At 36.5% G+C, this 69,430-nt stretch overlaps 2 protein-coding genes and 2 long non-coding RNA genes across 5 annotated transcripts; 2 read left to right on the plus strand and 2 right to left on the minus strand.

Moving 5' to 3' along the window:
- Positions 1-13,268: 13,268 nt before the first annotated feature.
- Positions 13,269-13,838, plus strand: LOC147404722 (uncharacterized). The gene has a single exon (XM_086437895.1). It carries the CDS (start codon positions 13,269-13,271, stop codon positions 13,836-13,838), a length of 570 nt encoding a protein of 189 aa, XP_086294021.1.
- A 27,216-nt stretch (positions 13,839-41,054) lies between these two features.
- Positions 41,055-41,892, minus strand: LOC147404723 (uncharacterized). Its single transcript, XR_015177248.1, has 3 exons — positions 41,667-41,892; positions 41,370-41,451; positions 41,055-41,283 (listed from the first exon to the last, which is right to left on the minus strand). It is a non-coding gene; the product is annotated as an uncharacterized LOC147404723 (long non-coding RNA).
- A 183-nt stretch (positions 41,893-42,075) lies between these two features.
- On the plus strand, positions 42,076-49,796 carry LOC147404724 (ruBisCO large subunit-binding protein subunit beta, chloroplastic-like). Its single transcript, XM_086440792.1, has 8 exons — positions 42,076-42,481; positions 44,547-44,644; positions 44,888-45,069; positions 47,401-47,447; positions 47,951-48,750; positions 48,857-49,160; positions 49,251-49,346; positions 49,425-49,796. The coding sequence occupies exons 7-8, from the start codon at positions 49,335-49,337 to the stop codon at positions 49,644-49,646; spliced, it is 234 nt and encodes a 77-aa protein (XP_086296918.1). The 5' UTR covers positions 42,076-42,481; positions 44,547-44,644; positions 44,888-45,069; positions 47,401-47,447; positions 47,951-48,750; positions 48,857-49,160; positions 49,251-49,334; the 3' UTR covers positions 49,647-49,796.
- Positions 49,772-53,730, minus strand: LOC147404725 (uncharacterized). 2 transcript variants are annotated; one of them, XR_015177881.1, is made up of 5 exons: positions 53,025-53,730; positions 52,812-52,902; positions 52,068-52,119; positions 50,871-51,078; positions 49,772-50,750 (listed from the first exon to the last, which is right to left on the minus strand). It is a non-coding gene; the product is annotated as an uncharacterized LOC147404725 (long non-coding RNA). The 2 variants fall into 2 exon arrangements; XR_015177882.1 differs by lacking the exon at positions 50,871-51,078.
- Positions 53,731-69,430: the final 15,700 nt, after the last annotated feature.

The following is a 69,430-nucleotide window of genomic DNA, read 5'->3' on the forward strand; positions in this document are numbered from 1 at the left end:
AAAGTAAAATCTAATCAACCAATAAAAATTTCAAATTAAAAGTTAATTTCCCATAAAATTGGAACTAAAATCAAAACAATCACTTAAAAATCAAAATTCGATCAATCACCGGTTGTCAACGACGGACCATCAACAAGGTGAGTTCTCTTACTAAGAATTAAGAAAGAAAAAATCAGAAACAAAAACGTTAAAAGAGAAAAGAGCAACAAAAATAGAAAGATTTTTTTTTGTATAAAACCCTCCACAAATTCTCTCTAAAGAGGGTCTTCTCTTCCACATCTCTTTTTCTTCTCCATTGGACTGCTACGTCCCTCACCCTCTACATGTTCTCTCTTCTTCTATTTTGCACCTCCCTCTCCCTCAGATCTCTACTGCCCTCTTCTTCTTTGTCACCGCTGCAACACCTTCTCAGACCTACAAAAACATGGAGCCGTCTTCTTGAAAACAGCTGGTTGAACTTCTTCTCCCTCAGTCTCTTCTCTCACTTGAGCTAGCTGAACGACCTCCCCTCTCTGCCGTCATTTCTCTCTCAAGTCCTACTTTCTCCAACGTTCTGCCTTCTCTCTCTTCTCTAACTGGTGCTTGCTAAATATTTTTTTATTTTATTTTTCTAATTTTTGATATATTATTCCTATTTTTTATTTTTCTCAATTTTCCTGATAAATCTCTGGAAGATGAAAGCAATTGTAATCCCTCCAGGATTTTTCTCATGAGTATTCCCGAGGAGATTTGACTATTCTTTTAATACATTTCTTCAATTATTGGCATAGCCTTCCCACATTCTTTTATTGAGTCCATAAGGAATCACACTTTTTGTTTCTTCTTGTTTATCTAGTTTATCAAAACTATACGAGTGTAAAGTTACTCTGATTAGTTTATAGTTTGCATGGTTTGTGCTCAAGATACTTTGGTCTGCAGTTACTCTGGTTAGCTACATTTTTTATCTCTGCTTGACTACTTATTTTATTAGTTTGTTATATATTTCTTCAATATGCTAAGGAGGTGATCACTGAGCCGGTTATGGGATGCTACTAGAAAACAGATGGGTTTAGTAAATTCAATTTTCATACTTTTTAATGATGTGTTTATCTTTCTTTATGTGTATTTTTTTTTCAAAAATATTATTATTATACATTTGGGTTTGCAACAATTGATAGATTTCCTGTATCATCGTAAAATTATAACCTTTACATGGTGTCTTTTTATAAGCATCTTCATCATCTTTACATTACAATCCAATACAGACTCGATTTGTAGTCAATTCTGAGCTTGCCTAGTCTGCAAAATACAGAACTGTTGAGCCTTGGAAATAGTAAGCACTACTGCTAAGTAGGAGAAAAACATTTGCGTATTTCATATTTAAGAGAGAATGTCTTATGGTCTTAATTGCATCCGTTTGTTAAGAAAGTGCCACCTGCACGTGAGGCTTATGTATTGAGGCAGGTATAAGTTCTTACCTCAAGGCTTAAGCCTCGATTGATTTATAGGACGCATAAATTTTACAAAAATTTCTACAAAATATTTTCATTTTCAAACTAACCTAAATAAACACCAAAACTGAAATTTAATTCCTTGGTTTTAGCCTTAATGTCAATTCGATGACAGCCCCCACATCAAGTCACTGTTACGAGTCAACAGTGAATTCTGACACTTGCAAAGCAAAACAATACCACGGAAAAATCTGTAAAATATGCAGAACAGGTAAAAGTTACAGAAGATGAGGACTACACCTGAGTAGGAGAAAAACTTTTGCATATTTATATTTAATATTTAAAAGAGAATACATTATGGTCTTACTTGCACCAATTATTTTTATTTTTAAGCCTTGATCTATAGTTGTAACCTTCCATAAGATAGCATGGAACTTCAATCATGCCATAAGCCGTCATTGTCATTTACTAGCCGTGATGAAGGCCACACAAGTGGAATGATGCCCCGCCTCGCTATTAGCAAGTTTGGACAGAACATAGGAGACTGGTCCTTAGAGCCTCGTATCAGTTGTATGTGTGCAAGCATCATATACAGAGGACTATGTATTCTGTTTAGCTAAAGATTATTCCTTCTAAATTTATGGGACAATATACTACTCTCTGTCTCTACTTATCTGATTTGTCAATATTTTCTCTCGAGGTATGTTAGTTTTGAGTTGCTTAAATACTTCCATTCATGGGGGCTCATTTTATTCTATGTTGCAGAGAAGCTGGGGCAGAACAAAAATTCAAGGAGACCAATAATGCCTATGAGGTAAATGGTCCAGTTTATTATTGTTCTTAATAATTCTTGGTAGAGCCATGTTGGGTCTACAAGTCATGGATTGCACGTACTTGGTCTACTTACATGTAACATGCTCTACAAATCTTGTCGGATGATGAGAAATAACCCTTATATGATAAGTACAGAGAGGCAGGTGTTAAAGGTGCTGGAATGGGAGGCATGGGGATGAGTTCCTTTCCAATGAGGAAACATTTATCACAACTTTTCAAAGCTCATTGTCTGTTCTCTCAGTTTTTAAATACCCTCAGCATATACTTAATGATATAAACCATTCTTTCTTATAACAAGATTTAAGCAATCCCTTTGATTTCTTTCAGTCATTATTCGAGGGCATAGGTGGTATGGGCGGGATGGGCATGAACGGAGGGAGAGGTTCCAGAAATAGAGCAATGGATGGTGAGATTGAGATTTATAATCTTGTCTTGAATTTCAAGGAAGCTGTTTTCGGGTTAGAAAAATAGATTGAGATATCCCGGCTCGAGAGCTGTAACACCTTCACAGCTTCAGCAGTAACAACAACAACAACAACCACCTCTACAATCTCACTCTCATTTTCATCCTCCCATTAGTAAAGCTTTTTACCTATAAAAGAAAAACTATGAATGCAGAGCTAATCCCATCTTTTAAGATTATAAATCCAGTTTCTTTATTATTATAAAAAATAAAAAAAAAACTACTGTTTAAAACAGTCATTTTTCCCAATTCTCTAAAACAGCCGTTTTTCCTGACACCTTTGATCAGTCACAAATAAAAAACCACTCATTTTAAAATGATAACTGCTATGACGGATAGAGCAGTCGTTTTATTCAAAAACGACTGTCATGGACCGTCTTTTTTGCTCTTTATGACGTAGTGTAGAAGGCATTCTTTGATTCCGATTTTTACTCCATAATACCTTCGACCCTCCTCCAAGTTATTCATCCCATCAACTAAGGCACTATAAGCTGATTTAGAAGAAAACTTCCCTTTAGTCGTTAGGGACCACAAGATTATGCCCGCCATAAGACCTTTTGGGATTGGTTTCCATTCAAGAATAGGTTTCCTAGAATTACTTGGAACCCATTGCTTGTCCAGATATGTGGTCCCACTTGAGCTTGTTGTATTGCATCATTCTAATGCAGGGAGAAGAACAATCTTCTAATTAGTTTGTTGATTTTCAAAAGAATACCGAACGATTGGGCATCAAAAAATTGTTGATTCACACAAAATACTAAGCAATTGGAAATAAAGAGAAATGTTTCTGAAAACCATAAATTGTATTGATCAGAGACGATCCCTCGTATTGGAGTTACAATAATATTTATATAAAAGAAGTCTTATTTCTAGAAGAACATGAAAAAAGTCAAAATAGAAAAAATTACTAAAAATAATAAAAATGACCTAGGGATGGAAATAGATACTACTTGAACTTAGACATAAAAGAGAATCGACGATGCGCAATTCTAACTCCTATAACTAAAGTTATTAACAAAATGAAACTTTGCTAAAGTAGCAAAAACGTCTAAAATGTGGTGTAAACAAAGGAATCGGGCCTAAAAATGAAAAGTCCATATGTCGATGGATCTTGAAGATTTCAACGTTTTCATTAAAAAATAGGTCTCCTCTAATTATTATGAATCCGTCGCTCGTCCAGATCTATGGTCCCACTTGGGCTTGTTGCACTGCATCAGAACCTTACCTTCTTCAAGCTCTTACCAAAAAGCCCTTGATTTTTTTTTGGCAAGAATCATTTACCTTCAACCTTGGATTTTGGTAGTTGTTTAAGAAAAATTCTATTGCCGCACAAACTTTTGCTAATGCCACCCCAATTTATTACAGTCACCAAAGAAGTAACACACTTGAGGTGGCATTAGCAAATTCTGGTGTGGCAATAGATGCTTTATTCATCGAATGACTCAAATTTTCTATTGTCTCTCTTCTTAACAACCAATGAGCACAAAATAACCGAGGCAAACCTAGCTCTTGGCTTGAGGACGAAAATGAGGGCTCATACGTTATTTTTTTAATCTTCAAACAAAGAAAAGAGTCATAGGGTAAGTCACCAATTATTAAACAGTGGTGAGATATTTTAATAATTAACCAAGTCTGACTTTCATTCCATACTTCAAAAACTGAACAAATAATTAAATAAAAAAATTGTCAAATTTTCCAAACTATGGTTCAATTTGGTTGGACAGATTTATCTTTATTAAAAATATACATACTTTCTTGGGAAATGCTAGCCTCAACCCATGTCAACATGATCGTTGGGATGTTAGGGATTCGAAAATGTAACACTAGGAAAAAGTATGTTAATCTCTAAAAGATTAAAAACAATCTATAAGTATTATGTGTTTTTTTCCTAAAAGCCTAACGGTCATGTTGATAGAGAGTAAGTCTTACTTTCTTTAATTAAATTAAGTGGTGAGAGATGACACTACCAACGTAGTGTGTTGGAGGAAACCATTGAATGATAGGTTGTACGAGTGCCAATGGATCAATTCCAGTTTGGTTCCTACGATAAAACCCAATAAAGCTTCCCTCCTTTGTATTATATATGGGAAACTTGAGTAATCGAAGTCAACTAGCTTCTCCGCTTCATAATAAAAGGTGGGTTGAAGCGATCGAGGTTCTCTCCTTTCATGCTGTCACATTCCACAATGAAATACATGAAACAATGTTTCAAAAAACATCCACCAAACCAGTAAAATCATACAAACAGCTTAATTTGAATGAAAAGAATAGTACCTACCTAGGTTTGATTTGCTAAAAAGTTGGGATCGGACCAATGACCTCTTGGTTGCTATGCAGATCATGAAATTTAGTTGTATCACCTTGAAGGCTTTTATGAAGTTATCCTTCAATTAACTTTAATGAGAAACAATAAAAGTTTTTTGTTCCCCTCATTAGAATTGCGTTTGTTAGGGATTGTGGGTTTGTGGTCAACAAGGTCATTGTTGTCATTACTTTCAATGATGAATCGGTCACTAGAATATCTGCACAAGGAATGTGAAAATAGATAATTAACAAAATTATTCATGTTTTGATTAAACTAAACAGAAAGATAATATTCTGTAGGGATTGGAGAAGCACTGTGATTTGAGAGAATTCTAGAGTGAGAAACTATAAAAAGAAAGTTTTTAGGTAGATTCGATTTTCCTCTCTTGTGGGGAGAAGATCAAAGTAATCTCTGTAAGCATCAAAATTTCAAGGAGGCATTTACAAATTTTTATAAACAAATATCCCTAATTTTATTAGTGAGCCTCAAATCAAATTGAGTCCATTAAAAGGGAATGTGCTTCTTAAAAGCCTGGGTTTTGGGTTTTCACAATTAAAGCTCGTGATCCAGCAAATCCAAGTGATCCATATTAAATATTGGGCCTTACACCCAAATAAATAAATTTGGCCCAATAATAATCCAGAAAATCCTTAAAATGGGATTTGGACAAATTTAGCCTCTTAAACAAATCAATTAAACCTCTTTAAGTTGGGGTATAATTGGAAAGCTAAATTATTTTTAAGTCTATAAATACAAAAGCCTCTCTCATTGAGAAGGGATCGGGATCACTTTATCTCAGAAGATACAAGCTCTCCCTCTATAGAAGAAAAATCTCTCAAGCCCTCCTCTAGAGACAAAGCAAGGTTCTTCAGAGATCCGGACTCCGACTAAAGAGAAGATCATGCATAAAGCCCTTCTCCGGAAGCCAAGAAAACCTTCTCATCCGATAAAGTGCGAAGTCCAGAGAGAAGAAAATTTACAGAAGCCTCTACAGAATATCAAGTACAAAGCAAAGCCAACGTCAAAACATCCTTCTCAGCCGATAAAATGCGAAGCTTAGAGAGAAGAAAAGCTACATACGTCATCATCACTATATTTGTACTTGACTGTTAATCAGAGGAAACACTGAGATCTGTATCTCTTTTTCATCAAAAATCAATAAAATCATTTACGATTATATTTCACGAATCTCGAGGTAGATCCGTAGAAATTTATTGTTGACAAATTTCTGGCACGCCCGGTGGGACCATCTCAACCTCTCATCTTTCAGTCAACTGCAAGAACATCATCTAAAGCATCGATGGCATCTCGCAACGTCAACGCTATCGCATCTGCCGCTATTGAAAAAGGTAAGAAAATCCTTTCTTCCAATCTTGAATCTACTCAGGTTATTAGTCGCGATCATCATGTGACACGAACAATGACAAAGACTGGTGGATCCAAGATAGTGGAGCCTCTCCAACATCACTCCAAGAAACGTGCCACAAAAACGACACTTACCACGAAAGAATCATGGGCGGACGTGGTAGAAGATGACTTGTCAGATTCTGGATTTGATTCGAAGTCAAATGAGGGATCATCTAGATCTTTATCGATCACTTTTTCGTTACAAACTCACACATCCATCAGCGCAATGATGACAACTGGAATGCTAACGATGGAGGAACAAGTTGCTCAGATGGCAGACATCATCAACAAGTTAACAAAAGTAATAGAAGATAAAGATATTCAAATTGCAACTCTCGTTAGCCGTTTGAAGTAGAAAGACAGAGAATGAGTCGAGTGTTGGACCCTCGCATCCTCCAGGATTCACCCTTGAAGCATACGCGGCTCCGCAAGAAGAAGAACAACAAACAGACTATTCTGGTTCACGAAAAGCTACTCGAGATCTACAACAGGGGTCTGTTGCTTCGCTTTCCATTCAACAACTGCAAGCAATAATTACTGACACCATTTGTACTCAGTATTGGGGCATGCCACAGTCCTCATTGGTCTACTCCAAACCCTACATTCAACGCATCGAACAAATGCGTCTTTTGACAGGATATGAACCACCAAAATTCCAATAGTTCGAAGGAAAAGGCAATTCAAAGCAACATATTGCCCACTTCATCGAAACTTGCAACAACGCCGATACATTCAATGATTTCATGGTAAAACAATTTGTTTGCTCCATTCGTGACAATGCATTCGATTGGTACACTGATTTCGAACTTAACTCAATAGACAGTTGGGATCAACTTGAAAGAGTATTCCTTGGCCGCTTCTACAGTACTAGAAGAACAGTGAGTATGGTAGAACTCGCCACTGTCAAACAAAGGAAGGATGAACCGATTATCGAGTACATCGAGGGATGGAGAAATCTTTCTCTCAACTGCATGGATTGACTCTCTCAATCTTCTGCTATTGAGATGTGTGTTCAAGGGATGAACTGGCAACTCCTTTACATCTTGAAAGGAATCAAGCCACACACTTTCGAAGAGTTAGCTACTCGAGCCCACGACATGGAGCAAAGTATAACTGTGCATCAGACTCCACGACCAAGCGAGCCTCAAAGACAAGAAAAGAAGGATGGCAAATCCTTCAAGACTAAAGAAGTCTTGTCAACCACCACCATCAAACCTGTCAAAATCACAGGTAAAAGAAGAGAAGATCAGCCATGAGCTGATTCAACACAAGAAAAATGAAAAGCTTGGAAAACTCTCAAAGAGCTTAAGGCAAAAGAGTACCCTTTTCCTGATGCTAACGTCTTGGGCATGTTCGAAGAGTTGCTGAAATTTAAACTCATTGAACTTCTAGTGCCCAAAAGACCTGAAGAAGCAGGTCGTGACAATGATCTGAAATATTATCGTTATCATAGGGTGATTAGTCACCCAATTGAAAAATGCTTCGTCTTCAAAGAGAAGATTATGGATTTGGCACGTCAAGGAAAAATTGAACTTGATTGTGTTGAAAATGTTACTACTTCCAACGTAACCTCTGTCACTTTTGGATCTTTTGATCCAATACTCTTGGCAAGTCAGTATGCTATGCAGATTCCATCTCCTCAGATCACCAAAGTTTTACCTAAACCATCACAACTCATATATGTAAATTCCGATGTTGAAAAGGCCCATCCTATGCTGGGGGCAAGGCCAAATAAAAAAATGATCACATTTCCCACTTTACTTCAACAAGGACCACAATCTCATCCGCCTTCAAATTCAAAGTCGAGTATCTCACAGTCTACTTCAGTTGATGATGAAGGGTGGACAATTGTCACTCATCGAAAAAGACGTCCAACCTACGTGTCGACTCTTTCTACTTCAAAGCCAAAAAGAAAGAGAAGAAAGTCAAAACCAAGTACAGGGTCAAAGAAACGAAAGAGAGCAACAAAGAAGAAGACTTTTCGAGTTCCGTCCGCAGACCCTGAAGACATCTTTCAGCAACCGTCCCGTGTGCCGGTTACTCTTTTGGAATTCTTACCCAAGAAACTCTTGAAGGAAGTCTGCACGGTGTCATGTCATCAAGTGAAAATAGAAATGCTAGAAGATAATATTGAGGATAGGTCCAAAGAACATCCTATCACTTCCGATGATGGAAATCAACGACTTGAGAAAGACAATAGCAACTCGGAAATAGAAGATTCGTAGGTCGATTTGAATTTGTCTAGGGAATTCCAAAAAGTTCAACTTACTTCAAATTAGAAATAGAAGATTCGCAGGTCGATTTGAATTTGTCTAGTGAATTCCAAAAAGTTCAACTTATTTCAAAGCAAAGCTCAACTGATTCAAAACAGGAAGTTCAACCTGACATAGATTCACAACAAGACAGTATGTATATGGCTATAATTACCTTCAATGATGAGGATTTCCAATTGGGGTCTCGACCTCACAATAGACCGTTTTACGTCACTGGTTATATGAGGGAGAATAAAGTTCAAAGAATTCTCCTAAATTGTGGTTTTACAGTCAATATCATGCCAATTCGTACCATGAAACAAGTTGGGATCTCGTCGAATCAACTTGCTCGCAATAAGTTAATGATCCAAGGCTTCAACTTGGGTGGTCAGAGAGTTATTAGCATGATAAGAGTCAAGCTTTCTATCGTAGATTTGGAGGCAACATCGCTCTTCCACGTGATTGATTGTAAAACTTCATATCACTTGCTTCTAGGTCAACCGTGGCTGCATGAAACTGGGGTAGTACCATCCACGCTATATCAATGCTTCAAGTATTACCAAGATGGTATGCAAAACCATGTAATAGCTGAAGATCCACCGTTTGACAAGGCAAAAACGTATTTTCCAAAGGCGAAATTTTATTTTGGAGGGGACGTCATTCAAGAAACACTTCAAGTTTCGGTACCTCCTTCTAGTAAGCAAAAACCCGACAAAGGAAGGTATAATATGAATGATGCCGATGAGATTTCTCCTGGTCCTCCGCTTCAGAAAGAACGTAGTAAGAAACAAGAACCAGAAACTCGGCAGATCAAGGTAGGTCAATCAATGGTGGACACGTCATCCACAATTGTGTTACCAACCCCAACGCTTCATTACGTGTCGCAATCGAGACGGAAGCCGGGACAATCACCTTTCGAAGAGATTTCTTCAAAGACAAGTCTTATGTCTCTAAAATCGATTTGGAGACGTTGAAAGAAGAGTTAACCTTTCCGGTTACACCTCTTGAAAAATCTTATATAGTAAGGACACCCGTGGAAAACGTTGTACCAACTACGTCAATCGCGAAGAACCATGAAAACAACCTTGCAAAAGTAGAGTCCAAATGTTGGTTCAGTCCTAAAACTTCAAAGTTATTCAAGATTGCCAATTTTGGAAAAGGTAAACCTATGCAGTTAGGTGAATTATCACAAGCTGATCAAATTCATGATTTAACTACAACACAAAACAAACTCGTTCGAACTGGAGAACGAGTTTCACTTACACAAGCAAGGCTAGGGTATACGCTAGAGGCTCCAATCAAAATTTTTAAGATGAAGACGACTTCTTCACAACATAGTACAGTAGAAGTCATCGATGAGTCTATAAAAGAAATACCAGTTCCACGAACATCGGTCTTTAATCGAATTGGTGGCCACATCTCGACCACGTCGGTATTTGACTGATTGAGTGCTTTAGATGATCATCATGATGTACAAATTCATAAACCTCGTGCGTCTGTTCTATCTAGACTTGATCAGAATGTTAGAGTAAAAATACGAAGAGAATCGCGACGTCAACCTAAGTAAAGAAATAAACATGTGGAACATAAAGATAGTAGTGGCTTGCATAGCACTATTCCATCTCGCATGAAACGACAAACAGCTTTAGAGATCTCGATATCAGATGCATTGATTGTGAAGTGACCCACCATCATCTTCACAAACCAAACGAGCAACAGCCGAGCTTCAACTGTTGAAACAGACAATTCTGAAGATGTTGTTTCTGTAAATCATATTACCATTAAGGAATTTCCTGAAGAAGATTCTACGTCGTCAAATGAAGAACTCGAAAATGCTCTACCGATTTTTGAAGAAAGCGGACAAGCCACTGTCGACGACTTGAAAGAAATAAATCTTAAGAAAATTGAAGAGCCGCGACCCACATTCGTCAGTATTCTTCTAAATCAGCATGAAGAATCCGAGTATCTCAAGTTGTTACAAGAATACAAAGATGTATTTGCTTGGACTTACAAAGAAATGCCAGGATTTAACCCGAAAATCATTGTTCATCAGCAGGGAATTTGTCCAATAAAACAGGCACAACGTCTTTTTTGATTAGAGTTGATACCACAGATTGAGACAGAGGTCAACAAGTTGATGGAACCTAGCTTCATCTGAGAAGTAAAGTATCCAACCTAGATTTCCAACATAGTTCCGGTAAGAAAGAAGAATGGACAGATTCGAATATGTGTTGATTTTCGTGACTTGAATAATGCATGTCCAAAAGACGATTTTTTGTTCCCAATCATAGAACTTATGGTTGATACGACTACAGGACATGAAGCCTTGTCTTTCATGGATGGATCTTCTGGTTACAATCAAATTCGAATGTCGTCAAAAGACGAGGAGCTTACAACTTTTTGTACCCCAAAAGGTATATATTGTTACAAAGTTATGCCTTTTGGATTTAAGAATGCTGGTGCCACTTACCAGCGAGCTATGTAGAAAATCTTTGATGACATGCTATATGACAAGGTGGAATGTTACGTTGATAACCTAGTAGTAAAGTCTAGGAAAAAAGAAGATCACTTACAACATCTATGTGATACCTTTGACAGATTGCAACGGTATCAACTCAAGATGAATCCATTAAAATGTGCTTTTGGAGTTACCTCGGGCAAATTTTTGGGATTCGTGGTTCGGCATCACGGTATTGAAATCGATCGAAGCAAGATTGAAGCCATCCAAAAAATGATAGCACCAAAGAACATTCATGAACTCAAAAGTTTACAAGATCAACTTGCCTACATTCATAGATTCATCTCAAACTTAGCTGGGCGTTGTCATCCCTTCAATCGATTGATGAAGAAAGATATATCATTTGAATGGGATGAAGCTTGTGAGATTGCTCTGAAAAGTATCAAGGAGTATCTTCTCAAGCCTCTTGTTCTTTCTGCACCAATTCCTGAGAAGCCACTGATTCTTTATATTAGTGCGCAAGAAATGTCACTAGGAGCATTGTTGGCTCAAGAAAACGTCGAAGGAAAAGAAGGTGCACTCTACTACTTGAGTCAAACTTTTATTGAAGCAGAAGTAAACTATTCACCCATCGAGAAAACATGTTTAGCGCTCATCTTCACCACAAAGAAACTCCGGCATTACATGTTATCGCACACAGTTCGAATCACTACGCAAGCTGATCCACTCAAATATATCATGACAAAGCCAGTCTTGTCGGGAAGACTAGCTAAATGGGCCCTTCTCTTATCAGAATTCGAGATTATTTACATCCCTCAAAAGGCTATAAAAGGACAAGCATTAATCGACTTTCTTGCTGATCATCTTATTTCAGCTGAATGGGAATTGTCTCACGACTTGCCTGACGAAGAAGTATTCTCTATTGATATGCTTCCAGTTTGGAGAATGTTCTTTGATGGTGTAGCTAGAAGAGATGCAGCGGGGGCAGGTGTAATTTTTATCACCCTACAAAATGAGGTATTGCCATTTTCATTTGCCTTAACGAAATTATGTTCAAACAATGTTGCAGAATACCAATCTCTGATCATTGGTTTAGAACTCGGGCTAGAGATGAAGTTACACCAAATCTATATGTATGGGGACTCACAGCTTGTCATCAACCAACTCTCAACAGAATATGACATTCGAAAACATGAGTTGGTACCTTATCACCAGTATGCTACACAACTTCTAAGTCAGTTTGAAGACGTCATCATCAAACACATACCAAGAGTCGAAAACAAGCAGGCTGACGCTTTAGCTAGTCTTGCTGCAAGTTTGGCTATGTTAGAAGGAGAGACAATGAGTATCCATATCTGCCATAGGTGGGTACTACCTCCTTTGATAGAAGAAAATTACGAATCGCACGAAGCAAATACCATCGAAATAGCCGAAGTCAAAGATTGGAGACAGCCACTTCTCGACTATCTACAGCATGGGAAGCTGCCAGACGATCTAAAGCACAAAATCGTAATACGTCTTAGGGCACCTTGATTTTTATATTTCAACGATAAGTTATATTGTCACTCTTTCGACGATATCTTAATGAGATGTCTTGGAGATGATGAAATCCGAGATATTTTAAAAGAAGCATACTCTAGAGTGTGCGGTTCACATCAGTCAGGTCCGAAACTCCATCATAATCTGAAGAGGATGGGATTCTACTGGCCTACTATGGTGAAAGATTCTTTAAACCATGCAAAAAGGTGTAAAGCTTGCCAATTTCATGGGGATTACATCCATCAACCAACAGAGCCACTGCATCCTACAATTGCATCTTGGCCCTTTGACTGGTGGGGACTTGATGTCGTTTGACCACTCCCAAAATCTTCAAGACAACATCTTTATATCCTTGTCGCAACAGATTATTTTTCTAAGTGGGCTGAAGCAGTTCCCCTTCTAGAGGTCAATAAAGAAACGGTAGTCGACTTCATCAAAAATAATATCGTCTTTCGTTACGGCATTCCATGGTATATTATGATAGATAATGGAAAGTCTTTTAGCAATACATTAATGGATCAATTCTGCATGAAGTTTGACATCAAGCAGAGATGCTCTACAATGTACAACGTTGCAGCAAATGGACTCGCCGAAGCATTCAACAAAACTTTTTGTAACTTTTCTTGAGAAAGTTGTTTCAAAATCGAAAAAGGATTGGCATGAACGAATTGGAGAAGCACTATGGGCATACATAACCTCATACCGCACCCCCACACAAGTCACACCTTACTCATTGGTTTATGGAGTTGAAGTTGTTCTCCCTTTGGAATGTCAGATACCTTCCTTAAGGATTGCGATCCAAGAAAGTTTGACCTGCGATGAGAATGTTAAGTTACGTCTAGCTGAACTTGGATCATTGGACGAAAAGAGATTAGAAGCACAACAACGGCTAGAATGTTACCAAGTCCGTCTGTCACGTGCATTCAATAAGAAAGTTCGACCACGTTCTTTTCAAGTTGGCGATTTAGTTCTCGCTGTACAACGACCAATCATCTTCTCACACCGTTCTGAAAAGAAGTTTGATCCGAAATGGGATGGGCCTCATGTAGTGAAAGAAGTATACACTAATGGTGCATACCTTCTTGTAACACCAGAAGGATTACGTCTTGGTCCAATCAATGACAAATTCCTCAAAAGATACTATGCTTGAAAGAATGTTGCTCCCCAGCACGAGCCTAAACTATTTGACAATGCTCCCTTGCAAAAACCTAAACTGTTTAACAATGCTCCCCAGCACGAGCCTAAACTGTTTGACAATGCTCATTATTGTACGAGTTTAAACTACATGATACTCCTGACCCGCATGAGTTAAACTACATGAATGGTTGAAAAAAAAAAGGAATTGAGCTCGCTAGAATGAAAACCCGAGAGGCGGTCTAGGAAAAACTTAGAGCATTATCCATCTGAACTACGTTATGGTTTGATCCCATTTTTGGGTACGTAGTAGCCTGTAAAGTTACTTCAGGTTCAACAACATCAACAAAAAAAAATAAGATACTTGTATAAGGAAAGAAGGGAATTTTATTAATTTCGAATGAAATAAAAAATGTTATACTTTCCTAAGTCCTATGCAGTAAAAAAAATAAATAAATAAATGAAAAAAAATAAGCTTAATATAAAGAAGTAAGATTCCAAAACTTCTTTTTCAAAGACTCTCTCTCTACTTTACAAGCAGTTATTTCATCATCATCAATAATTGGAGCATTAGATAGGCGAGTACACTCCGTTTCAACAGTAAGTAGAGCCTTCTCCTCTTCCTGAACTTGAGTACTAAGAGATTCTTTAGAAACAACGACTTGTGGTAGCATTTCTCTAATCTGAGTAAACTCGATTTCTAACTCAACTTCTCGTTTAGTCAGTTCAACTTCTTTCTCTTTAACTTCAGTCAGTTGTATATGTAAACTATCCACTGATTAACATTTTAGCTGAGCTTCCTGATCTAAGATAGATAGCTGAAGATCCCTATCATCTATTGACAAAGATGATAAAGCCTTCTCTCATCTTGAAAGATACGCTTCTACTCCAGTTATAAGCGATTCGAAGAAGTTAGCAAAAGGCATAGAATCAGTTCTGAAAGCATCCTTGAGAGAAAAGATTATGACAGGCATATGAAGTGATTGCCATTCTCTTAGGTTGGAAAAGCCAATATTGAGCATGAACTCAACTCTAGATCGAAGGAATTCATCACGAGCTCTATGTAATGCTTGTTGAACGCATAAATCGATCTCACTATCATGCAAAGAAGCTTGTCGAGTTTGGGTAGAAACAGTAAGCATTCCACGTGACTTCGGAACAATCACAGATGAATCAACCAACTTATTAGAAGTAGGTAAAGCCAATGCGATAGGAGCCGTATGTGTACTTGAAGTTGATGGAGTGCCACGAAAATTTTGACGAGGACATGAAGAAACCTCGTCCCCATCACTCTTTGAGGGGTCTTCAGTATCAACCAATTTCGAAAGCTCTCTACTAAGATGACTGACATTTCAAACATCTCCCATACCCGAGAAGGCAGGGAGGACTGCAAAATCTTCTGAGGCGAACAAATCGGCAGTGGACTGTATATTGGTTAATGATTCTGCAAGTACAATTAAATCACAAAAGATTATACAAAAAAAAGAAAAAAACATGAAATTTCTAAGAAAGGAAAAAAGTGTGTAAAATTACATTTCCTAAGAGACATATCATTCTCAGCTTCAGCTTCTTGCTCATCTAGAGTCACACTCGTATCTTTAGGCTCAATATGAGCAACAGGCTTCAAAGAATCCACGGGACTTGATCTATGAACAGCTTGTTCTACATCTACCCCACCAATATCGGCCTGCTTCGTCTGAGTAGTTGCTGGCGTTAGTAGTATTTTTTTGAAACACAATTTCAATCTAGGCTCCATAATGACATTTTGCATATCATCAATGCGTATGTGTTCTATTCTTCTTTTTCGAGAAGATTTTTGCATGGCAAGCAAAGTACGACGTGCCTCACGATCTTCAACTCCTTTTCTTTCATCAAAATTAAAGTTCGGAACGGAGACGCTATCTTCAAGAAGACGGAAATCAAGGGCATCCAAGTGAGGTACTACATCTTGAACCCACCAATCCCTATAACTCTTATCAAATTGTCGATTCATGTCTTGCACTTTTGGAGGAATAAAAAAGTTGACTCGACTTTTGGTATGAGTCAAAGACAACCATAAACTGTATAACTCTATCCCATCCACAGATCTTGTGAAAGGAATTGAAGTTCCAAGGATACGTTGACGAAAGCCTTGTTGACGAGCAAACCTGTGAGGGCTATACATTTTCACCTCGCAAACATCATCATATCAAAACATAACAAATCCAGGACGATAGTTTATCATGAAAGCTTGAACTTCAGAAGGATCATCACTATCATCAGTTTGTATCCTCCTATGACCTTTTGGTGGCCAAATATCCTCAAGATGCCATTTAACATCACTAGAATCCATGGTGATGATCAGATCCCTCGCATCTTTAGCATTATCTTCCCAATAAAAATATGAGTTGGAAATACTAGCTGTACGAACCAAATACGGAGGTCCAAAGTCAGCATTAATGCTACCAAATACTCTCCGAGGAAAATGAAGTCCAACCCACCCAAACAAGTAATGAAGGGGATAATAACTCGTAGAAATACTTACAACTTTATGTGTTTTCATACCCCAATAGGTTTGAGTTAAACCTTTGTACAAACAACACAGAAGTGGAGGTACCAAGCTGAACGTAGTACCTCGAGCCATCAATGCTGCTACCTTGGAAGTACCTGGACGAATAACATCACCATTCTCACAATGGAGAACAAAACGACACAACCACAATGAGAGGTATGCAGCTATCATAACTTCATCCTAAACATTCTAATTCCCAGGAAAATCGAGCCTTATAAATGGATTTTCTCCCTCTTTGCGACCTCCCTTTGCTAAAGTAACTCGAGAAGAAAAAGGTCTTCGTAATTTTGTTCTGGGATGCTGACGGTCACTACGATCAAAGTAAAACAATTTTTTCCTTTCCTTATACTCTACCGTCAAACGAGGATTAGAAATCCGTTCAGCTTTGGTGTACCAGAAATCAAGCTATTCACTATGGCTAACATAGTCGCTCTTTTTTTCAAAAATCAGTAAAGCATACGCCTTGAATAGATATTGGCAAGAAAGAGAAAGACATAGAACACCATTGCAACCCTTGAGTTCATCAAAACTAGGCACCACTTCTTCATAATACTCATCCGTGATAGAAAGTCCAGAAATCTTCTGCATTTCTCATAAAGAAATGCCAACTTCCCCACAACCCGTCACAAAAGTGTTAATCTCGGGACACCAAAACTCACATAAAGCCCGATACATGCCGTTGGGACGACTGTACTCATTACTATTTATCGAAAAATAGGGTGTGGAGGCTCCTATTTATAAACTTTTTTAAGTGCCTTTTAGAAAAAGTTATTATTTAATTAGAATTATATTAAATAGAGTTCTTCTTTAATTAGAATTCTATTAAATAGAATTATTATTTAATTAGAACTCTATTAAGGTTTTGACTTTAAGATTTTGACTTTAGTCTTACTTGGTTGACTTTTAATATCTTGACTTTAGTCTTACTTGATTGACTTTAAGATCTTGATTTTAGACTTACTTGATTGACTTTAAGATTGAATTTAGTCTTACTTGATTGACTTTAATTTTTTGGAGAACTCCCTTTATTATATTTTTAATTCTTTGGGCCCCCAGATGGAGGGGTCCTTGAATAAATATCTTGGTAACCATCAACAATTTTGCCTGAGAACCTAATTAATCGATTTTTTTTGTTTAAATTTTTAAATTAAATTTATTAATGTTTCACTTTAAATTATTTAATATTTTATTTATTAATTTTGAAAATTTTAATTATTAAAATTATAAAATTACCGTTTTACCCTCGGAGAGGATTTTTTACGTTTTAAGTCATTTTTCAATGTTCTAGGATGTTTTGGAATCGGTTTTTCGTAAGGAATTCAATAGAAATATTGATTTTTATCATTTATGAAGTTTTTTTTGTGTGAAATGGTCGTGAACTTTATGAGGGGCATTTTCGTAATTTTGTCAAATTTTGTGAAAATTGGCAAAATGATTTATTTGATTTTGATTTATTGTTTTATGTGTTTGAATGGATTTTCCTAAACGTAAAGTAGGCTTTAAGGATGTTTTGATATTAGGGGTATTTTGGTAATTTGGTCATTTTTTAGTGATTTTTATCATAAAGCTTCTTTTTGTCTACAAGATGATGATTTCTATGTTTCTGGGGTAATATTTTCCTAGCGTAGCGTGGTTTCTACAGTTTTGTCAGTTTGAGATACTTCATCTAGATTTCTGAAACATATCTAGTAATAAAATAAAGCATTGGAATAGTCATCCATCATTGGGAACCGTTGCAATCGGATTGACGAGTTGATTAATCAGGCGAGTGCAAAAATGGGGTGTCTACAGATGCCCCTCTTTGGTAGAGGGTTGAAGCAAACTAGATAGAAAATCTATTTCGGTAGATAGTATGATATCCGAATGCCAAAGCTAGTGACAGTTCATTTTGCAGTCTAATTTAGCAATTCGTCGAGGCGTTCGGATCCTTGAGGTTAAAACTCTCTTCGAACTAAAAGGTTGTCAGGTCCTCGAGCTTTAACTCTCACTGACGATGTCAGATCCTCGAATTTTAGAAAATTCTCCCTGACTAATACAAAAGTGCACGTATGCAATGGTGTGATGCTTACTGAGTAAAAATGTGTGAGGTCCTAGAGATCTTCTCTCACTGACGATAATGATTCAAAATTGAAATGTGTTTATGCAATGAAAGTAACCATGGCAAGGTTGAGCAATGAGGTAATTGGAGTCATAACATTATAGGAACTCCGTTAAATCCTATTTGAATTTTTTTTTTTTTTTAGAGTTCGAAAAAGTATGAGTCTCGTTTATGGGACTCGAACCTATTGTAGCTACGCTTCTCGGGCTAAAGAACTTAAACAATCATGCTAATTCAATATGATTCAAACAAAGCTGGAGTCTTATTTCTCGGACTCTGGCTAAGGTTTACAGGAACTTAAACAATCGTATTAAAATTGGAGTCTCGTTTCTCGGACTCGAACTGAAGTTTATAGGCACTTCAAAAACCTATTCATTTTATGATTCAAAAAGTTGGAGTCTCGCTTCTCGGACTCGAACCTAGGTTTGTAGGCATTTCAAAAAACCTACTCATTCTATGATTCAAAAAGTTGGAGTCTCGTTTCTCGAACTCAAACCTAAGTTTGTAGGCACTTCAAAAAACCTACTCATTCTATGATTCAAAAAGTTGGAGTCTCGTTTCCCGGACTCGCACTTAGGTTTGTAGGCACTTCAAAAGCCTACTTATTCTATGATTCGAAAAGTTGGAGTCTTATTTCTCGAACTCGAACTTAGGTTTGTAGGAACTTCAAAAAGCCTACTCATTCTATGATTCAAAAATTTGGAGTCTTGTTTCTCGGACTCGAACTTAGGTTTATAGGCACTTCAAAAAGCCTACTCATTCTATGATTCAAAAAGTTGGAGTCTCGTTTCTTGGACTCGGACTCCTTCTACCTCGAGATCTGACATTGTGATTTGTGTTAGCGTTTGGCGGGGCGCCAAAAAAAGGATGAAGGAGTTGGGTTGTCTTTGACAGTGGTGTGAGAAGATTAAAAATGGAGAGGGTTTTGGAGAACGGATAAAGGGAAAGACTGATGTTGAAATAAGCATATTATTTACAAATCATTTAAGAATGGATAGAGCCTATTATGAGTCCGAGAAAGCTTTGTAATTAAACTATAAAGGATACAAAAGGAATTTTTTTGATAAATACGAAAGGATCTGCATCCAAACAATTACATTTAAAATAAAAAAAATAAGAATAATATATTTTTGCATAATTTGTAGATTTTCAAAATTTCATATCTATGTTTTCAAGTTTGATATGTAAGGAAAAGTGGTGATTTATACATTTTGGTGAATACTCAATATAACCCTGTATTTTCGAATGGGCTTTCCTAAATAGTTGAAGATGATGTATTGAATGAGTTAAAAAAAAATTTATCCTCAAGTTTCGCAAGAAAAATCAAATTGTTTTGAGGTTGAAAATAAGGGCTCATAGGTCATTGTTTTAATCATCCAACAAAGATAAGTGTCATACGGTAAATCATCAATTATAAAATAGTTGTGGGATATTTACATATGTCAAGTTTTGCAAAAACTTGAACCAAACCTAATAAAAAATAAGTTTTAAATGAAATATAATAAACTTGTACTTTAAAAATTAGTTTTTAAAAACTGCTTTAAAATACAATTACAGAATATTGAAATAAAATAACGAGAAAACAAGAATTAAAACAATGTTTTAGATTATTTGTGGGATTGGACCAATGACCTCATTATAGCAGTGCAGATCATCCAATTTAGCTCTATCATCTTGAAGGATTTTATGAAGTTATCCTTCAATTAACCTACAAACAAAAAATTTAATAAAGATCACACTTTTCAACAGTGAAAAAGTAAATAAATTTAAAACTTGTGTCTAAGGTCATGATCCAAAAAACTAGAGAGCCTAGACATTATTAAATGGCATCTTTGCTAGATATCTCCATTTCTAAGGACATTTTATTAAAAACAAAATGAAAGGTAAAATTATATCTTAAAAATCAAAGTTCAATTTTTTCAACCTAATTTTTACACTTGAATTTGCTAAATCGGGTTCAAGATTTATCGGTAGTACAGTAATTACGAAATAGTTCAATTAGAAACACACATCTAGGCTGCAAATAGTGAAAGAAGCTTTACGAAATTGTCCATATATAATTTTTGAAAAATTTCCTAAACATGATCAACTTTCGATGGAAGTCCCATTCCTGCTAACTGCTGGTTTTAATTCCCAAAACATGAAGAGCAAGATCGCAGGTTTTTTAGAGTGACAATCTCACTAATTATAAAAGTGACAATCCCGTTGGGGGATTCAAATGAACAGTGAGACGGAATCGGAATTTCGTCATATTAAAATGATCATGATGGTAATTTACCCTAATTTTTTTCTTTTGGAAAAAATGAAAATAGAACTAACAGAAAAATTATTAAAAAACCAAATCGTTAGTAAAATTATATATTGACAATCAAAGCTCTACTTTTTCATCCCAATTTCAACACTTGATAGGCTTAATTAGGTTCAGGATTCATTAGTAGTAAAGGAATTAAGAAATACTTTAAACAGTCGAAGAAGCTTTCGATTAAAAAAAACAATAAAAAAAAATTTAACCATATGAAAAGACTATAGATCAGAGAGAGAAAATCAACTCACTAGGGAAAAATAACTTGATCCTCGTTCGAGCCATTAATGGAGATTAGAAATTTTTATTTTCTTGATAACTTGGTTAACATAAGAGATAGAAATAGAACAAGTTATGGGCTAGGGTTTGCGGTTAAGATAAGAACCTTGGAAGAAGAGAGTAATGATTATGATGGGGAAAGTTAGGTCTTACTTTGAGGTGTTAGGTGTAGGCTAGGGTTTTGGTAAATCCCATAAGTTCTTTATATAGCTGTAAATCCCTATTTTGAGTCTCGACTCTCACCTTACAGATACGACTTAGGTGAGTCACATGGGTTTCAAATGGTTTTTATGTTTCATTAAGATATTTGAACTTAAAACACTAAAAACTGAAAAAAAAAAAAATTTAATAAATAAAATAAAATAAAATAAATAAAAGAAGAAGAAAATAAATCCCGATTTATTTGAGCATGTCATCTTGCTCATGAAATAATTTTAAAAACATCTGGCTTCAAAAGGTAATGGTCATATATAGAATCATCCGATAGCGACGGCATAAGACACTGCATTAGACATTGAGATAACATGGAGGTATCCACATAGTCGTATATGCTTTTCACTTGTATCTCAATACGTGAAAATTGGAAAATTCAACAAGAAAATTTGACGGGCCAAGTTCCATGAATTTTAGAAATCAAATTTTGTCAATCTATGGCTGTTGAAATTTGGATGCTCCTAATATCTGATGGTTTAGAACTGTAAAATTTCTGTTGTCCTCCATTAATTTGAAGATTTCAGCCCGTCAAAAAAAATATTCGACAATGAAAAATTCATGGCCATGGTCCATCTAATATGGGCTTTTTCACATTGTCTTGAGGAAAAACTTCTATAGTTCCATGCAAACTTCCAATTCAGCTCATTGTCTAATGGAGTGTCTTGCACAATCACTTTAACGTTTTCCTTATATAGTTATATATAACGACATGACGAAAAGAAGATGGGTTAAAAGGCTAAATGCACACATTAATTTTAAATATATATCTAACTTTGAGATTATATATCAAACTTTATATTATTTTATTAATTAAATTTTTTTATGACGAGTATAAAAACAAAGAAAACAAGTAAAAACTGTTGAGCATGTTTAAAGAACATTTAATACTTTTTTAGTATCAAAATATATATTTCGAGTTTTTATTTTTTATTTTTTTTGTTAAAACGTATTGATTGTAAAACCTAGGTTGGCGGGTTAAAATCGACTTGTAACACCTCCATTCTTGCAAATGATATCAAAAAATGGTTTTGTTAATGTATGTCCTAGGTGCACACTTTAAGATGCATTGAATATCCATTGGAAATAAACCTTTTAGAGTATTTTTGGTATTATTTTTTTTAGTGCATTTTAGGTAGGAAAATTGATTTGTAGGTGTATTTAATTTTCTTTAGTGCATTTTAGGCAGGAAAATAAATTTCGAAGGTGTATTTAATGCATTAAATACACATTGGAAATAAACCTTTCAGAGTATTTTGGTATATTTTATTTTTTCTGCGTTTTAGGTAGGAAAATTAATTTGAAGGTTTATTTAATAATTTTTTATGCATTTTAGGCCCGAAAATAAATTTGGAAGGTGTCTTTAATGCATCTTATAACAAGTACCATCAAAAAATAATCTTTTGCAAGAGCATTTAATGTGAGATCTATGTGACAAGATTTTGAGGTAGGATTTGGCGCACTTTCCGAGCTGTATATGATTTAGCTTCTTCAAATTTATTTTAGAAGACCGTCGTTAAGTATTATTAATTATAAAAATTTAGAAACATGAAAATCTTTATAATTTGTTTTAAATTACTATTTTGATAAGTTTAACAATTTTTAATTAAATAGTTCGAAGTGGAGTCAAATTATAATCTAATAATATATTTTAATGTGAAAGATGTAATATTTATGGTGAATAAGACTATCCAAACAATTTTAGTTTGTTTTAAGGAGTTATTTCTCTTATTTATCTTTTGGCAATAAAGATTCTATAATGGTGGCGATTGTCATTTTAGTTCCATAAAAATAGGATGTTGACTATAGTATCAAAGATAACGATAATGGTAGTGGTATAAGGAGATTGATAGTGAAATAGGTTTTATATTTTTAAATTAATCAAATATTTGAAAAGAAAATTGCAAGAGAATGACATATGGTGCTAGGCCATTGAGTTATCAGAGCTTCCAAAATATTTTTCTTAAAAAGAAATCAAGTCTTTACCTAGGTTTAATCTTTCTTAACTAAAACAAAGGCACACGTCGCATGAGAATTCTGCCTTTTTTAAACAAAAAATGTATTGATTGTGGGTTAGATTTGAAGCTTAAATGATTTTAAATTCCCATTTCATGTCTTGTCTCATTCAGGACTCCACCCATACTAAGGGTCCTTGGGCTCAACTTGTGGCATCGAAAACCATGATCCGATGCTATTGGGTTGTATAGGACAAATTCAATGAACTTTGGATGTTTTTTTAAAATAGTCATTTTTCCCTATTGAGTTTTAATTTAAATTTGGGAGTTATGAAGAAGTTTAGTAGCCTTCCATTTTCAAAACGTTGGACCAAGTCCAAAAGGGACAAAAATTGAATCTTTTTATCTAAGTTTTTTCAGGAACTCTAGAGGCCTGTGGTGTTAGTTTGCCAATGTGGTAATCCATTTGACCAAAATGACCCTTAGTAAGGCTTAAAATATTACTAAGTTAGAAAGGATTGTGTCAGTGAAGTGGAAGTCCAACATCACACCCGTATAGATTTCATAAAGAAAAAAAACCTACCATTCCAGTGGTAAAAAGAAAAAAATTTTATTTTATTTTTTCTCTTGATCCAAGGTGGTTGAAAATATACGGCCACCAAACTCTCAAAATTAAAATGTAATGGTGAAAATAATTTTCTTTTTAAGTTCTTAGAATTGCATCCTGTACAACACTGTGGCATTGGATCATGTTTGGATGCCACAATGTGATGCAGTCAAGAAACTTTGCTTACTAAGTAAGGAAAGTGTTCTTCATCTAAATTTTGGGTTCTTATCAAACCCATGAATGATAATGATGACTCAGGATGATGTAACTTTTGTCGGATTTTAAAACCATCTAGCACGAGTAATAAAATTTTATTTTAATGTTGTTAGATTATTTTTAGTTTGAATTTATTTTTGATGACCATTGTTAGCTCTTATAGGATTATGGAAATTTAGAAACATTAAAATCTTTATCAATTTTAAGAAAATAAATTCTATCTTTTGATTTTTGATAAGTACATTCATAGTACAAAGTGGAATCAAACTATGTAATCTGAAAGACTACGTCAATGTGAAAGATGTAATTTGTATTAATAAGACTATCAATACAATTTTAGTCACCCCTTCAAGGATTTTTCCTTTGGATCTTGTGGTAGGTGAGATTATATAACAGTGGTGATTGTCATGTAAGTTCCATAAAGATTGGATGGTGACAACAGTATCCAAGATATCCATAACGATGGTGGTGGCGGAAACAGTGGCATATATACGGAGATTGATGGTGAAACCAACAAAGAAGAAAATTTCTGAAGAATTGCATGTGGTGTCATGCCATTGAGTCCCCAACTTAGCACATATTTTAAACAAATGCACATATCTAATGAGAATACCACTTTTCTTGGAGAAATAAAATGGATTGGGTGTTACATGTGAACCTTGGAGAAGGGAGATAAATGGTTCTAAAGAAAGTTAAGTCAGAGGTTTAGGGTTTTAGTAGGTCCAATAAGGTCCTATGGTTTTAAATCCTCGTTTTCACATCTTGTCTTGTTTAGGATACAGTCAGACGACTCTGGTGAGAACATTTTACTTTTAAACCATTTTTAAGTCCAAGTCAATTCTTTGAATCCAAAAAATAGAAAAAATAAAAATAGATTGAAGAACAAAGTGAATCATGGATTTGGCATCTTTGGTCTCCAACAATACAACATTACTCAGCCAACTCAACTTAATGTTGAACGATTTTTAAAATTGGGACTTCAGCCAAAGAAGCTTATATAAAACTATGAGAGCTAAAGAAGATGGGCCAAAACCCTAAATGCCCACCTCACTTTTTGAGGGGCATAACTCGAAAATCTTAAATCAAAATAGTTATTACATTAATTCAAAAAATTTAAGATGAATATTACAAATAATGAAAACAATTATAGGTAATGAGCATGTTTATGAGTGTGAAAAATAACCTATTAAAGAATCAAAATATACAGGTAGTTTAACTTTGTAATTTTGATAAATTCTATTCTAACACTTTTTATTATTATTTTAAGCTCGGTTTTTTTTTTGAATGATTATTATGAAGTATTGTAGTTAATTCTTTTTTGTGTAAGTTTCGTTATTTTATTTCTAATTCAGTATGCCTTTTGTTGCGGTGTTTGGGTAAGACCGAAGAAGATCGTGTCATAAATGGTCTTGAAACCTACCAACAAAAATAAAAACATTGTGATCCAAAATGCTTCATGGAGCCAAACCCATTAATGAGGCATAGAAGGAAAAAAGAAGGAATAAGAAACTGGCATTTAGATGCATTGAATGAGATATGGAAGAAACCCATCATCTCTTTATCAAGTTTTCCTTCGCTACAAGCTTACAACTCACTTCAATAGTTATAGTTACCTTCAAATTCATTGAAAGACCTTGGGATGGCTTACAATTCGATGTATGATCCAAAAATGGAGTTGCCTTCGAAGATTATCAGGTCACATGATTCGAGTGATTCTATTACGATTAGTCATTCAAGAGGTATAGTTAGCTAGAAATATCGCAGTCTTTGGATGAAGTTCGATTTAATCATGTACGCAAAGGTCTTTTACCTACCTGGAAGAGTGAGGACTTTAATGTGTGGAAAGACAACAAATAACATGGCAGTTCCAATGTCACTTTAAAAAAAAAAAAAAAGATGCAATCTATTACAAATTGTGCTCGAAATGGTTTTTAGAACATCATAATTAAAATAGATTCCAAAATCACACATTCAATTTCAATAGAGCCTTGGAAGAAGGTTCACTTGAAAAGATTAATGTGCCACCATCGAAAAATGAATCACAATTAAGTGAACAATATTGAATTTTAAAATTCTAGACATAAATCATAGAAGATAGTTTTAAATCGTAGTAAAGACTGATCATCTCGATTAGGCAGGTTTAGTGCCGAACACTTTCCGAAACTCGTAATCTGACCCTTTACCTATTTCTCTTATCCGTGGACCAATCCAGATCCATTTTGGAGTTATTCTTGGTTCCTAAACCTAAACTAGGTAGCAACTCCTAATTCTTAGAAAATCCTCAATTAACCAATCAGTTATATTTTTACTATTTATTAAAGAAGGGTTTAGGCGATTTCAGTGGTGACTCCACTACGATTTTAGGGTCAAATTTCACCCTATACAAAACTACCCCTAAGTTGACTTTTCACTCGAGTCAACTGGTTGACTTAAAGACACTCTTAGATTAGGCTAGATTTTGTCCTTTCTTTCATGGCTATGTAATCGGATGTGATTGATTGATTATTCCTTATGATTGGCTTTGATGAATGTATGTGATTTGATTGGTGTAATATTCTTGAAAATTCCCTGGACGCACTTTGTCCATTTGCTCACACTCATGAGCATGCATATTTATGTTTGCATCATAACATGTTCTCATAAACCCCGTAATCATATCTAAGCTAACATAATCCTTCGGGACATGGGGGATGCACATGAACGCTACAACTTCAGTACAATACCTTCAACTAAATCAAACTGAAACTCCATGTACTACGTGACCAGGTGAAACTAGGAGGTATATCGATGATTCAAGCTAAAATAAATTAAGCTTTGTCCTAACCTAACTTCAGTCATATAGTAAGCTTAGAAACTTGAAATTAAGTGTGATCTCATTAGGCCACGACTTGAATCAACCATGAGTGCTCCCAGGTTGCTTTATTTAATTTAAGCAAAAGGTATGAGCTTGGACCAGTCCACATCGCCCAAATTAAACCCACAATACTAGCCCAACCCAATAGATGTAATTAACAAAACCCACCGACCAATCATTTTCAAATCCATTGGGTAGAACCGGTCCAAATATGGTAACCAAATTTCTCTGACCAATTCTATTCAATAGATTAGACATTTCTTTAAACCAGAATTGTTGAACCACTTTAAAGAGCGTATTAAATTAAAATATAAAAAAGAAAAACTTAGCTTGTTTTTTTATGTGTAAATAATGGAAGGTAGTTCTTTGGTTAGATGGCTCACAATGATGTACAACAATTGATGGATCAAGCCTTAGAAGCATTCACCACTGTGAAAAAGTACAAAGAATATCGAATGGAATCTTTTACATGTTGCGTCCACTTTTGGGACCTTAACTAACATGTATTCCATTTTGGTTCACTCATGCTTCGCCCAACTCATAAGGACCTTTGCAACATTATGGGGATATGCACATTAGGTCCAATGTTCTGCTTTTCATTGCAACCTCAATGGACATAAGAAATCTCAAGAGGATTAGGAGTTAAGCCTAAAAAGCAAAAAAGATTCATCACGGCTTACTAAACATGCGAAGATTTTTACAAGTACACCGAACTCTCAAATGTGAAAATCTAGGAAACTTTGCTCCAGAACCTCACAGGATATCTAGAAACTTTACCCTGTGTTTGGGGGTACTATCAACGTATTTTATGATTTACTTCAAAATGGGTTATCAGTTGTCAAGCTTCTTTGTATACATTGTAGGACAACTCAAAAATAAAGATAACCCAATTCCCAGAATACTCGTCGAGACTTTTGAAAGATTAACTAATGTGAATGCATAAGAAGGGGCAAGATTTTGAGGAAGACCATATATTGTTTTATGTATAGTTATGCATTCGACTCTGCATTGTAGAATTCTCACAAATTAAGGAAAGTAAATGGGACAAATTCACGTAAAATTAAGCATTGGTGGATATTGCATCTGTGAAAGATTGGAAATACTGGCTCTCAAATTTGACTACATGGGACGTTAGTTGGGAAAAATTGGAATCAAGGGTAGGCAAAGGTACCTGAAAGCGCCCTTGATCCGCGAGGTGCACGGATCCACTTTTGACCTTTAAGGTTTGGGAGTCAACACCTAGTTATTACAGTCTAGGAACCGAATACTGACTCTAAAAAGGCAAATACAACTAATTTACGAAAGAAAAATACGGGTCCGGGGATCACGTTACGGGGTTGGAAGGTGTTAGGCACCAACCCCGCCCGTCAAACGCCGGTCTCTACTAATTCCTAAATAAAACTACATTGCTAAAAAGACCTAAAAAATAAAAAAAATATATAAATATTTACCTTTACTAATGCAACGGTTTTGTTCCCTCAGATCTGATAGAACAGCCCCTTGTACAGCACTCCTCACTTCGTTCTATCACCAGATTCGCTTCAGATCTCCAAGGCAAGGTACCTCCTTAGATTTGAATTTTTCAAAAAATTTTATGGATTTCTGGATATTTTTTAAGGACTTCTAGGTATTTTTCGAGCTAAAGTTGATGTATGGGTATTAGGTAAGGAGTTAAAGCTTCAAAATTAGGGTTTATGGGAGGCTAGGCAAGCTTTTTGACCTACTTTTTTAGGATTAATTTTTTCATACGAAAATAGGTTGTAGGGACCCCTACTTATAGATTTTTTTGAGTGCTTATTTTGATAGAGTTAGTATTTAATTAGAATTGTTTTTAATAAAGTTATAATTTAATTAGAATTGTTTTAGGTAGAGTTATTATTTAATTAGAATTATTTTAAATAAAGTTATTATTTAATTATAATTGTTTTAAATAGAATTATTGTTTAATTAGAATTCTATTATGGTTTTGACTTTTAGTCTCACTTGACTGACTTTAAGATTTTGACTTTAGTCTTACTTGATTGACTTTAATTTTTTGACTTGAGTCTTACTTGACTGACTTTAAGATCTTGACTTTAGCCTTACTTGATTGACTTTAAGATTGACTTTAGTCTTACTTGATTGATTTTAGTCTTACTTGATTGATTTTAAGATTTTGGAGAACCCCCCTTTATTATATCTTTAATTCTTTGGGCCCCCAGATGGAGTAATAAATATCTAGGCAACCATCAATAATTTTGCCCAAGAGCCTGATTGATCGATTTTTTTATTTAAATTTATAAATTAATTTTATTAATGTTTCACTTTACATTATTTAATATTTTATTTATTAATTTCGGAATTAAAATTTTTTTTAATTGAAAAATTACCGTTTTGCCCCTGAAGAGAACTTTTGCGTTTCAAGTCGGTTTTCGATGTTCCAGGATGTTTTAGAATTGATTTTTCGTAAGAAATTCAATGAGAATATTGGTTTGTGTCATTTATGAAATTTTTTGTGCGAAATGGTCATGAACTTTATGAGGGGCATTTTCGTAATTTTGTCAAATTTTGTGAAAATTGGCGAAATAATTTATTTGGTTTCGATTTATTATTTTATGTGTTTGAAAGGGTTTTCCTAAGCTTAATGTAAGCTCTACGGATGTTTTGATGTTAGGGGTATTTTGGTAATTTGGTTAGTTTTTTAATGATTTTTATCGTAAAGCTTTTTTTTGTCTACAAGATGATGATTTCTATATTTTTTGAGTTATATTTTCTAGCGTAGTGTGATTTCTAAGGTTTTGTTAGTTCGAAATACCTCATCCGAATTTCTGAAACATATCTGGTAATAAAATAAAGCATTGGAATAAACATCCATCATTGGGAACCGTTGCAACCGGGTTGACGAGTTGATTAGTCAGGTGAATGCAAAAATGGGGTGTCTACAGTACCATGCATGTTTCAAAGGGATATGATCATGTAATGCTCACCGGACTACTGAAGACGTCTTTTTATTATCCAAGGATGGTACCAAGACAGACAGGACTCCCTTCGTGGATCCCAGTGCACTCGAGGAATCGACACCCTATAAAGGGACTAACTATGCACCTGGTGGAACACATAGCTAAAACTTGGGATCATCAGATGTTTACAGAATTAGAGGATAAGCCAATATTCAAGAAACAGAAGAAGGGAGTACCAAAACATGTCAAAAAAACTAATAAGGTCCTAGATTGAGTCACTTTTGCTTCATAATAAGAGGAGAGTCTCCTCATTTCTCTTATGTTCAAGTTAGTTGCACACTTTCAATTTGTTCAATGCCAAGTTTTACATAAAACATTCATAAATCAATACAAACTTTAATCATGGTTCAAAGTCTTTTTAAATAAATCCCTAACTAATAATAAATCACCTAGTCAGACATAGTCTTGAGCAGTACATCTCATCAATTATAAAATTTAAATTGGAAGGGTAAAATGAAATGCTATTAATAGGGGTCATTAATCCATCACCAATCCTTAATTTACCTTTGATGGGGTTTCAGGATACCATTGCATCCAAACTGAAGCGTCTACCACTTAATTGGAGTTAAGAGTCAAGTTAGTTAAGGTAGACATCAACACCAAGTGAATCGTCAAAAATGATCTCTGAATCTGAACTCGTAAAGATTTGTAAGATCTTGGTGATCTTTGCAATGGACATAAATAGCATAAAGAGCAAGGTAGAAATGTTGGAACAGATCTCTAAATCAACAAGAAATCCTCTTGACAATCAAAGGGGCAAGGAACTATAAGGTAACATGGCCAGGAATCCACTAGAGGTTTATGAGCAAGATGTAAATGAAGTAAAAATCTAATACTAACCAACCGAATGACTCAGTTGGAAACAATCCTGAAGATTATAAATGGTATTAATGAAAATCGTAGTAGGCATCAAGCCTTTGAATCAAATCCCTAAGATCCGTCTACCTAAGAAGTTTGTAATGCTAGAGATGGAAATATTCAGAGAGGTAGGTTACGCAAGAACACATCTCAAGGTATACGTTACTAACATTCGCACTTTGGGCCTCAATGATGAACAGATGACATTGCTTTTTCAACGTAATTTATCAAGATTAGCACTACGATGGTTGATGTCTCAAGACCCATCTACAATTGGAACATAGAAGAATATGTCAACATTATTTTGGCACTTGTATAAGTACAGTACCGAAATTGAAACCTCTTGAAAGGACTAAGAATCAACCACACAGTAGAATGGGTGAACTTTCTTTGATTTCGTCAGTCGTTGGAGGGCTAAGGTTGCACAAATGTGTGGTAAACCTTCAGAAAATATACAAGTAGCCATTATCTTAAATAATCTAACTCAGGGGTATGCCCAACATCTAGTCGCCCAATACCTTCCCACGTTCGAGTCTTTATTACAAGCTGGTATCCAACTGGAAGATACCTTCACTTCCGGGGTCCTTCCCAATACTTCTGACAATCAGCTCAAAAATTCATTTACCAATACTAAATCTAGCACCAATTACATCTATGTAGCCAATACATCTGCTACACAACCTACTAGCAAAGCTAGTCCCAATCAGTCTTGACCACGTTGACAATTCACTAACCTTTGGATGCCTTTGAGCATTGTTTTGCATAAACTATTAAAAAAAAGGCTCATTACACCTCTCTAACCTCGACTTTTACCAAATCCACTTCCTACTTCTCACAATCCAAATTTATTTTATGAGTTTCACTAGAACCACGGTCACCTTATTGATCGTTGTGTCGCTCTTCGTCACATATTCAAGACCTCATCGACACCAAAAGAGTTATTATCTCTGCCCCTTTATAGCCAAATGTTACCACCAATCCCCACTTACCAACCTCTTCAAGGTTTAAATATAGTATTGAACGCCCAATTTCCATTTGACTAGTCCTCTTTATCAGCCTGTCAATCCTAAACCACCTAGTCCCCTTCTTATTGGAATGACACTCCCTAATGCAGGTCTCACCACTGACTGTACACCATTCAACCTAACTTCAGATGAAATCTACTATTTATTCCTATCTTATTTTGATAATTGTGCTTTCGTCAATTATGTTTCATCTCAGATGGACTTGGAAGAATCTTTCTCCTTAAAAGATGAAAATCCTTATCTATTGGCTCAAAAACATGAATTTTTCTCCCTCTCTTACAACAAATTTGAACATGTGACTTGGGAAGAAAGAATCTTCAAAATACCTAAACTCAATGCTAACAATTACGATGCCTTGGCCAAAGGAAAATAAGTAAGTCTGAATAAGAAAATCATGAAATAAGGCAAATAATCTAAAGAGGAAATTCAAGACTAGCAAGTCATCCCAAAATCTCTCAACATTGCCCAGATATTCTTTGAAGATCATAATGCCTCAGTTCTACTGATTGGAACAATGTCCCGAATCTTCAGTCTATAATCAAGCCTGTTGTGCGTACTTGTCTTTAATATTTCATGAATCATGTGAGATGGTTTGAGTCTAGATTTTTATCAATTCAATAATGTCATGTTTTCTTTAGATCAAGTCTAGATCTTTTACTTCTGTTGAGTCGAGTCTACAATGGAGTCTATTGCCTCATCTGAATTTAATTGAAAATTAAAATTTTTGAATACCTCAAGTGCATCAACGAATTAACTGATAATCTTACTTTAGTAGAGGATCCTTTAATGAGGAACCCCCTTCCGAATTAATCGATTTACTTGAACAAGAAGATAAAGGTCAGGCTTAATCTCTAATAGAGAAAGTAAATGTCACTGACCACGAAATAAAAAATAATGTCTAAGAAATTCAGATTGGATCCAACTTATCCCCAATAGAACATGAGGAGATGATGAATTTACTCAGAAAATTTAAAAGACTTGTTCGCGTGGTCCTTTGAGGATATGTTGGGTGTTGTCCAATACGAAATAGATACTTACCCTATGAAATGAAAACATCACATTTAAAGCTCGAATGAACTCACATAATCAAAGGAGAGGTTACGAAATATAACAACACTGGATTTCTCAAAATAGCAAAGCACCCATAGTGGATTACTGTTGAGGCAACTAACAAGAATTTTGAAACCATCATCATGAAAATGTACGAGACACATCAATATTGGTATGAGAAATTGTCATTTGCACCCTCAACATGTCAAATTTCGACTTAATCCTCTATGGTAGTTACTTAGTACTTTTTATTATGTGGTATGAAAGGAAGTTTTGAAATGGAAGTTTCGTTTCTTAAAATATTAATGGAAACCCAATCGATAGAAGCGAATTTGATTTATCACCATTACAAGTTGAGTCACTTGTGTTTTTGATAAGAAAGTGAAAGTACGTGACATATAAGTTGAGGATACAACCATTAATGAAAATCGAGCAATTGTCTTCAACCCAATGAAGCCAAAATTTGTGAATTCTTCCTATTACATGAAAATAACTACAATGTTCCTTGTCCAAATAAGGCCATTTTGCTACACAAAATCTTCAATATAAAAAAGCCACAATAAAAAGTTATATCTTTACTATGCTTACGATAATCAAAGATTTTAAACTTTCATAACATAGGGCACTTCCCTTTTTTGAAGTGTGTAGTTTTCCCCCTTATACTAGGGACATTCTTTTTCAATATGTTTTCAATTATCCAGTGCAACGCTCCCTGTCAGATTAGGGGCATTTTGTCCTCAAAGGCTTGATCAATTTTAATTTACAAAGACAAGGTTAATCTTGAATTAATACTTACCCTCTTGATAACAACTTTTAAAAATCCTTGATGTTCAAAGAAAGTCAAAGGGTTGGCCTGAAATCCGTAAGACTCAATTTAAAAAAAAAATCTGGAAACGATCTTAATCTCACATTTGTTTTTCTCAAAAAATAGTTCATTACTCTTTTATCTAGAGTAGGTAGAGTAGAACTCCTAGAATAGTTCATTACTTTTTTACCCAGAGTAGGTAGAGTAGAACTCTCAGAAAATAAGTTCATTACTCTTTCACCCAGAGCAGGTAGAGTTGGAGTCCTAGAAAATAGTTTATTACTATTTCACCCAAAGTAGGACTCTTAGAAAATAAGTTTATTACTCTATCACCTAGAGAAAGAAAAGTAGACCCCCTAGAAAATAAGTTCATTACTTTTTTACCCAGTGTAGGTAGAGTAAGACTCGTAGAAAATAATTTTATTAATCTTTTACCTAGTGTCGGTAGAGTAGAATTTAATACAAAATAATTCATTACTCTTTCACCTAGAATAACTAAAGTAGAACTCTCAAAAAAATAGTTCATTACTCTTTCACCCAGAGTAGGTAAAGTACGACTCTTAGAATCTAATCTATTACTCTTTCAACCAGAGTAGGTAGAGTAGGACATTTAATTTATTCTTAGATTCTGCTCAGATTTTTACTCTAACCTTACTAAGACTTTACCTAGATTTTTCTAAAATTTCCTCAGTTTAGTTTTAATCTTTCTCAGGTTGTTTGCTCAGTTACCTTACTTAGATTTCTTTTCATTGTTAAGTTTCTTATCCTCCCATAATAAATGCGTAGACTGGAGGCATGACTTTTCAAAATCATCATTACACTATTGCACATACGTGCACTCTCATTGCATTTGCATTAATTAAGGAGAATTCTTTAAAATTCAAGGATTTGACATTTTTAGTTTAGGGAGAACTTACCCTCAAGGATCTAGATGTCTCAACAAATTGTTGAATCAAGTTAAAAAATGGGTTGTCATTGGCTTTGGCATTCGAATGTCGCACTATCAACCAAAGTATATTGATCATCTAGTTTGCTACCACCCTCTGTCAAAGTAGGGCATCTATAGACACCCCATTTTTGCATCTGCGTAATTTGACAATTCGTCTCCCGATTGCGGTAGATTTTTAATGATGAGCACAAAGAACTCGAAGGCTTGAGAGTACTACAACTGAATTTTCCATTTTCAGCCCTTTCATCTCCCTTACTCGTTACGAATTGACATAGAACATTATACACGTTTAAGATCGTTATACCTTACACCCGATTTAGTAAGTATATAGGCTTAGGATTGCTACACATTTTGATAACCTAGAGATAGCATGATGCTAGGAAAATGTGACTTCAAGACTTAGAATAATCATGTTAGGTATGAAAGAATCCTTACGCCAAAATTCATAAAATTTGCAAAAAATAACAAAATGACAAAAAAATAACAAAATCTTGAACCTCCGAAATATCTTAAAAATACCGTCATTGCATTCAAAATATTATTTTGAGTCTAACGGAATCCAAATCCATGAAAACAGAGAAATTTACGACAAATCACAAAAATTATTGAAATGCCCTTAAGTGTCTGACTTTTACCCAGAAACCTTGATTCTTAGTAAAATATTATAAAAAAAACTTTTAAATTGTAAAATTCTTAACTAATCGCAATCAACTGAAAATTAAAATTTAATCAACCAATAAAAATTTGAAATCAAAATCAAATTTAAATTCAAATTAAAAATTAATCGACCAATTCAAATTAAGATTTCATCAACACCTAAGTAAAAATTCAAGGTAGAAATTAATCAACTAATTAAAATTAAAATCAAAATTTAATCAAATTCAAATTCAAATTTAATCAACCAATTAAAATTTAAATCAAAATTTAACCAAATTGAAATCAAAATTTAATCAAATTCGAAGTAAAATTCAATTGATCAATAAAAGTCGAAATAAAATTTAATCAAAATCTATTTCAAACTCAAATTAAAAATCAATTGACCATTAAAATTCAAAAGAACCATTCAAAATCAAAAATTAAAATTAAAAACAACCAATCAAGTTTTAATCAGTGGAGGACTATCAAGGTGCGAGTAACGTGGGATCATCCATCTCATTCTTCTAAAAGAAACGTGAGAGAAGAGAAGAAAAGGGCAAAAAAAAAAAAAAGAAGTGAATCGTCCATTTTGGGACATCTCAATTAAAATTGTCAAAGAAGAAATAGAAGTAAAAAGAATAAGAAAGGAAAATAAAAATAAAGAAAAATAGCTACTAAATTTTTTTCCCCTCTTGTTAAGTTTGATAGGTCACCAAAGAATTAGCACACTTGAGATGGCATTAGCAAATGTTGGCGTGGCAATAGAAGCTCTCTTCATCAAATGACTCAAATTTTCTATTTTCAATTGCCTCTCTTCTTATTAACCAATGAGCACAAAATAACTGAGGCAAACCTAGCTTTTGGCTTGAGGATGAAAATGAGGGCTCATAGGTCATTTTTTTAATCTTCGAACAAAGATAAGAGTCATAGGGTAAGTCATCAATTATTAAACAATGGTGAAATATTTATATATGTCAAGTTTTGCAAAATCTAAAACCAAATGAATTGACTTTTATTTTTTAACAATTAACATTTTTTGTAACAGTTCCATGTTTTGATCTGATTAGGAATTTATAATATCTTGAAAACAAAATCCCTGCAATCTGTGTACACAATAAAAAGATCAATAACGAGAAGTAATGATTAAGATACTGTCGATCCTATAGAAGAAGAAAGAAAAAACCTAGAAAGAGTTTAGAAACTTAAATAAATACTCTCATTTGGATTGTTTAGAAATGATTACATAGGAATAATGTATGTTAATTCAATGACCACAAGATCAAAGAAAAATATAATGATGGTAGTGATAGTTGCAATGATTTCACTAAAACGATGATGGAGTTGGGTTGTCAGTGACAGTGGTGTAGGAAGATTTGATTTGGAGATGGTTTAGGAGAAAGGATAAAGAGGAAGATTGATGTTGAAATAAGCATATTATAAGTTCCTAATTTACAAATCATTTGAGAATGGATAGAGCCTATTATGAGTCCAAGAAAGCTTCGACAATCAAAATATAAAGGATACCAAAGGATCTACATCGAAGTAATTACATTTGAAAAAAAAAATAATTAATAAGAATAATATATTTTTTGCATAATTTGTAGATTTTCAAAATTTCATTTCTATGTTTTCAAGTTTGATATGTAAGGAAAAGATGGTGATTTATACATTTTGGTGAATTCTTGAGATAACCCTGTGTTTGCAAACGGGCTTCCCTAAATAGTCAAAGATGATGTATTGAATGAATTAAGAAAAAATTATCCTCAAGTTTTCGAAGAAAAATCAAAAGTTTTTGGCTTGTGGTTGAAAATGAGGGCCCATCAGTCATTGTTTTAATCATCCAACAAAAATATGTGTCATAAGGTAAGTCATCAATTATAAAACAGTTGTGGGATATTTATATATGTCAAGTTTTGCAAAAATTTGAACCAAACCTAATAAAAAGAAGTTTTAAATGAAATATAATAAACTTATACGTTAAAAATTAGTTTAAAAAAAAAAACAGCTTTAAAATACAATTACAGAATAATGAAATAAAATAACAAGAAAACAAGAATTAAAACAATGTTTCAGAAAACATCCACCATACCAAGAAAACCATACAAACAGCTTGATTTGAATGAAAGGAATAGTACTTGTTGACCTTCCGTTTGCTAATAAACTGGGATCGGACCAATGACCTCTTGATTGCTGTGTAGATCATTCAATTTAGCTCTATCATCTTGAAGGATTTTATGAAGATTTCCTTCAATTAACCTACAAACACAAAATTTAATAAAGATAACACTTTTCAACAGTGAAAAAGTAAATAAATTTAAAACTGGTGTCTAAGGTCATGATCCAAAAAACTAGAGAGCCTAAGCATTATTAAAAGGCATCTTTACGAGATATCTCCATGTATAAAGACATTTTATTAAAAACAAAATCGAGAGTAAAATTATATCTTAAAAATCAAAGTTCTACTTTTTCAACCTAATTTGAACACTTGAATCTTCTAAATCAGGTTCAAGATTTATTGGTAGTACAATAATTAAGAAATAGTTCAATTAATAACACACATCTAGACTGAAAATAGTGAAAGAAGCTATTGAAACATGAAGCGAAACTTTTTACTCCATATATAATTTTTGAGAAATTTCCAAAACATGATCAACTTTCGATGAAAGTCCCATTCTTGCTAACTGCTGATTTTAATTCCCAAAACATGAAGAGCAAGATTGCAGGTTTTTTAAAGTGACAATCTCACTAATTATAAAAGTGACGATCCCGCTGGTTCGCAGCTATATGAGACGGAATCGGAATTTTGTCATATTAAAATGATCATGATGGTAATTTACCCTAATTTTTTTCTTTTCGAAAAAATGAAAATGGAACTAACAGAAAAATTATTAAAAAACCAAATCGTTAGTTAAATTATATATTGACGATCAAAGTTCTACTTGATAGGCTTAATCAGGTTCAAGATTCATTGGTAGTACTGAAATTAAGAAATACTTCAAACAGTGGAAAAAGCTTTCAATTAAGAAAAACAACAACAAAAACTTTAACAATATGAAAAGATTATATTTTTAAGTAATAACTTTTTCATAGCATCATCATGTGAATCAATGAATATGATCATAACATAATATCAATTTAAGAACATAGTATCATAACAAAATTTAACCACAAAATATCATAACATGCATCATCACATGGAATTCGTAAAGAAAGTGAACCTACTAAAAATTTATGAGATTTAAATATGTTGAATTTCATGATGATAAGAGAGTTTCTTTCTTCTAGACCGGATTAAATCGACGAAGCTTTGGCTATGTTTTGGGCTCACAAAATTTCCACAGTTGATTAATAATATCTTGCGGAAGGGAACGATTTAAGGAGATGCTATAATTTCCAACAATAGTGAGAATCTATACAATCCCCCTAACTTATAGATTTTTTTCTTTAAGTTTCAAAATTTGAAACTCCCGACTTTTGCTCAATGGCATTAGGGTGGTTACTACTAAATTTTGACTCAGTGAATGTGTCACATAGTTTTAACTTGAAACCAAAAATTCTATCCTTCTATTTATTTTAGTTATCCTAGTCATTAATTTTAAATTAACTTTTTAATAATTAATGGAGAAGATTAAATTAGAATTTAAGATATTTTAGAACTATTAATTTTTCTATTTGATTTGGTCAAAGTAATGACCTATGTGCAACTTACTATTGGAAGAGAATTAATCAACCGAAGATTTTCTTCTAACTTTTCAAACAAATCCCCCTCCTAACTCTTAACTTGTGGTTGCAATGCCTCCCTTTGTTGACGCAACAATTCTTGTTTTTCCAACATGGGTTCAGTGACTTCCCGCAAGGTTTCCATAGTATCTATTGATTCCTCTTGTCACCTACTAGCTGTGGTTCTTGGGGCACCTCCTCTGAACCTAGGTGGCATTGATTAACACATGATTCATTGAATTAATAGAAGTTCAATATATATGTATATATATTTATATTTACAATCAATCTTATCACCTCATTTCTTCAAAGTACAAAAATAAAAAAGTTCTAAATTGTTACTTATACATCAATAACCAATCTTTATTTAAACAGTGACAAAATCCTTTTTGTGAATATCATCCAAAATAAAAGTTCCAAATATTATTCCTCAAAAATAAACCTTAGTCCCATTATAGGCTACTTATTTATTTAATTACCTCAACTAAACTAAAAATAAACACTAGAAAGTTAATTAATCAAACAAGTCAAAATTATCCCCAATAATTTCCATTCCTTTACTCTTCACTCCACAAGATTTCTTCAAATTTATTTTCCTTGGCTTCCTTTGGCTTCTCATCAAACTAGAAATATTCTTTGGACTAGTGAGTCTCATCTTATGAGTAGACCGAACCTCAACTGGTTCATCCTTAATATTGGTGATCTCATCTTCAGTAATCTTTCCTTTAATATTAATCTGTACCTTACTGATTCCATCATTCTTATTAGCTAGGTGTAAATTTCAAGGTGTTCTCTAGCTTATAAGAGTCGTCATCTTTATCCTAAGTGTATGTCGATCTATAGGGATTTTTTCCGGTGGGCTTGGTGGCACCTTTCAGCTATGTTAACATTCTCATTAGTTGATGTCAACTCTAACATTATCTTTTCCTACATCATCACATATAATAATAAATATGTTATAAAAATATAATCAACTTGATGTGCCAAGCATCCATTACCCAAATACACAAGGAAGAACTTTTTTTTTCTAGCTTTTTAACTCAATCCGCACATAATGATTTAAGCCAATACTTTCTTTATTAACCATACTCTTAAAAATAAAATTAAATATCAAGGTTGAAAATAATTAAGATTAATGATAATAAACCTCAAAATTCCTACTGCCTAACGTAACCATTCTATCAAAATAACATGTTTATCTACTATTTTTATCTCTTCTTCATGATTCTTTCTAGTTTTGGGGTCATTTGCGGCATCCTGTTCCATGTTTTCTTCTTTTGAATTATCTTCATCGGTTCTTCGAGATTGCTTATACTTTTTGTCTACCCAATGATGATACTCTGGATCTGTAGATCTTTTCCTAGGATTGGTTTAGGGCTTTGGTTCTTCTTCTTCCTCTTTGACTGGGATTCTTGGTTCAGTGTGGTCCAATTTTTTGTACGTAGTAATTAATTTCCCTACCAATTTGTTCCTACAAAAGATCACAAAATATTATACTACAATTATAACATTAAAAAGAAATACGAGATACAAACATGTACGTAGTCAAGGGAATCTTAAACATGGTCAGCTCTGATACCATTGTGTCACACCCTAAACGTGTGACTTTAGTTCAAATGTGTCAAGTTCAAATTTTTTTTTTTAAATATTATTTTCACAAAGTATTGGAAAAAAAATTGTTTACACTACCGTTCCTAATGCATTATGAAACGGTTTATGACCGTTCCTAATACACTATGAAACGGTTGACTGACCGTCTCTAATCGAGGCGTCGTTAATGAATTTAAACAGCTGGAAGTCGTTTTAGATCACAAGATTTGGAACGGTTACAAACCGTTCCTAACTCCGAATTTGGAACGGCTAAGAACCGTTCCAAATCTGCGTTTATATTACAACACGTACAACCGCACAAACTATCTTAGACATCGCTTTTAAAATCTGATATCTATAAGACTGATGTCCTAAATCTGAGACTGTAGACATCGGTTACAAAACCGATGTCTAAAATGATCATAAACTGATATCTAAACTTAAAATAAAATTTGATTTTTTTTTTACGCACCTATTGCCCGCGGTCAAAATAGACCCAAATAGAAAACATCGAGGTTCTCTATCACATTAATTTATACACAAAAAGAATTACAATGAGTCATAATTTACAAATCCAAAATTACAATGTATCGATAAACCCTTTCACAATTGTTACACAAGCACAGGTACCTACAAGGAAACAATGACATCACTCTCATCTCTCCCTAGCTTCTTTAAGATCCCCACAATGCCCACAGTTGCCAATCGAGCAACCCTTCGTGTCACCACATTGCACCTTCAAAGGAGTGTTTGAGATCTAAAAACCCAAATCCCATAGAAGAACAATGATTAGAGTAGTCCCCTTAACAAACAAATAGATTGATCATAGTGCAACTTGTATACCTGAAGCATGTCTTCCAAGATTCTGCCTACTTCTCTCAAGTCGGGAGAATCATCTTCATGCATAGCAGCCATCAGCGGTGTCCTAGATTTGTTTGGGAAAGGGTGAAAATATTGTTGCAACCAATTGAGAAAGTTTTAGCAGAATAATTAAGTTAATGAGGATGCCTTCAGAGAAGTGAAAAGATTTAAATATGTCGATAACTTAAATGTCCTTCAGGAAACATATTTATAAAGGGAATAAAATGGAATGAAGTCTTTATTGGCATCAAATGCGAGAGAGCAGTCAAATTAATGTACCTGATGCCCTTGATTGCAGTTGAATATTATCAGCTTCAACACCTGTGTTTGGAGCAGCCCTAGAGCCAACATTATCCACAAATTTTGGATCGTTGAGGTATGGATGTGTAGAGAAAATGACATCCCGCAGTGCAAGCTCAGTAAAGCAACTTCTACCCGTTTCCTCAAATTTCTGATATCTGTCAATAGTCCGCTTAACAAAAGCCCTAAGCAGCTTGTTTTGAGACTCTACCACTACGTCATATTGCGTTTTCGACGACGCCAAATTGCGCTAAAAACGACTGCTACACGCTGTCGTTAATTGCAACAGTTTTTAGCTATCGTATAACCGTCGTTTCAACATACTCACGGACGGTAATAAGTAAAAGTTGGGGTGCCAATAGTCACTCTTAAAAAAACACCTTGCTGACCTTCGTTTACAGAAGTTCGATCTCCGCCACAGTCGAACTTCTACTCTCTTCTCTCTCGACTGTCTCTCTCTCAAATCGGTCTCTTTCTCTCTCTCTCTCTCTCTCTCTCTCTCTCTCTCTCTCTCATCCGTCGTTCTTCTCGCTCTCTATCGAATCTGTCACTCTCTTTCTTGAATCTATCTCTCTCTCTTACTCGACTCTGTCTCGATTTTTTTGTAAAGAAATCGATCGGAGTTTGAGTGAAAGATCTTCGCTCGATCTCTCACCCACATAATCTATGATTTTGAAGACGCAATCAAATTTCGATTTGCAAGTTTTACGGCAGAATCGATCGGCGTTTGATCGAAAGCTTTAGGGCATTGTTCGATCTCCCTCCCTTTGCTTGGTTTGTGATCGAATCTTTAGGTATATTAAAGTTTTTTTTTATTGAATATCAGATTTTCCTTAATTAATTTAGGGTTTCAGATATTTTTTTCATTTGAAGTCATTCTTTTTTGGAGGATTAGCAATGGATCGGGTCAATTCAAAGATCTGATCCAAGCTTGATTTGTAAATAATGAGTGTATTGCAAATTATGCACATTGTGTTAATTGGAGTTTCTGCTATGTTATGTAATATACTTGCTGATTTCAAATGACTATATTTGGCTTTGATCCTTGAAAGTTATAGTTTGTTTGGTGTTCTTTTATTGGTTTTGAACATCTGATCTAATAATTGGATGTGTGCCTCATGTATGGAAAAGGCATGTGACATCTTTTCAACCATCTTGTACTGATATGAGTATTGCTCCTCTATCTAATAGTTGTCCATTAACTAGTAATCTACACATGAATTTTTTTTATACTTCATCATAGTTTAGTACGAATTAACTGATTTTTTTCTTTTTATAATTTTTTGGGAATCCGATTTCTTATGAATCAAACTCATTTAGTTGGACTTCTTTTTTATGATTTGATGTTGCAGTTTTTCAATCCTTTTTTTTTTATTCCCAAGCTGCTCAGCTTAATTAATTTGTAGTTGTCCCTCAAAAAGTTTTTCTCTTAGTATGCTGGATTGTGATTGTGTCTGTGACAAAGAGAGCTCTTGTAGTGTTGAAACTTGAAAGTAGTTCCCAATATTTGGAAACAAGAAATGTATGTATAAATCTTGTTATACTATTGGGAGTAAAGATTACATAGGAAGATAAGTACAGGTTGCAATGAGTCGGTTCTGGTTCAGTTCCTATGAAAATAAGAATTATAACCACTATATTTTATCGGTTCTGGTTTTTGTTGGTTCTAGAAAATAAGTGGAATTAGAACTATCAAATCTGCAACAATTTTAGTAGTTTATATACTAATGTAGGGTAGTTGTAGGAAATATCCACCTTTAGTAGCAAAACATAGGTGTATGACTTAGTTGTTGGAAGTGTGATAACAAAAATAGATATGTGAGAAGAGGATACAAATAAAGTCTCACTAGTTCTTGGAGGTCTAGAATCTCATTAATCCTTAGGCATTCTGAACAGGAAATCACACCATCTGAGCAAAGAAACTTAACAAAGTAAAGAAGAAAACTTATGTCTTGATCAAGTTGATGACCCCATTGAGTGGTGGATCCCACCTCCTTTATGTTAGCAGCTTGTACAATTATGTTGTTGGTAGCTTGCCTTTGGGGTTTACAAATATTGTAGCACCCATGGTGCCTAATAATGTAAATAACCTTACTTTTGTTCCATCTATTTTCGAAGCATCTCTTCCTTTGTAAGCTTCTTGCTTATTCTTGCAATACATTTTTCAATGTGTAGTTTAACATTAATAAACACATTCTGTTACCATTATTGCTTTATGATTGAGCAAACCATAGACATTGGAACACAAAAAAGGACTCATGTACTCTTTACCAGAGATTACACTTAAAATCCTTGGTGTAGATAGTGAATTTAAAATCCACATACTCAACCTTAATTCTACTTATCCTAAAGTCGTTGGACTCTAACAAGTGATTATGATTGTCTCCTTTTGTAAATGGGATTCATCTATCTTGTAAGTGTTGGCCACACAAAATTTTCATCATTTGTCTAAGATACCCAATGGAGTGTAAAAAACTGGCTTGCCTTTTACCAATTATTATAGCCTACAAAGCACCTTCTAGTTCCTACTCTCTCATAAGAAATTTGGGATTGGCAAGCTCTTGCATTTGAAATGTTGCATGAAATTGTTGTTATCTCTGACCATCCTACTATGTTTTACCATTTTAGATTTTTTGTTTAATTGACTTAAATATACAACTCAAACATTACATTTGAAATGTTGCATGAGTGTATGGATTGCAATGTACTCTTTCCCAATTTCTTTACTTTATGATTTTTTCCTCTTACAAGGTTTGTTGAATATCAAGTATGTTAACAAGAAATTCATATGTATCACTTTTCAATGAGTGTTCATCTCTCTGTTTTTTGATACATTTTTATTCCCTTGTGCTCTCTTAGAAAACTGTGAGGGCAGATGTGTGTGAGCATTCAAGCCTCCCACCATATCCTCCAAGCAAGGAAATGGACGCTAAACTACGGGATGAAGAAGCTAGAAGGTTTGTGGGTGATTAAATTTACATTATTTGCCTGTATTCCAATACTAGTAGCTTTCTTAATAATTTCTAAAATAGTAAAAATTACATTTTAACCAAAAAAATTTCTAAGCTTCCATGCGGGGAGGCCTTAAATTCCATGTCGACCATTTGATGGGATATTAGTTGAAGTTATATATGTGTCTCTTGGTTGTACTTTATTCATGCTGGTACTCAAATCATAGCTGTGGGCTTGTGGTTGTGTAGGCTGAGAGTAGATGGTGACAAAGCCAATGGTGTTGGTGTGAAGAAAAGTTACTCACATGATTTTATAGAAACCTCATTCAAGCTCAAAGCCCACGAACAAAGAATCAGTGAGTTGGATTGTTAAAGTCTAGTGGAAGCATATTCACCATCAATACCAAATTGAAGTTAAACAGCCAATACAGGTGAGCTTAGAGAGAACCCATTTGTGATTTAGGTTCAATTTACTTTGGGTTTTTTTTTTTTTTTGTTTTGTTTTGGAATTTAAAGGTTTTACAACCCATTAGTAATTGGAATTGGGGTAGCTAAACTATCTGAACAAATAATCTTTAGTTGATAGTTGTAGAGGACTTTCTCGAAAATTTTATTCTGATTTTTCCTTAATTCTTAGATCATTATCTGTTCTTGTATGATGTAATTGCATAGAGGACTTTTCTTGAAATTTTTATGCGTAATGACACTTAGCCACTTAATTCTTAAATCTTTATTGTGGTCTTGTATGATGTAATTGAATCCGTGTATTTTAGGCAGCTTTCAAATTAAAATATCTGAAGAGTGCTCCAAGTTGAACTGTGTGTAGGACAGTGTTAAAGGTTTCAGTGAGCCTTACCCATGATCCTTATTTGACATTATGACATTTCTTGTATAAAGTGCAACCAAACAACAACAAAAATGACATAAAAGCAACAAAGAAAACAATGATCACACAGAAAAAACACAGAATTTATGTGGTTCGGTAGTGTGTCTACTGTTGCAGTGCAAAATGTTAGCCATTTGTTTTATGGGCTAAAGTCGCTCACTTAACATCTTAGTATAAATCCACTTTTTATTGGGGAGAAAGAGTAGAGTTCAATTGTATAGGAATTCTTTGTTAGTGAGTTGTGTGGTCGGGAAGTGTTCCTGACTCCTTAAGTACTAGGATTCATTTCAACCAGAGTTGTCATTGTTTGTTCTTAGGCATATAGATGCCCAGAATATTATAGTTTACCGTTGATTAGGGCACTCTTTATCTAGCGTATAGAATTGTGTTATCATCCTTCCAAGCATGATCTTATTTATGCTAAATTTGATTGTCCCAACATACCAAAAACAGATTGCCCATCTTTTTTTAAATGTGAAATGAGTGTTCATATTTAAGAACTTGAAATCCTTTCAATTGTAACCATGTTGTATGCCAAACTGATTCCAAGATCCTTGGTAAATCGAGTTTGTTGTTGTTCAGAGAGACAAACATAGCTACTTAATGTTCTAGGTGATGTTTGTAATATTCTAGATGAGAATGTCCCTCCTAAGATTCTAATCTGTTTTGGCCTTGTAATCTTACTCTTTTAATTTGTCACTTGGGTTCGATAAACCTCTTAAGATTTCTTCCATGAACCTCTTAAGCCCTTCATAAATTTATTGCTTGGCTTCTCTCTCTATCTCTCATTTAATTAGGGCTGTTTTGAGCAACTTTTCCATTGCTGTGTTGTAGACAACGTGATGGATGTGTTTCTGTCGCTTTTGATTTGGGGTTGGTTTGAGGAATAAGGACTTAAGGAGTGGCAATCGATGTTATCAACCTCATGAACACATTGTCCCTATAGTTGATACCATTGGATGATCTACAACTAAAATAGAGCATACTTCTCTAAATTTAAACCTCACGACACGATACTAAAGAATTAATTTATCCTCTAATCAGAAACATGTTCAATATGTTCGAGTCTGATTCCTCAATCTTCTTCAATTTCTACCATGATTTTAAATATTGTCCGAGACCAATATTTCAGTAAATAGTTTGCAGATTTCATTGGGATAAATAGTACCACATGATAGATAGTTAATGATGTTCCGATGTTTACTTTTCTGTCTCTAAAAACTTGGGATACATAGTACCATTTATTCTGTATTGTTTACTCTTTATGTGCTCTAATATGTCATACGATAATAATGGAAGTTGTTATAAATGTGACTGCTTTATAAATGTAACTACTTGTGGGCCTCACCAAATAATTACGGATCCAAAATATTGTAACTATGCCCAGCATCAAGGGGAGAATCTGTAATGAAGTTCTCAACTTCAGTGGAGAAACAAATATACATACTTGGTACATATATCATCATAACAAAAGTCTTATTCGTACATTTCACAACTTCACATTATCTTTCAAATGTCCAAAAGAATGCAGAGGACTGGATGGATTATGTAGTTAACAATCCACACAGTGATTTTTGATCTTAGAAATCTCCATGGTGTGAATCCTTCACTTCCACCGGGGAGTTCTGTACCTCGAGCAAGTGATTCTAGGTAGTCGTCTGATCTTACAATACTTAAAACACACTAAAAATTACTTAAAACTTGTAACTAATAGGTTCGATGCAACTAAATAACAGAACAACTACTAATAACAGGTATCATGTGTTCTTCGGTCTTGAGAAATAAACGATTGCTGGATTGGGTACTATTAAAAAATTGTTGAATGGCCCAGAATTATCCAACCGGATCTATGATGTTTCTTCTTTTTCTCTTGCAGGTTGGTCTACTTAGTGCGTATATTATCAAAAAGTTGTACTTCAGCAGGTTGGTTAATGAAATCACTCTTACACTTTCATAATGCTTATTGTTGTGTAAATTTTTCTGAATTTGGAAACTTTTTCTAATTATGAACTCAACTACTGCTCTCTGTCCATCTAGTCTCATAATGTTGTGTATGATCATTTTTCCTTGTCTATCAGGTTTTGGTAAAACAAAGTACCCGATTTTTAATGTGAGAAATAATAATTTACTGATCCCGTGGACTGGAAAAAACTGTCTAACAGCCTCACATATAGTGGCAGAACTTGTGGTGATGGGCCCCATCCCACTGATTGCATCGCATTTGCTGCAATGCTATTGTTGTCATCCTTCTAGTTTAACTGATGCTACCTCAGATTTTCCTTTTTATGTACAAATTAATGTCTTTGAGCTCATTGAAGATTCAGTTTTGTATCATCCCACACAATTGATGTGGTGGAAGCATAATTGATGAATTTTTTATTACATTTTTCTGGAAAAACCTAATGGCTAGTTCTCATGAATTCCAGGCACTCTACTGATCGCGAGGTTACACTTATGATGCTTATGGCTTACCTCTCCTACATGCTAGCAGAAGTAAGGTTTTTCTTACCCCCCCCCCCCCCCCCCTAATTTTTGGTTTACCTCCCAGGGGGTCCTGTTTTTATTTATTTAAAATTCTCCATTTAGATTGAATTGGATGCAACATCTTCAATACTTTACCCCTAACATTGGTAAATTCAATTTGTATTGCAGTTATTCGATTTAAGTGCTATTCTCACAGTGTTCTTTTGCGGGATTGTCATGTCCCATTACACCTGGCATAATGTGACTGAGAGCTCAAGAGTCACTACCAAGTATTTAAATTCTCCACAAAATATTTGAATCCATTTTTTACAGTGTGCTGATTTTACATATGATTTGAGGTGGCGTTAACAAAAGTTTGTATTTTAGTTGTGTTTGTGTGGGTTGACAAGAAGATCTGATGAAATACTTCTTGTTGGGGTGGTGGGTGGGGAAACCTTAATGCAGATGATCAACAGAGACCGGAAGGCAATCTATTCTGAGGTTGCAGCAACTGAGTTCTCTAGTAGTTTATTTAGCATATTGCATGCATGTTCATGGGGGCAGACTATATTAGTGTCATTTTCATAGATAGATAGATAGATAGTTGTTTCTTGTTTGTTAGAACATTGTGAAATTAAGATAAACTGACTTTGCATTTTTATAATTTAATTCATCCCTTTGTTTAATTAGTTTATACATTGGTCAAAAATCCTCTCGATGAACAACATAACAGACATGGCTAAGCACACAGCGACAACATGAGGTGAGTATACCTTTGGAATAGACTTGATTGTTTTGTTTTTTCCTTTTTATTTATACTCTAATCTCTTAATAAAAAGGCAGATAGTTACTTAATTCATTGTCTCCAGGTTCAGCCCAGCAAATGATGGAACTCAACCTTGGTGGATGGCAAGTGTGTGTATTTATTTTTATTATCTGCTTTCATTCATTGGATCATGTTTATCATGTTTATTATAAAATTCAAGATCATGTTTATTATAAAATTCTAAAGAAATCGAGCAAGCTGACTAATGAGACAAGTTAAAGGACACTGTTAAGAATATTGGTGCTAAGTTGGTGAGACAAGCTGTTGCAAAGACAAATGACTTGGCTGGGGATGGTACAGCAACCTCTGTTGTTCTTGCACAAGGTCTGATTGCTGAAGGTGTTAAGGTTTGCATTCTCACCTGATTTGCTATAAGAATTATAAAAAGTATCTTTCCTTGACAAAATGTATCACTAATGAGGAGGTAATTCATCCAGGTGGTAGCAGCTGGTGCGAACCCTGTTCAAATTACTCGAGGTATCGAGAAGACAACCAAAGCTTTAGTTGCTGAGCTTAAGCTAATGTCGAAAGAGGTAACTTTTAATGGTCTCCAATGAGTTTTATTGCTTTGACCCTGCAGTAGTTACCTAAAATAATATTTGGTGTTGCAGGTTGAAGACAGTGAACTAGCAGATGTAGGAAATATGATAGCTGAAGCCATGAGAAAAGTGGGCAGAAAGGGTGTGGTGACACTTGAAGAAGGAAAAAGCTCTGAGAACAGTCATTATGTTGTGGAAGGGATGCAATTTGATCGTGGTTATATCTCCCCGTACTTTGTCACGGACAGCGAGAAAATGACAGTTGAGTACGAGAACTACAGATATGAACACTGAAAGCTAATCAATTGTTTCAAATCTTCAAATGGGTACAAATTCTTTTGAAGATTAAGAACCATCTACTTCAGTTGGACCAATTGATCTTGATTGTATTTGGAATTATTGAAAAATTCTATAAAAGAAGAAGAAAACAAGAGCTTCAGTTACTATTAATTTTTAAAATAGATGGTGTGTATAATTTTTATGGATTGAAATATGATCAAATTAAGGATTTAATCTTACATCTCGAGGAAAAAATCTATAGCCCACTGCCACGTCAGCATAGAGTTGAGAGCAGTGTGGAACGAAATCGTTTAGAACAATTTTATTCTCAAATTATGAAATTAGAAAATTAATTTTTTTTAATTGTAAATTCGTAAAAATGACTGTCTAGAACCGTCGTTTTTTTCGACGGTCGAAAGCCTTCGTTTTTTTCGATGGCTGTTTTGACGGTCGAAAGCCATTGTTGTTTTCGACGGCTTTTTAACGGTCGAAAGCCGTCGTTTTTCTCGACTTTCTTCAACAGTCGCATTCTAATCGCGACTCCTTTTAAAACGACTGCAAGGGCAGTCGTTTTTTTCAAAAACGACTGTTTAAGACAGTCGTTTATCCCACAATATGACGTAATGTACTGACTCCATTCTTTGAAGCATTACCTCCACGACAAACCTGCCAAAAAAAATGGTCATGAGTATTCCAAGTCACATATGCCATTCATATAAAACATTCAACTAACATTACATGAGTATTAGATACCAAAACAAAGTTAGAATGGGGGTATGGTAATGCGATAGTTAGGATCATTGTCGACGATGTAGGTTTCACGTCTACAAACATAAATGGTACATGCATTGACTAAGTCAAACTTGAAGTTGAATTTCAACCAACAACTATACACATGGGAATTGTGAGCTCACTTTTTGGCCAAAACACATCAGTCCGTGAAGGTAGGGGATTGAATGAGTCTATTGTTCCAAACAAAAGTTTCCAGGAGAATGCTAATCATCTTCTTGTCAAAGGATGCATACTAACACATGGAGAAAGTGTATTCAGTACTAGAACATTACAGTCAGTCCCAAACATGTGAGACAGACTTTCTTCAAGCTCTGCCGCAAAATGTAACTGATCCAAAGGTCAAAACAAGAAAATAAAGCAACCTGTAAGTAAAAAATTTAAAACAAATAAAATCACAAATAAAGCATTCAGTAAATTTTATGTGAATAAGTCAATCCTGGTTACCACCTGTTGCTTCAAGTAGGCTGTGTCCTCTGAGCTGACAGAAGCAAAAATAGGTTCTATTTTCTTCCAAAATGAACCAGAACAGGCAATCAATGAGTCAAATCTGCCCTCCCTACATCTGTAGTACTTGTGGGGCACATGGCACTGTGGATTAGGACTCCCAACCCGATGAGATCTCCAGACAAGATTCAATTCTCTTGAGTTATCCTGCCTATCCAATAAATGGACTAAAGGGTCTCACCAATTTGTTTTTTAAAAACAAATAACCAGACTGTTGCACAAATTCTAATGCGTTAAAATTAAAATTAAATTTTTTTGAGAAATCTGATGAGTCCAAACTGAACATATTCCAAATTACCCCTTACTCAAGACCATCACATGTGTTCCTCAGATTTCACCACACCCATGCATTATATCGAAGAAAGGAATCAGAGCCTAGATCAGTAAGGGCCTAATATTTAGGCAGTGGGAAGAAGTTGGGCGGCCCAACTATAGCTCCGACTTCTTTACAGCTCGGTCAAAACAAATCTAAAGCAATCAAGAGAAGCATTGACTCAGTCTCGGCTCAGATCTACATCCAGCTCAGTCTAAAGCAACAAATTCCCCACTTTTAAAAGTGGTGAATTCTCCATTGAATATATCTTTATGAAACACCTAAAATGCATATGCATTTGTGTTTGGATTGAAAAATGGGCTACTCTGCTTGACACAGGCTTGCCTACTAAAGTCTTTGATGGGCTTAGCTTCACCACAGGTGACCTGCACACCCAACCACCACAGTGAAACCATGTCTTCTTGTCTAACCCTTTATAAATTAGAGCTCTCCAAGGGTCTGGTTTTGGCCCAGACTGGCCCAACAAAATCCACCACTTTAAAAAGTCAAAAAATTGTATATGGTTACTGATTTATGTTGCGTTGTGTTGTGGAGTCGGGTGCAGTGTCTGTGATTTGTTTTATTTAAGAGAAGAACAATTGCAAAAAATAAACATAAGCACAATGACTCCACAATATAGAAAAAAAAGTAAATGTCTCTCTTTCGACACTTCAAGTAGATTTGAAATCATGAAAATCCAAGAGAAAGTCTGAGGAACAAACATTAAAATGATAACTCATAAAGCTTGTAAAGAAAGAAAAAAAGGATAATGATGAGAACTGCATAGAAAACTTGGGAAATACAATGAAACAAGGGAACATACATACATGTGAGGATTTGCCTTTCTGTTCAGAAGCCAGATTTGGGTTTGTAAAATCCCTGCAAATAGAAAGAGCGTGGTTCAACAGCATAATCAGGATGATAATTAAAACATTGCAATTAGAGCTGCAAGAAGCTATGGGGATAGAATTTTGTTTTTAAAATTTGATCTAGGCCACAGAAGCAAATATGAATTGAGATTGACAATAGTATGGGCCCCTTGAAATATGCATGTTGCCCACCTGTGATTCAAATCAGGACCAACTCACCAACGAGCATCTACTTGATGGGGATAGCCCCCGCACCAAACTTCTTGGACAATCTAAACCATCCATTGAGGCTACCACCCATCGAAGTTGTGTTGACCAAATTGATCTGATTTAGAGAAATTAGGGGGTATTTGGTGAACAAACATTTTCTCTAGATACTTTCATAATTATATTAAACTATTGGGTGGTACGTGCTTTTGCATCTGACTTACCAAAAATACTATTCATGTTAGGTTAGAATTGCCACTAAAATTGCATAACATGAAAAAAAAAAAAAAAAATTAGAAAATTAATTTTAAGGATTGTTTTAAAATTTTCATGTACATTGTCTACCTTTATTATATGTTATCGTCTGCTAGTATAAAATCAAGAACATCACATACTCATGTCTTATATGACACATTTTTTTTCTTCTAGTCTGGTTTATATGACAGATTGTTGCTCTCTATTTATTATTAAAAATAAAAGAAAGAATAAACATACTCTTATGTCATGCAGACACTGTGACAATTCCGGTGGATTCCGGCGAGACTAACCTTCTCCGAGTCATCAACTCTGCACGAATCCACCATTTCTGCCAAAACCAAAGAAACAAATAGAATTAAAACCTAATAATTCGTCAAATGATTCAAACCCTAACCCTAATCGAATTGATATTCGAGGTCCACAGAAGAAAAGAAAAGAAAAAACCCTAACCATCGTATCATTCTGCCTGTTCTGCGAGTTTAGCGACATAAACGAAGCTATCGCGTTCTTTAGAGGAAGCCATAACCGAGGGGGATATAAGATCGATCAAGGGAGAGAGATCGAGGGAGAGACTGAGAAAGCGACTGAGAGAGAGACTGAGAGTTCGATCACCGGAGAGAGAGAGAGAGAGAGAGGTGAGATCGAGCGAGAGTGAGGTTCGTTCCAAATTCGACTAGAAAGAGACGGTGTGTTTGGACGTTTAAAATCCCAATTAAAATGGCTTTTAGAAAGTAGTACGGCTTAATACCGTTTTAAAGGTATGTTCCTATTTGTCAATTTTTTTGTAGTGATTAATGATAGAGTTTGTACATTTTGAAAAAAATAATTTTATTGACTTAATCAAAAGAACTCGAAAAGGAATGTGCCATACACCGTTGGAAAACAATTTAATTATCTTTTACAATAAAATATAAAACAAATACAGTTTAGAAGATTTTATTTAAGTAATTTAAAGATTTATCGAACCAAGGTGCGCTGTCCCCTTGAGGACAGAACTGTCACATTTTAAAAATTAGGTCACTACGGACAGCACACTTAATATTTTTGAAAACGGACAAATGTTCTAGAAATGAAACATTTAAATCTAAAACTTTTGTGTTTTAGAGAAATTTTGGGTCAGAATCTAAGAGGGTCTAAATTAGATTTTAATTCGGGTCATGTTACATTCTGAGTTCTAGGACCCGCGACTAGGCCCATGATTCATGGCACGACTCATGACTCTGAAAGATGAGATGGAAAGTACATTATTCCTCTATGAGTTAGCTCACCCAACTGACTCGGTTAGGTACCACCTCAATTGAACTCACCCTGTAGACACCTCAATTTGAACGGGCCACTTCTCGAAAAGGCCCAAAAATACAGATTTTCCAAATAAATGTGTCAACGGGCCTTAAGGGCCCAAGTCGTTGAAAAATAACATTTTGACCAAACCGAGGCCCCTAAGACCTCTCAATGGTTTAGGAGGCCACCAAAAGGACTCGGCCAACCTTACGCTTTCCCAACATTCACCGCTCCGCTTTCAAAATAAAAAACGTCAAATTTTCGATAAATTTCACCAACGGGCCTAAAAAGCCCGATTCGCCAACACGTGACATTTTTGTATCAAATTAATGATTGTAAAAATCTAAAAAAATTAAAAATTAAAAAAGTGAGACTTGAGATGCCTACCCCTCTCTACTATCACCGCTCCGCCTCCGTATCCGTAAAAACCATTTCTAAAACCCAAGTCCAACACTACAAAGCCCACAAATCATTAACCATATCCAATTCATTATCCAACCCACAACCCTAACCCATAAACCACAACCCACATCAACCAATCACTCTTTTATCATCAAAAGATGACACATGTCATCACCCCATCTCACCTCCCTCACCCAACTACCTACCCCATTAATTTGCTTTAAATCTCATCTACCCACACATCAACCCATCACCTTTTCTCTCAAATCAAACACATCTACCCACACCCCTAACCTATACCTCCCCTAATCTACCCTCATCATTCCCTACAAAACCTACATCTACAACCTAAACCTACACCATCCTCTCAAGTCAAACACTCAACCTCTCCCATCAACCTATCCCAACCCTTCATTTCCACCCACCTTAACACATGGCATCATCTCCCTCACCCTCCCAAAATATCATTAACCACCTCTTTAAATCCTCCATGCTCTTAAATCAAATCACAACCACCATCTTAAACTTACCTCACCAAACACTCCACCCAAATGGGTTGGGTAGGATCCAAACCATTTGGGTCAAAACTCACCCATTTAACCCTCCTTACCTAAATACCCTCCAATCTCCTCTAAATTACACCCACTTCTCTCTCAAACTCATAACCATTCTACCCTTTTTCTTCACTTCACCCCATTATATCCCTAAAATAACTCCTCAACATCTATAAATACCCTCCTCCTCTTCCCAAAAATGGCCCAACCTTCACTACAAAATTCTCTCCAACTCTCTCTACTAACAACTATCACCCCTCTCACTAAGAAAAATCTCATCAATTCCCTCACACTAACCCTCCCCAAGTCTCATAAAAAAAAAAATCACACACTACACTCATCTCCATTATCATCTCTTCTCTACTCCTTCAATAAAAAAAAAGAGTTGTATTTGTTTAAAATACTAAGGACTCAAGAAGAAACAAGATACAAGGTGGGTTCAAGGCAATCCCTCCCCATCTCTCTTCTACACCCTCTCCTCCTCCCTCTTCTATCACCCTCTCCCCTTCATTTTATTTTTTAGGATGAATGGACCCCAAGGCTAAAGGTTCATAAGGGTCATTTCCATCAATGGAATGACCCTATGATCAAGCCGAAAATGAACCCCTATCTAGGGTACAAATGCACAACACGTGGCACATCATTTTTCGTATTTTTTTTAATCAAATGACCGAGTTGAGTTGAGGTTACCACTATTTAGTGGGGAGAAAAGGGTGCCTAACACCTTCCCTTTTCTCCAACCGAGCCGCTTACCCCGGATCTTAAGGTTTGATCCGTACCTTATCCACGTGAGTCACTAAAATGCCAAAATGTCACTTTTTCAAAAATGCACATCGGGTGACCATTCACACCCACTTACAATATGAATGGTGGCGACTCCAAATCATAGTAGATGTGGCCGTCGTAATGACGAAATCCCGCGTCTACAGCTTGGCGACTCCACTGGGGAGTAAAGGCTCCACCCTCGTGTCAACTCGGTTATTTTGGTAAAAAAGGAAAGGTTTCAATTTTTATTTTTTTTATTTTTGCAAGCTAACAATACTTGTTGTATTTGTTGTATTTATTTTTTAGGTAGGTTTCCTTTATTTATTTACTCGCTTGAAAAAAAAAATAAAAATAAAAAATCCGATTTTCACTTTATTTCTCCGATTATGTCATTTTAAGCATGCGTATCATCAAACAAATAAATAAAAAAAATTTCTTTTTTGGCCCAAGCCAAAAACCAGAGGCAATGTGCCTCAAAATGTGTATAAAAAAATAAAAAATAAAAAAAATAAATAAAAAAATAAAAAAAAAGTCGTTTTTCTTCTTTTTTGGCCGAATGGACAGTCGAACTTAAAATGATCATAACTTTCTCGTCCGATCTCCGATTAGCTATTAGTGCATATCGATTTGGGGTAGAACAAAATTTTCTACCAAATGTGACAAAGTCAGCAACATTTTGACAAGTCAGAATCGGTTTTTGAGCTCATTTACTATCGTTTACGCTATCATTTCCGTTTGACGTCTCGTCGCGATACAAAATGAGTAGGAAAGAAAAGCATAAAAAAGGGGAAAAAAATTTGGCCCAAGCCAAAAACCAGAGGCAATGTGCCTCAAAATGAGCACAAAAAATTTTTATTAAAAAAAAATTAATTAAAAAAAAATTAATTAAATTAAAAAAAAAAAAATTTTTTTTTTTGCTCAACTTGTTCCTTACATCAGTCTTGGAAACTTTCCTTTTGGAACTTATTTTTATTTTAAGTTTTAAAGCTTCAAAAGATCAAACGGATCATCTTTTTCAAACTCAGGGCGTACCGCTCGCCACTTTTTGATTGATCAAAATGAAAATTCAAAGTGATCATCGGTTGGACTATAATAAAAAAAGAGAAGTCCTTTTATGATTAGTTCATTCATAAAATTGAAAAAAATGATAAAAAAAAAAAAAATCGATTGGTTGATGCTTAACTATGAATGTGCAACCCTTATGGACAAATTATCTAAAAAGTTATGATCTGGCCAACGGGCCCACCCATCTGGAAAATGCCCCGGGCGCACCCTATCCTATTTGCACACACCACTAGCACGTTTACATTACTGTATTGCACGCTTGCATGTCCCTAATAGCCAACGTGGCACTAGTGCGTGGCCCGGTCTCCTCGGAGATGCGACGTCATTCATGAAAACCACAACTCCAATCACGTACCGTAAGGTATATAAAACTGGGGCATCAATACCGTTTGATCAGGTGATTCTGAAAGGTATATTGATACACCCACGTTGGAGCGACCTGAGCCTTTGTCCTATTGTAAGCCGCACGGTCACATGTCCCGATTGCCAACGTAGTACTAGTACGTGGTCGGTCCCCTCGCGGGATGCGAAAACCATTTATGAAAGCTACAACTCTTGACTCGTACCCATAGGTATATAAAAGATAATCTAAGTACATCAATTGCACTTCTTGGTCAAAACCAGTGCCTAAGCAAGATCCTGCCCCGCTGTACCCTACTGTACGAGGGGGATAGATTACGTCTATTCTAGACGAGAGGTACTTAAGCGGGCCTTTGCTCAGCATCGTGCGCCACCTCTCAACTGGGGATCAAACTGGCTGTTTTTGGCTTCAGAGAAGTGAATTGAAGTTTTAGATTGTCACCTATACGGTATATCAAACCAAGTCACCACGTACCGTCTGATTGAGTACGCTTGAGAGGTATATAGGTGTGCTTGGGCAAGAGTGGCCAGATAAAAATGCATTGCAGTAGTAAGCTTAGAGTCTAGAAGCCTTCCCTGTAAGTCACGACTCGAACTTATCGCGGGTGTTCCCGGGTTGTTGAAAGAAACTCGATGATTGATGTATGTGAATGATCAAAGTGTATGATTGTCCTCAAGGGTCAAAATTTTGTTTTCAGAAATTAAAATGGGTACACCGACCCAATAAAGAATCCATTTCTTGCAAAAATTCAATAATGACCCAGTCCATCTCGATCCAATGATCATGATAGGCCGGGCCATTTAAATCAAAATGAAAATCAAAATTTCAAAAAAGAAAAGCGTTTTCAAGAAAGTGTTTCAAAAGAAAAGTAGTTTTACATAGACCTTGGAAATGTACTGAACTATTCTCTTGTGTCAACTCAGGATGCTGGCTGCAGGCAATAACCCAATCGACCAATTGGTCAAAACAACCATCACGGGGATGCACACCGTAGAGAAATTCAACTTTGCAAAATTCATGTTGAGATGCGCTCTGTACTTCCACGAGTTTGAGATAGATTGGAACCTTTTGCACGCTATGGCTAAGCGTTGGAATCCTTATCTTCACATCTTCCACATTGGGCATATGCACTTGTGTCCTACTCATGAAGACTATTGTGGTATCATGGGGATATCTACTTCAGGTCCTCTAGTCAGGCCTTCATTGAAGACAGGATATTCTGGTGATCTCGCCACAGGCCTAAACATTTCAAAGGAAGAAGCCAAGGCCTTAGTCCGTAACGGGAGATTGGATTTAGTACCCTTATTGAGTCCATACCACTCCCGCAGTCATCCCATCAATGTAAAACCAGAAGCTTGGAGAGCCACTAGAGACTATCGATTGTGTTTAGGGATCCTAGCCCAATACATACTGACCTCCAAAAGCGAGGGTCAAACTGTTCCTGAGTCTTTCATAGACATAGCTTCCCAGCTCTCTAGAAAAGCCAATCCCGTACCTCTTATTCTAGCTGAAACCTTCTCAGGTTTGGATGCCATAAAAAATGGTGAGGGAAGGGATTTCAAAGGAAGCCCTCACCTACTTTATATGTGGCTCTGCGACCGTCTCAAAATTGTGGACATTCCTTCAACCCTCGAGTATAGACCAGAGCACTTTTCCAAGAGAAACATGTTAGTGCGTCACAACTCAGTCAAGGCATGGGGCAAATGGTTGGATTCTCGCCTTGCACGTCATATTGGTTTGAGATGCCCTTGGTGGATGACGGACTACCCTGTTTTAGGTACCAAAGGATCCTATTATGTCCGTTTGATCGGACTAGATGAGACATCTTTTTACCAACCTGCTTTGATCCCAGAACAGTACGGAGTACCTATAGAATTTTCGCTACCTCAACACAAACAATTCTTTTCTCCCGAACCATTGACTGAAAAGTTAGTGCATCTCATTGAGAAGGCGTGGAACAAACGCACCTTAGGGTATCCAGATGGACCAGCAGAGTTCAAAGAGTCAGTCGTTAGAACTAAAAGAAGCAAGCCTAATTGTCCCAGCAATCCTGATGACGATCAAAACAAATCCAAGCGTCCATGTAAAAGAATGTAAAACAGGATTATTTGAAAGTTGTAATTCAATGAAAATCCTATTTGTCAAACAATTTTCAATAGTTCAATGAAATTTCTTTCAGTATATTTGTGGATAATCATGGCATAAATGAATTGTTTAATGGGTTGGTGTACAAAATTCAAAATGTAATCTTCTTTTTCAAAATGTCTTACCGACTCCGTGTCGATGCCAGCTCCGTGCTGATGTAATCATTTTAAATTTTACCGACTCCGTGTCGATGCCAGCTCCGTGCTGATGAAATCTTTTTTAAAATACTTTACCGACTCCGTGTCGATGCCAGCTCCGTGCTGATGAAATTTCATTTTTTCAAAATGCTTTACCGACTCCGTGTCGATGCCAGCTCCGTGCTGATGAAATCGTTTTTAAATTTTACCGACTCCGTGTCGATGCCAGCTCCGTGCTGATGAAATTTCTTTTTCAAAATACTTTACCGACTCCGTGTCGATGCCAGCTCCGTGCTGATGAAATTTCATTTTTTCAAAATACTTTACCGACTCCGTGTCGATGCCAGCTCCGTGCTGATGGAATCATTTTTAAATTTTACCGACTCCGTGTCGATGCCAGCTCCGTGCTGATGAAATTTCACTTTTTCAAAATGCTTTACCGACTCCGTGTCGATGCCAGCTCCGTGCTGATGAAATCGTTTTTAAATTTTTACCGACTCCGTGTCGATGCCAGCTCCGTGCTGATGAAACTACATTTTTCAAAATGTTTTCCCGACTCCGTGTCGATGCCAACTCTGTGTTGATGTAATTCTTTTTCAAAATATTTTGCTAGTCCCGTGTTAATGCCAACTTCGCGTTAATGTCGGCTCCAAACCAAAGAACTCTTTCTTTAAAACTCGTTCGCTTTAAAATAAATAACTTTTACCCGACCTAATAAAATGTCAGGCATTTTTCTTTTTGTAAACAAGATAGTAATGCTTGGTCTTCTGTACCCAAAGGTGGCCAAACGAAAGAAGTACAAACAACCTGAGAAGCCTCCGTATTTCCTTCGATCTACATCAACTATGAGCAACTCAGAGGACCCACAACCTGCGACAAGTGAACTTGCTGAAGCTAATGCAATGATAGCGAAGTTAATAGAAACAACGAAAAGACAAGAACAAATGTTGATGGCTGTTTTTAGTAATACTAACTTCCTACAAGCGCAAGCCGCTCAGCACCAAGCATCTGGATCAAATCCAGAACCCCTTGAACAGACACGACCAGATCAACAGACTACCACACCTCCTACGGTGCCAATGTATCAGGGCCCTCCACTTTACATCCCACAGAATCAACCACCCCCGGTGGTAATCCCAGATGATGAGTGTGACTTCAGGGTGCCTGAGGCCAAAAATGCCACTGATAACAAAATGGCCCAGCAGATAGAGTCTCTCCAAGAAGAAATGAGACGAATGAAGGGTGCAAATACTTTAGGAGGGACAAGATTCAGGGACCTTTGCTTTTATCCTAATGCACAGTTGCCGGCCAAGTTCAAATGTCCGGAGTTTGAGAAGTACAGTGGGGTGGGGTGTCCTCTGTCACATCTAAAACTATACTGCGGATCCATGTGCCAATACGGCGAAGATGACAGGCTACTGGTGCAATTGTTTCAAAGAAGCTTGACAGGGCCAGCACTTAAATGGTTTTCCGGATTGGACCATACGCTTATCAAAAGTTGGCAAGACTTGGCTGAAATGTTCTGGCATAATTATCGGTTCAACACTGATGTAGGTTTGGATCGAAATGATATGGCCAAGATGACTAGAAAGCAAAGGGAAACAGTAAAAGAGTACGCCCAGAGATGGAGGGAGTCTGCCTCACAAGTGAGGCCTGCAATGACTGAACAAGAGATGAACACCACGTTCATCTCAACACTAGGGCATGCCTTTTATACTCATCTAGTTGGACACACCACAGGCACCTTCTCAAATTTAGTTCAAGTGGCAGACCGGGTCGAGGACGGGATCCGGACTGGTTTAATATTTGACTTCACAGCCCTAAGTGCAGCGGCAGGGACATCGGCACAAAAGAAGTTCGTGCCTTTTGTCAAAAAGAAAGAGGAAACTCAAGTCAACAATGTACAACCCAGCCAACCTCTTTTCATTTAGGCACCAGTTCAGAGGCCGCAGGCACCACAAGTCCCTTGGGCGCCAGTACCTCGAGCTACTTGGGCTCTAGCACCGCAGAACCCCTTTCAGACAGTTCCTCTGCAAGCACAACCTTATGGGCAAAACCAACAGGCACGACTTAACAGGGTAAACAGAGTATTTACCAGATTGCCCATGACACTATCAGAATTACTACCACTCTTACTCAGAGGAGAATATCTGGTAAAACGTCCACCAAATCCTGAGGCTGTGAAAGGGCCAGGGTACAACCCTAACCTGCTCTGTGAATTTCACATGGGTGCACCAGGGCACTCCACAGATTAGTGCTGGCAACTCAAGCACCAGGTGCAAAATTTGATAGATAAAAAATCACTCATACTAGATGGACCCGCCAACCCACCCCAACAACAGAATATCAATCAAAACCCCCTACCTACTCACAATGGAGAGGGGAGTGGGCATAGGGTAAATGTCATCTGCAGAGAACTCGACTTCAATCCCTCGGATTTGATAGCGCCTATTGGTGCAAAAGTCAGGGTACGCTTCACGAAGGAATCAAGGACGTCAACGGTTAACACAGTCAACCGTTATACAGATTCATCGCAGAATTCACAGCTACCTCTCAGAATGGCCAACCTCACCATCCATCCCCCTCATCAAAATACCCCTACCCGACCACCTTTAGTTATACCTTACGGATCACCCCATCATCAAAATTCAACCCGACCTCCCCTTGTTATACCCTACACACCATCATATTCCCAAGGATCAACTCGACCCCCTCTCCATATACCATACACCTCATCTTCACGACCACCGCTCATCATCCCATACACTCCATCAAAACCATCGCCACCACCTCTCATCCTCAATGTAAAACCCGATCCACCTCCCATGACCATACACTCACCCAAACCATTCCCTTATAACTCTATCCAGGCAGTTCCCTGGAGTTACGAGACAACCATCACCACAACCTCCGGGGTTGAAGCCATGAAGAAAGCAATGGTGGCCGACATTGGGCATATGACAAGGGCAGGGCGATACAAAAAAATATCGAAAAATGGGGTGAAAATCAAGGAAGAAGGCAAAGGGGTGACCGACGAAGAGAAAAGAGAAGCAAAGGGAAAGGGTAAGCTGTATAAGGAGGAGAAGACGGAAGAAAAAGTGAAAGTGACAGACGAAGAAGCCACAGACTTTATTAAGCTCGTCCTCAAGAGAGAGCATAATATAGTGGACAGATTGAACAAACAGCCAGCTCAAATCAGTATCCTAGGTCTAATGCAAAAGTCAGAAGAATACCAAGAGGCATTACTGAGAGTTTTGGAAAAATCGCATGTACCTGCAACTACCTCACCTACGCAACTAGAACAAACGATTGGCCAGATAATGGCCCCCAATCCCATTATTTTCACTGAAGATGAATTTGTGCCTGGAGGAACGGGGCACGTCGAGCCACTAAACATCATGGTCATATGCAAGGGCATGATGGTTGCCAGGGTGCTGATTGATAATGGCTCAGCGCTTAATGTTTGTCCACTTGAAACCTTCCGGAAGCTCAACGCTGATTGGTCTCATGTGAAGCCCAACAACAAGGTCGTCCGAGGCTTTGACAGCTCAAGAAGAGACTCCTTGGGAGAGGTGGATTTACCCATCACAATAGGCCCGTGCACCTTCGAAGTAACATTTGAAGTCATGGAAATACCGACAACCTTCAATTTATTACTGGGCAGGCCATGGATCCACATAGCAGGGGCAGTACCTTCTTCTCTACACCAGAGAGTCAAATTCATCATGGGACAGAGAATGATATCCGTTTTGGCAGAAAACTTGATCCCGGCCGGCAGAGCTCCGGACGTGCCATTTATTGATATAGAGATGACGAAGGACAAGGCACTCTACCATTCGTACCAATTCGCGGCTGTCAATCACATCGAGAAGGGGAAGGAGAAGGTAAGAGCAAAGCTATCAAGAGCAAACCTTATGATTGGTCGGATCATGAAGAGGGCAGGTTATCGACCCAAGCAGGGGTTGGGACCAGGAGGAAGAGGAAGAGCTACACCGGTCGAAGCAAGAAAGGATACTCATTATTTTGGTCTGGGGTTTAGGCCCACAAAGAAGGATATAGCAGAAATGAAAGAAAAGAAGAAAGAACTTCGACTAGCAAGAAAGCAAAATCGGGAATCGAATGTCTGGAACCTCGGCCGAGTCCCTCACATTAGCGTTAGCTTCTCAAAGTCTCATATCAGACCCGACAACCTATCGGAACCACCATTGGCAAAAAGGGCAAAAACGGTAAAAATCGCACCACTGCACTTTCAAGAAGACTCAGTTGTTGAGTCCCAACCATCCTTCGTAGAAGGCATTGATGTTCTATTCAATGGGGATTCCAACGAAAGTCTATCCGAGACCGTTTTAAAATCCACCAACGTGGAAATCACTACCGACCAAAAGGAAGACTCACCCTTTTCAACGGGCATTGACTGGGCATCAGTCGTCATCCCACCAAGCTTGGGAGGGACCATGCCCCAATCTGACAAAAATCAATCGGAGATCATGGTTATCTCCGAACCACCGACCCAAATCACCCAACACATCACTTTCACATCTCATCCGCCCCCTCAGAGAAGGGGAAGTTCTGAACAATTGGGAGGAATTCCCATTGACCCTTGAGGCTGTTGAGGCCTAAAAAAAAAACGTCGTTAAACGAATCTAGTCTGCCCGAGGATCATAATGAGCCCTCGTCCTCGGGTAAAGACTGTTTTGAGGGCTCCCTATCTTTATTAACGAATTCGCATGATTGTTCTTCTTATTTCAGGTATTCGAAAAGCAACAAAAAAATAAATATTCCTCAAAAAACAAAAAAATCAAAAATTTATCAAAAGTCAAAAAAATCAAAAAGCTTTCAAAGTTGCAAAAAAATAGATATTTTCCAAAAATCAAAAAAAGAGTTTTCAAGGGATATGTCTCAATCAAATGAGTACCCAGATAAAACAAAATTTGAAAGGGATGAGTATGATTTCGATCTTGAACTCGACTTTGACCTCATGGGGATCGAAGAAGAGTCTGAGGACGAAATGGAGTACCCGCCTAAAGAAATCAAAGACTTGGTAGAACGTCACGAGAAAGGTGTTCAGCCAAACATTGAGGATACAGATTCAATCAATCTTGGTACCGAAGAGGACCCACGAATTGTCAAGATCGGAGCCTTATTAACGTCACAACAAAAGGAAGAAATGATCAAACTCTTACAAGATTATCAAGATGTCTTTGCATGGTCGTACAGGGATATGCCGGGATTGGACACAGATCTTGTCGTGCACAAGCTACCAATTGCCTCCGGAAGTAAGCCGATTAAGCAGAAGTTGAGAAGATTAAAGCCAGAATGGACTCTCAAGGTCAAGGACGAAGTCATGAAACAGTTCGAAGCCGGATTTCTTGCAGTCTCTACGTACCCTGAGTGGTTGGCTAATGTCGTCCCAGTACCCAAGAAAGATGGGAAGGTACGCATGTGTGTTGACTATCGGGACCTAAACAAGGCCAGTCCTAAGGATGATTTCCCACTTCCACACATCGACACTCTAGTCGATAGTACAGCAGGGCATGGCATGTTCTCGTTCATGGACGGCTTTTCAGGCTATAACCAAATAAAAATGGCGGAAGAAGACCAGGAAAAGACTGCATTTATCACGCCATGGGGTACTTTTCACTACAAAGTCATGCCATTCGGGCTGAAGAACGCAGGGGCGACTTACCAACGGGCAATGACCGCACTATTCCACGATATGATCCACAAGGAAATGGAAGTCTACGTAGACGACATGATTGCTAAATCCAGCATTGAAGAAGATCATCTGGTAAATCTAAAGAAGTTGTTCGACAGGCTGAGGAAATACAGTTTAAGGCTAAATCCTGCAAAATGTGTATTCGGGGCAACATCGGGCAAACTACTGGGTTTCATCGTCAGCAGAAGAGGCATCGAGATAGATCCGGCAAAAACCAAGTATATCCTCGAGATGAAAGCACCCGTTTCAGAGAGAGATGTTCGGGCATTCTTGGGAAGAATACAGTATATTAGCCGTTTCATTGCACAGCTTACGCCTATCTGTGAGCCAGTCTTCAAACTACTCAGGAAAGACACACCGAAGAAGTGGAACAAAGACTGTCAGGAAGCGTTCGACAAGATTAAGCAATATCTGCTCAATCCACCAGTCCTAGTCCCTCCTACTCTAGGGCGACCTTTGTTGATGTACATCTCGGTACAAGAAACGTCAATGGGGTGTGTGCTAGGACAACACGATGAATCAGGACGGAAAGAACAAGCCATTTACTATCTCAGCAAGAAATTTACCGAGTATGAAGCAAAATATTCAACACTTGAGAAGACTTGCTGCGCATTAGTCTGGGCATCTCAACGACTACGTCCACTATTGCTTAGTTACTCAACTATGCTTATTGCTAGAATGGACCCCCTGAAGTATCTTTTCGAGAAACCAGCATTAACAGGTCGCACTGCAAAATGGCAACTATTGTTATCTGAGTTTGACATCACCTATGTCACTCAAAAAGCCATCAAGGGCAAGCAATCGCCGACCACCTAGCCGAGCACCCGTTGCCTGATTACGAGCCATTAAAACGAACTTTCCTGACGAAGCCATACTGATCACTGAGGTTGAAGACGATAATGATGAACCAGGTGGAAAATGTACTTCGACGGAGCGGCCAATCAGAAAGGAAACGGAATAGGGGCAGTTCTGATCAAGCCAGATGGATCCCACGTGCCAATCGCAATCAGACTAAAATTTCAATGTTCCAACAATGAGGCTGAATACGAAGCATGCATAGCAGGGTTGAAGGCAGCACTGGATCTCGAGGTAGATGAAATCGATGTTTTCGGAGATTCAAGCTTAGTAGTCTATCAGACGACTGGAGAATGGAAGACCCGAGAGCAAAGACTGGTTCCTTACCACGAGTATCTGGAAGAACTAAGCTCACGCTTCGATAGGATTTCATTCACGTACATGCCGAGAGCTAAGAATCAGTTTGCAGATGCACTAGCTACACTTGCCTCTATGATCAACATCTCGGAAGACCTAATCATCGACCCTATTGAGATTGGAATTCAAGATGAGCCAGCCTATTGCTTACCCGTCGAAGTAGAAGAATCTGAAGAAAAGCCATGGTATTCTGACATCAAGGCATATCTTGAAGATCGAACACTTCCCTCAGACGCAACGCCAAATGATAGAAGGACCATTCAGAGGCTAGCAGGACAATTTTTCTTGAGCAACGGTATTCTGTACAAGAAGTCGCACCATGAGATCTTACTTAGGTGTGTGGCAGAAACAGAAGCGAAACGACTAATTGAGACTGTACATGGAGGAGTCTGCGGACCTCACATGAATGGTCATATGCTTGCTAAGAAGATCATGAGGATGGGATACTATTGGTCGACAATGGAAAGTGACTGCTATCAGCATGTCCGCAAATGCCATCTATGCCAAATATATGCCAACAAGATCAATGCCCCACCTTCAGAACTACATAATATGACTACTCCTTGGCCCTTCTCACTCTGGGGCATGGACGTCATTGGGCAGATCTCGCCAAAAGCTGCAAATGGGCATCGTTTCATCCTTGTTGCTATCGATTACTTCACAAAATGGGTAGAAGCTGCATCATACGCCAATGTTACCAAGAGCAACGTCATGAAGTTTGTCAAGAACAACATCATTTGTCGGTATGGACTTCCAAGCGGATTGGTAACTGACAATGCTAAGAACTTCAAGAACAAAGATATGATCAAAATGTGCGAAGACTTCCAGATCACTCATCACAACTCTGTACCCTACAGACCTAAGATGAATGGAGCAGTCGAGGCAGCCAACAAGAACATCAAGAAAATAATCGAGAAGATGGCAGTTACATACAAAGATTGGCACGACATGTTGCCCTTTGCACTACACGCCTACCGTACTTCGTTCAGAACTTCGACTGGGGCAACTCCGTATTCATTGGTCTACGGAATGGAAGCAGTCTTACCCGTAGAGGTTGAGATTCCCTCCCTCCGAATCTTAAAAGAAGCAGAGTTAGATGAGACTGAATGGATTCAAGCCCGGTTTGATCAGCTGAATCTGATTGAAGAGAAACGCCTTGCAGCCATTTGTCATGGACAGATCTATCAACGACGAATAGCTCGTGCCTATAACAAGAAAGTTAAGCCTAGGGATTTCTCGCCAGGAGACCTGGTCTTAAAGAAGATTCTGCCAATTCAAGAAGACGCCAGAGGAAAGTTCAGACCAAACTATGAGGGACCATTCATCGTACAGAAGGTAATGACGGGAGGAGCTCTGATTCTCACAGAAATGGACGGACAAGTCTTCCCACAACCGATCAATGCTGACACTGTTAAGAAATATTACGCTTAAGACCTGACCCTGAGATGACGAAAGGCCATTTTTTTTATTATCCCAAACAAACCATCACACCCTAGTAAACCCTTTTGAGCCATCACGTTCATTTCTTAACCTAAGACTGGGGCAAGTCAACAAATACAAAAAAAAAAAAAGATCAGAAAAAAAATTGAAAAAAGTCAAAAGCATCAAAAGTACTCCTGGCCCGCATGAGGATAAACTGTGAACGGCTAAAATACAAAAAAATCAAGAAAGTCAAAAACTCGAACACTTGATCTTGGCTCGACCCAAATCTCCAGCCTAAACAAGTTCGAGAGACGCTGGGAGGAGACATAGATCACTTTTCCGAAACAAAAATAGACGAACCCCATGTTTATTCCACTTTAGATAAACTAAGACCCAGACCTTAACCTTTTTGTAACCTTCTACTACCATAAGCCTAAGCCAACGTTTCGTCCTACTTAAAGTCCTTTTTGATCAGGAAATGTTCTAGGGCAACATAACGACAGTGGCAACACCAATGATCTTGCAACTTGGTCCGGACCTCAAAGTCTTGTCAGTCGTTGGAAGACTCGAGAGGGGAATCCAGATCGGATATTCGAAAAAAAAAAGAGTACCCCTACAAGAGTAGAGTCGTCGATCTTGCAGCTCAACTTAAGTCACCAAGCCACAAAGACACAGAGACTCCGAGCAGAATTGTAATGAAAAATCTAGAAAAATACAAGCATGGTCTGAAAGGGCATAGTGAAAACCTGAAAGGGCGCTATGAGTAAAAGAATCAGACTATGGCAAGATCAAAGCCACCAGCACGATGAAAATCCCAAAAAGGACGTCGATGCGTAAAAATGTGGAAACCGGGTCTGATGAAAACCGTAATTGGCATCAGGGGCAATAAAGGTTAAAAAAAAAAAAAAAAAAAAAAAACTCCTGGCCCGCAAGAGTATAAACTGTGAACGGCAAAATCTTTCCAAAATCCCGAGACCCAAAATAGTCTTCCAATACCATGGCACTGGGAATGACTCTAAAGGAATCAAAAGAGTAATTGACGTTTATATCCTCTGTGATTGGCAAAAACACCAAGATCGTCGCAACCAAAGGTTTTACAAACTTTGAATTTATCGTACTCATTTGATAAAGATATTTCATAAAATTTCAAAAAGAAAAACTACTATTTTGGGCCGATGATGAAAATCTAGGACTTATTCAAACTTCAAGTTTTCAAAGCATTAGATACACCTGAGGCCAAGTAAGTACAAAACCTATTTTCTTTGCATTAATCTTTCAACATTTTGTAATGAAATCAATCAAACATCATGAAAAAAAAGTCAAAGCATTCTACAAAGCACGGATCCGGACAGCCCGACTCATCATCAATTTTTCAGCCTGACTCATCATCACGACTCACTAGACAAGACGCGAAGGCATCGAAGAAGGGACCGCAGGCAAACCCCTCCTAAGATCACTCTCCGGGCCTACTGAGGTAGATAAACCATTGATCATCGAACTTACAGTTGTAGCAATGGAAGAGTTTATAAGAATGACCTAACTAGGAAAATCCTTATGGATGCGTGGCCTTAACGACGCTTATGAGATTCTAAGTGAAGATGAGTACATACAACATTCCCGAGGGGAATTGGACCAAAACTATCGAAATCAGAAGCTTCTCGAGAAACTGCCGTTGTTATCATGAATCACATTAACCTTGTTGAGATCCTTATGGATGTGAATCAGTGGTCCACCGTGTTTTCTAACATTGTTTCAAAAGCAACAACTCTTGAGGTCGTATCAATAGGCGTAGCAGG

Source organism: Akebia trifoliata, chromosome 4 (genome assembly GCF_017979445.1).
Source record: "Akebia trifoliata isolate Shusen 1 chromosome 4, ASM1797944v1, whole genome shotgun sequence".
Taxonomy (NCBI): domain Eukaryota; kingdom Viridiplantae; phylum Streptophyta; class Magnoliopsida; order Ranunculales; family Lardizabalaceae; genus Akebia; species Akebia trifoliata.

Coding starts and splice junctions, on each gene's coding strand:
- LOC147404722 (XM_086437895.1), top strand. CDS start 13,269: ATGGACTCGCCGAAGCATTCAACAAAACTTTTTGTAACTTTTCTTGAG.